This window comes from Phoenix dactylifera, chromosome 13 (genome assembly GCF_009389715.1).
Source record: "Phoenix dactylifera cultivar Barhee BC4 chromosome 13, palm_55x_up_171113_PBpolish2nd_filt_p, whole genome shotgun sequence".
Classification (NCBI taxonomy): Eukaryota; Viridiplantae; Streptophyta; class Magnoliopsida; order Arecales; family Arecaceae; genus Phoenix; species Phoenix dactylifera.
Genome location: NC_052404.1, coordinates 6,077,422 through 6,141,499, shown reverse-complemented (window position 1 = coordinate 6,141,499; position 64,078 = coordinate 6,077,422). Strand labels below are relative to the sequence as shown.

The 64,078-nt window shown below is 40.9% G+C and overlaps 3 protein-coding genes across 10 annotated transcripts; 2 read left to right on the top strand and 1 right to left on the bottom strand.

Moving 5' to 3' along the window:
* Positions 1-18,295: 18,295 nt before the first annotated feature.
* On the top strand, positions 18,296-19,591 carry LOC120112939. The gene is made up of 2 exons (XM_039133156.1): positions 18,296-18,376; positions 18,482-19,591. Exons 1-2 carry the CDS (start codon positions 18,296-18,298, stop codon positions 19,589-19,591), a joined length of 1,191 nt encoding a protein of 396 aa, XP_038989084.1.
* A 13,155-nt stretch (positions 19,592-32,746) lies between these two features.
* Positions 32,747-38,278, top strand: LOC113461965 (putative disease resistance protein RGA4). The gene is made up of 2 exons (XM_039132862.1): positions 32,747-36,895; positions 37,752-38,278. Exon 1 carries the CDS (start codon positions 33,140-33,142, stop codon positions 36,872-36,874), a length of 3,735 nt encoding a protein of 1,244 aa, XP_038988790.1. The 5' UTR covers positions 32,747-33,139; the 3' UTR covers positions 36,875-36,895; positions 37,752-38,278.
* Positions 38,279-40,148: 1,870 nt separating this feature from the next.
* Positions 40,149-50,523, bottom strand: LOC120112877. 8 transcript variants are annotated; one of them, XM_039132860.1, is made up of 6 exons: positions 50,066-50,523; positions 49,387-49,576; positions 49,181-49,283; positions 48,496-48,717; positions 41,661-41,776; positions 40,149-40,366 (listed from the first exon to the last, which is right to left on the bottom strand). In XM_039132860.1, exons 3-6 carry the CDS (start codon positions 49,209-49,211, stop codon positions 40,331-40,333), a joined length of 405 nt encoding a protein of 134 aa, XP_038988788.1. In that variant the 5' UTR covers positions 49,212-49,283; positions 49,387-49,576; positions 50,066-50,523; the 3' UTR covers positions 40,149-40,330. The 8 variants fall into 8 exon arrangements, 3 of the variants coding, with proteins under 3 accessions (XP_038988788.1, XP_038988789.1, XP_038988787.1); XM_039132861.1 differs by having other exon boundaries at positions 49,391-49,576; XR_005514512.1 differs by lacking the exon at positions 49,387-49,576 and having other exon boundaries at positions 46,025-48,717.
* Positions 50,524-64,078: the final 13,555 nt, after the last annotated feature.

Genomic DNA, 64,078 nt, shown 5'->3' with positions numbered 1-64,078 from the left:
ACTATATCATTGAAAACTCCTTTCAATGGGTTGGAACGATTCCAACTCAACTCATTAGGGTTTATCGATCATCAAGATAATCCCTATGAGTCCCACCATCCACCAGTGACACCTAGCAGCATGTAGTGGCTACCCAGCAGAATGGAATGATGAACCTCTAGGTGCAGTTAACATGTGATACAGTCCTACTATCGTGGATCCCTACAGGACGGAGGTCATGGACAACTCGTCAAACCCCATCGTCTGTCATATGTCAAGATTTATTCGACTCGAGTTCGATAGTGGAAAACTCTTTTCCACTTTATATTACTGCCCTGGCCAAGGTCTTAGAACTCAGTCTAACAAATCACATAGGATCACTCCTCTTCTATCAAGGTCGATAGATTCCTTATAGGTGCATACCCTACTCCTACAGTGAACTTACTGCAGCCAATCTACACTGCATGGACCCATATGGCTAGAGACCATGTATGTGTGCAGTCAAACTACAATAACCTCACTGTGAGTAGCCGAAGCACCGCAGGTCAAAGGACCAGTCACACTACTGCAACATCAAGCAAGTCACTGACGAGTGGATAGACATCCAAGTGACTTCTTGTCTTGGTCACGCTCAGTACCCTTGTTCTCTAACAAGCACCTGCACTATCACTTCAGTGTCCCTACACTGTGGACTCAAGTCTCGTCCATCCAGAAGGAAAGTGATCTGTGCACTGATCGGATCGATCACCGTCCTCGTGATGATCCATTGATCAGGAGCATTTAGAAATTAATCACCAATGATACATGGCTCAAATTCTCAACTCTTGAGAATATGTATCATCATCTTATTAATTTCTTGGACGATTCATAGACACATAAACAATATGAATGAAAAGATGCCTTTTATTTATTCAATAAGTCAAGTACAAAATTATGTCCCTAGAATCAACAATGTGTCAGCCAAATTGGCTTCTAGGGCATACATCTAACAATCTCCCACTTGCACTAAAGCCAATTGGTCATATATCTTAGGCCCATCTTCTCAAGGTGGGCTTCAGTCTTTTGCTGACTCAGCTGCTTAGTGAACGGGTCTGCCACGTTATCCGCGGAGTCTACTCTCTGCACCTCTACATATTTCTTCTCCACATAGTCGCGTATGAGGTGAAAGCGCCGCTCTATATGCTTAGACTTCTGATGAGACCTTGGCTCCTTAGCAAGGGCTATGGCGCCATTGTTATCGCAGTAGAGTGTTATGGCATCTGATGTCATCACATCCAACTCTGCAATGAATTTCTTGAACCAGAAGCCTTCCTTAGCAGCTTCAGAGGCGGCGATGTATTCAGCTTCCATAGTAGAATCAGCAATGATCGGTTGTTTAGAACTCTTCCAATTCACCGTACCACCATTGCACAAGAACACGTATCCAGATGTTGACTTCCTGTCATCGACATCAGTCATGAAGTCTGAATCTGTGTACCCTTCTACCTTTAACTCTGATGATCCTCCAAAAACCAAGAATAAATCTTTAGTTCTTCTCAAGTACTTAAGAATATTCTTCACAGCTGTCCAGTGTTCTTCACCTGGATTCGACTGATATCTGCTTGTGACACTCACAGCAAGAGCTATATCAGGTCGTGTACATAGCATGGCATACATGAGGCTTCCTATTGCCGATGCATAAGGAATCTTGCTCATGCGTTGAATCTCTTCAGATGTGTTGGGGCACATCTTCTTGGAGAGATGAATTCCATGCCTTAGGGGTAAGAGACCCCTCTTGGAGTTTTCCATGCTGAACCTCTTCAGCACCTCCTCTATGTACATCTTCTGTGAAAGGCCAAGCATCCTTTTAGATCTATCTCTATAGACCTTTATTCCCAAAATATAGGATGCTTCCCCAAGGTCTTTCATGGAGAATTCTTTTGACAACCAGACCTTGACCGAGGTTAGCATGGGAATATCATTCCCAATCAGGAGAATGTCATCTACGTACAGTACGAGAAAAACGACAGCACTCCCACTAACCTTTTTAAAACACATGGTTCCTCTTCGTTTTTGATGAAATCAAACGTTTTGATTGCATCATCGAAACGAGTGTTCCAACTCCGAGATGCTTGCTTTAGTCCATAGATGGACCTTTGCAGCTTGCAGACCTTGTGATCTCCATCACTGGAAGTGAAACCCAAAGGCTGTTCCATATAGATATCTTCATCAAGATATCCATTCAGGAAAGCAGTTTTCACATCCATCTGCCAGATTTCATAATCATGAAATGCTGCAATGGCAAGCAATGTTCGGATGGATTTTAGCATGGCTACAGGTGAAAAGGTCTCCTGATAGTCAATGCCTTCGCGCTGACTATACCCTTTCGCCACAAGCCTTGCCTTATAGGTCTCTACCTCTCCATCCGAACCTATCTTCCTTTTGTAGATCCATTTGCATCCAATAGGTACAATACCTTCTGGTGGATCTACTAAGGTCCAGACTTGGTTGGAATGCATGGAGTCTATCTCTGACTTCATAGCTTCCAGCCATTTCTCGGAATCGATATCAGATATCGCCTCGTTGTAGGTTTTGGGATCCTGTATGTGATCCCTATCTCCCACTAGGAACATTTCCTCGGTATCCTCTTCTAGTATACCTAAGTATCTATCGGGAGGATGGGAGACCCTACTAGATCTACGAGGTGGTTGAGGGACATCGTGTACTGGCTCTTATGAATGGGTTCTATAGGATCCATGACTCGTTGCTTTTCAGAGACTTTCTCTTCAAGCTCAATTTTCCTCCCACTGCCTCTATCAAGGATAAACTGATTTTCCAAGAAGATGGCATGACGGCTCACAAACACATTGTGATCCTCTGAGACGTAAAAATTGTATCCTAATGACTCTTTAGGATATCCTATAAAACGAGCACTTATGGTCCTAGCCTCTAACTTGTCCGCCTGTAGTCGCTTGACGTGGGCCGGACATCCCCAAATCTTGAGATGACCCAGACTTGGTTTCTTACCATGCCATATCTCATACGGTGTGGTAGGAACGGATTTAGAGGGAACTCTATTCAATAAATAAATCGCTGTGAGTAAGGCATCTCCCCAAAGGAACATAGGTAAATCAGTGAAGCTCATCATGGACCTGACCATATCCAATAGGGTCCGATTCCTCCTCTCTGACACCCCGTTGAGTTGAGGTGTACCCGGAGGTGTCCATTGTGAGACTATGCCGTTTTCTTTGAGATAGTCCCGGAATTCCCCACTAAGGTATTCTCCTCCTCGATCTGATCGAAGAGCCTTAAGAGGTTTTCCAGTTTGTTTTTCTACTTCATTCTTGAACTCTTTGAACTTTTCAAAAGATTCAGACTTGTGTCTCATACACGTGAATAATCATCGGTAAAGGTAATGAAGTAAGAATAACGTCCCCTGGCTAGCACATCGAATGGGCCACATACATCTGTATGTACTAGGGTAAGTATTTCAGTGGTCCTCTCCCCATGTCCTACAAAGGGCAGTCTAGCCATTTTTCCTTGAAGACAGGACTCGCAAACTGGATATGACTCGGAAGTCAATGAGCCTAAAAGCCCATCTTTATCCATTTTGTTCATTCTGTCTCTCCAATATGGCCAAGCTGAGGTGCCACAAATATCTTTGGTTTATCTCATCTCTGGATCTTTTGGATCCTTTGGCACTCACATCTTGCTCGGTAACATTCACAGATACATCCATATGTAAATGATAGAGACTGTCAATCATAAACCACGTGCGACTATTTTATTTCTTAAATAAATAGAACAGCAGTCTTTGTCAAATGTAAAAACATGACCTTCCTGTGCTAGACATGAAACAGAAATCAAATTTCTGCTAGCAACAGGTACATAATAGCAGTCTCTAAGTATTAAACTAAATCCAGACGGTAGTCGCAGATGGTAGGTGCCCACAGCCACAGCAGCAACTTTTGCCCCGTTGCCAACCCGAAGGGTTACCGCACCTTCCGCCAGCCTTCTACTTTCCTTTAGACCCTGCATGGTAGTGCACAAATGAGCACTAGAACCAGAATCTATAACCCAACTAGAAGTAGAAGAAACCGTTAGATTAGTTTCAATTATGAGCAAGTCTATACCTTCTGAAGGTGTGTCACCTTTCTTGTTCTTCAGGCTCTCGAGGTATGAAGGACAGTTTCTCTTCCAGTGGCCTTCGACATTGCAGTGGAAACATTTTCCTTTGTCGTTAGCCTTTTTCTTTTGAACTTCCTTCTTTGGCTTCTTGTCTTTCTTCTGCTTCTTTGCAGGCTTCTTTTTCTTCCAAGTAGACTTTCTCTTGGAACCAGAAGTCAACTCAGCAGCAAGGACATTGCCCCTTGAACCTTTCAAGGCTCCCTCAGCAGTTACCAACATGTTGATTAGTTCAGTCTTAGTGCATTCAATCTTATTCATGTGGTAGTTTACTATAAACTGACCAAATGAATCAGGAAGTGACTGTAGGATCAAATCCACTTGCAATTCCTTGTGCATGTCCATACCGAGCTTCTCAAGCTCCTCTAGGTCCTTGATCATGGTCAGACCGTGATCATGGACAGACTGCCCTTCGCGCATCTTCGCTTTGAAAAGCCTCTTGGACACTTCAAAACGAGCTGTGCGACTCTGCTCACCATACAACTCTTGCAGGTGTGCCAGTATGTCCCTAGCAGTCTTTATATTTTCATGCTGGCATTGGAGTTCATTAGACATATGCCATCATATAGCATTTTACTCTAATGTCATCATCCAACCACTTTTTATGCATCTCACGCTGAACATCAGTGGACGTGCTGGTAATGTGGGGATATCTGAATCGAGTATGTAGCCTATCTTCTCACAGTCCAAAACTATTTTGAGATTTCTAAGCCAGTCCTTGTAATTGGTTCCGGTCAGTCGGTTGGTCTCAAGAATACGGGTCAAAGGGTTTGAAGCCGACATTGTATCTGCAGAGAGTAAAGATTCTAGTTAGACTTTTGTACTTGATCCTAATCTGTTCTAAGGTCTTTTAGAACAAATGTACTCCCACTATTTTCTCGAATTCCTCACACTCCCCTGGTAGGAAAACGGAAATCCCACACGACTAGGGTTTCTAGTGGGTACTGCGGTCCCACCAATTTACATGCCACCTCACCTAACAGTTATTGGTGACACATAGATGGATGAGTGTACAACTCTTGTACAATGCTTCTCAAGCATGTTGCAGTGCAACTTGGTCTCTAAGCCATGAAGACCTCACCTAACAGTTATTGGTCCCATTTCTTAGTTAAGTCAGACCCACCGTATAACCGTAGGAATAAAGTCGTCATTGGGTCCTCACCTAACAGTTATTGGTGCCCAACCCCACCTTTACCCTACAACATCTCATGTCTATAGAGAGGTCCAGCCCCCCATGCAACTTGACCACTGTGTCCAGCCGAGACAAATCAACATCAGAAAGGCCTTAGCAGCTCTACTACAGTGGAAGACCTATTGACTTAATATTGGTTAATCAGGTCTTAGTGTTTGCAACTTGAGCCTTCATAAGAGGTAATCGAACAATTGGCCAGGTAAGCAGGTGGGAGGCTCCCCTTACTCAGAGAGTAAGGTCCTAATTAAGTAACCACCTTTCATGCTTTCCTAGACACCAATTAGATCAATTAATCTAATATGACTTGCTCATGTCGGTTCACTCTCGACTTGATTGAGGAGGTTTTGATTTAGGTCTCAATTGGGTTTGCTACATCACATGTAACCTATCTACCCGACTCATTCACATCACATGCAAACGGCGCATTGCAGGCAGTTATAATCGCGCATAATTAAAGCTAAACTTTAACTAGGTGATGATCATGGATTCTAATTAGGTCGTATTACAAGCACATGCACATCAATCGATCAAGTGGTCTTCAACTCTTGAATTGGTTCCAAGCCTCCTTGATTCGATCCTTGATCAACTCTTGATCCCATCGCCATCAACCGCTTAGATCACCTTTCATCTCATGCCTTTGCTTCAACTTGATCGTTGATGTACATCACATCACAGAAATACAACCAGATGTAAAATAAAAATAAAAAAATTACATCTCCTTTTAGGAGGCACGCAGGCCTCTCAAAACATCAAATAAGATGCATGCAAGCATCTGAAAAATTACATGACATCGCAGATCACATCGCAGGTCATTACATTTGATACCAAAAGGGTTGAATCCTATGATCATCACCGTATGCAACAATTATAATTTTCAGATCTGAAAACTAACTGATTATATCATGACATAGGTCGCTGATCATGCTAATCATGATTCTAAACTTTGTAATCCCATTAACAATGCAATTAGAATCATCTTTTTATCACATAAAAATCAGCATGTAAAAATCAGCACCCCTGAAAAATCTGCATGCAGAATTTTTCAGCATGCATGATCATTCAATTTTCAGATCTAATATGCCTTTAGATATTTAATTCTTACCTTAATCTACGAAGCCTAGGCTCTGATACCACTGTTGGGAACCCGCCCATGCCGCTGATATTTCAAAAATTTTCAGATGGCAGCGGAATCGGCATGCACGGGTTCGACGTTCATCGCATGAACGTTGTTTCGAGACCTTTCGTAATTAGGTAAGAATTAAAACTTTTAAAACTATTAGGAAGATCAAATCTTCACCTTGCGCGGGTAGATGATCACCGCAAATCTGAATTCGTGGTTTTGGAAGAGGGTTCGCTTGAAGCCGTTCAAACGTCCGGCCTCTACGGGTATCCACACGAAGCAGGATCCGATCCAAGCTCTCTATCTCACCGGGGTGCTAGCTCCCTTGCAGAGATAGCTTTGATGGCTGATGTCCTCTCTTTCAATCAACTCTTGATTGCTTGAGAGGAGGAAGAAGAAGGATGAAGAAGAGGAAGAAGATCAAATCCCTTCGCAGCCTTCTTCTTTCACACGCGTTGAAGCCAAGGAAGAAGACCAAGAGGAGGGAGACGCCTCCTCTTCTTTTCCCTTTGCTGATGGCGGCTGAACCAAGGAGAGATGGAGAGGGGGTGGCCACGTGATGAGAGGAGAAAGGTCATCTAGGGCGCCGGCCCTAGTCCTCCTTTAATAAGGATGAAGGGCTCCTACAAGTTAGGAGCCCTTGACAACTTTCCAAGAGGGGGCGCCGGCCCCCTCTCTTCATGTCGCACCTAATCAAGTGGAGAGGGGCTGATGCCCCTCTTACTTGGTTAGCCTAATCCTCTTCCAAAGAGGATTAGGTCCTCTTTCATGGTTTAATCCTAATCTAATTAGGATTAGCCAAATTGGGTTCAATCTATGCTAGTCCTAATCCAATTAGGACTTGAATGAACCATGACTCAATTGAACTCTTCAATCCTAATCCAATTAGGAGTCATGTTGATTCATTAGATTAATAATTAATTTAGACTTAAGGAATCCTAATCCAATTAGGATGTTTTAATTTTAGTCCTAATCCAATTAGGACTCTATTTGAATCCGAAGTCCTAATCCAATTAGGATTTCTAGGAATCCTACTCCAAGTAGGAATCCAATTTTAATTCAAAATTCCTAATCTCATTAGGATTGTAGGAATCCTATTCCAAGTAGGAATCCCAGTCCTACTCCAACTAGGATTCCCAGTCCTAATCCAATTAGGACTCTAGGAATCCTACCCGAAGTAGGATTTGTGTTTAAGTCCAATTAATTAATTCCCTTTGTTCCTTCTTCAACTTCTTATCAATCAAATTGATTTCTTGTGATTCCTAATCACGATTTCAACCATCGGATCGGTCAATACTTCTAGTGTGTGTGACCCCATAGGTTCTATTCTGACTGGTAGTGAGATATATTGTGATCTCTATCACTATATCATTGAAAACTCCTTTCAATGGGTTGGAACGATTCCAACTCAACTCATTAGGGTTTATCGATCATCAAGATAATCCCTATGAGTCCCACCATCCACCAGTGACACCTAGCAGCATGTAGTGGCTACCCAGCAGAATGGAATGATGAACCTCTAGGTGCAGTTAACATGTGATACAGTCCTACTATCGTGGATCCCTACAGGACGGAGGTCATGGACAACTCGTCAAACCCCATCGTCTGTCATATGTCAAGATTTATTCGACTTGAGTTCGATAGTGGAAAACTCTTTTCCACTTTATATTACTGCCCTGGCCAAGGTCTTAGAACTCAGTCTAACAAATCACATAGGATCACTCCTCTTCTATCAAGGTCGATAGATTCCTTATAGGTGCATACCCTACTCCTACAGTGAACTTACTGCAGCCAATCTACACTGCATGGACCCATATGGCTAGAGACCATGTATGTGTGCAGTCAAACTACAATAACCTCACTGTGAGTAGCCGAAGCACCGCAGGTCAAAGGACCAGTCACACTACTGCAACATCAAGCAAGTCACTGACGAGTGGATAGACATCCAAGTGACTTCTTGTCTTGGTCACGCTCAGTACCCTTGTTCTCTAACAAGCACCTGCACTATCACTTCAGTGTCCCTACACTGTGGACTCAAGTCTCGTCCATCCAGAAGGAAAGTGATCTGTGCACTGATCGGATCGATCACCGTCCTCGTGATGATCCATTGATCAGGAGCATTTAGAAATTAATCACCAATGATACATGGCTCAAATTCTCAACTCTTGAGAATATGTATCATCATCTTATTAATTTCTTGGACGATTCATAGACACATAAACAATATGAATGAAAAGATGCCTTTTATTTATTCAATAATAAGTCAAGTACAAAATTATGTCCCTAGAATCAACAATGTGTCAGCCAAATTGGCTTCTAGGGCATACATCTAACAATCTCCCACTTGCACTAAAGCCAATTGGTCATATATCTTAGGCCCATCTTCTCAAGGTGGGCTTCAGTCTTTTGCTGACTCAGCTGCTTAGTGAACGGGTCTGCCACGTTATCCGCGGAGTCTACTCTCTGCACCTCTACATATTTCTTCTCCACATAGTCGCGTATGAGGTGAAAGCGCCGCTCTATATGCTTAGACTTCTGATGAGACCTTGGCTCCTTAGCAAGGCTATGGCGCCATGTTATCGCAGTAGAGTGTTATGGCATCTGATGTCATCACATCCCTCTGCAATGAATTTTTGAACAGAAGCCTTCCTTAGCAGCTTCAGAGGCGGCGATGTATTCAGCTTCCATAGTAGAATCAGCAATGATCGGTTGTTTAGAACTCTTCCAATTTACCGTACCACCATTGCACAAGAACACGTATCCAGATGTTGACTTCCTGTCATCGACATCAGTCATGAAGTCTGAATCTGTGTACCCTTCTACCTTTAACTCTGATGATCCTCCAAAACCAAGAATAAATCTTTAGTTCTTCTCAAGTACTTAAGAATATTCTTCACAGCTGTCCAGTGTTCTTCACCTGGATTCGACTGATATCTGCTTGTGACACTCACAGCAAGAGCTATATCAGGTCGTGTACATAGCATGGCATACATGAGGCTTCCTATTGCCGATGCATAGGAATCTTGCTCATGCGTTGAATCTCTTCAGATGTGTTGGGGCACATCTTCTTGGAGAGATGAATTCCATGCCTTAGGGGTAAGAGACCCCTCTTGGAGTTTTCCATGCTGAACCTCTTCAGCACCTCCTCTATGTACATCTTCTGTGAAAGGCCAAGCATCCTTTTAGATCTATCTCTATAGACCTTTATTCCCAAAATATAGGATGCTTCCCCAAGGTCTTTCATGGAGAATTCTTTTGACAACCAGACCTTGACCGAGGTTAGCATGGGAATATCATTCCCAATCAGGAGAATGTCATCTACGTACAGTACGAGAAAAACGACAGCACTCCCACTAACCTTTTTGTAAACACACGGTTCCTCTTCGTTTTTGATGAAATCAAACGTTTTGATTGCGTCATCGAAACGAGTGTTCCAACTCCGAGATGCTTGCTTTAGTCCATAGATGGACCTTTGCAGCTTGCAGACCTTGTGATCTCCATCACTGGAAGTGAAACCCAAAGGCTGTTCCATATAGATATCTTCATCAAGATATCCATTCAGGAAAGCAGTTTTCACATCCATCTGCCAGATTTCATAATCATGAAATGCTGCAATGGCAAGCAATGTTCGGATGGATTTTAGCATGGCTACAGGTGAAAAGGTCTCCTGATAGTCAATGCCTTCGCGCTGACTATACCCTTTCGCCACAAGCCTTGCCTTATAGGTCTCTACCTCTCCATCCGAACCTATCTTCCTTTTGTAGATCCATTTGCATCCAATAGGTACAATACCTTCTGGTGGATCTACTAAGGTCCAGACTTGGTTGGAATGCATGGAGTCTAACTCTGACTTCATAGCTTCCAGCCATTTCTCGGAATCGATATCAGATATCGCCTCGTTGTAGGTTTTGGGATCCTGTATGTGATCCCTATCTCCCACTAGGAACATTTCCTCGGTATCCTCTTCTAGTATACCTAAGTATCTATCGGGAGGATGGGAGACCCTACTAGATCTACGAGGTGGTCGAGGGACATCGTGTACTGGCTCTTATGAATGGGTTCTAATAGGATCCATGACTCGTTGCTTTTCAGAGACTTTCTCTTCAAGCTCAATTTTCCTCCCACTGCCTCTATCAAGGATAAACTGATTTTCCAAGAAGATGGCATGACGGCTCACAAACACATTGTGATCCTCTGAGACGTAAAAATTGTATCCTAATGACTCTTTAGGATATCCTATAAAACGAGCACTTATGGTCCTAGCCTCTAACTTGTCCGCCTGTAGTCTTTGACGTGGGCCGGACATCCCCAAATCTTGAGATGACCCAGACTTGGTTTCTTACCATGCCATATCTCATACGGTGTGGTAGGAACGGATTTAGAGGGAACTCTATTCAATAAATAAATCGCTGTGAGTAAGGCATCTCCCCAAAGGAACATAGGTAAATCAGTGAAGCTCATCATGGACCTGACCATATCCAATAGGGTCCGATTCCTCCTCTCTGACACCCCGTTGAGTTGAGGTGTACCCGGAGGTGTCCATTGTGAGACTATGCCGTTTTCTTTGAGATAGTCCCGGAATTCCCACTAAGGTATTCTCCTCCTCGATCTGATCGAAGAGCCTTAAGAGGTTTTCCAGTTTGTTTTTCTACTTCATTCTTGAACTCTTTGAACTTTTCAAAAGATTCAGACTTGTGTCTCATACAGTGAATAATCATCGGTAAAGGTAATGAAGTAAGAATAACGTCCCCTGGCTAGCACATCGAATGGGCCACATACATCTGTATGTACTAGGGTAAGTATTTCAGTGGTCCTCTCCCCATGTCCTACAAAGGGCAGTCTAGCCATTTTTTCTTGAAGACAGGACTCGCAAACTGGATATGACTCGGAAGTCAATGAGCCTAAAAGCCCATCTTTATCCATTTTGTTCATTCTGTCCTCTCCAATATGGCCAAGCTGAGGTGCCACAAATATCTTTGGTTTATCTCATCTCTGGATCTTTTGGATCCTTTGGCACTCACATCTTGCTCGGTAACATTCACAGATACATCCATATGTAAATGATAGAGACTGTCAATCATGAAACCACGTGCGACTATTTTATTTCTTAAATAAATAGAACAGCAGTCTTTGTCAAATGTAAAAACATGACCTTCCTGTGCTAGACATGAAACAGAAATCAAATTTCTGCTAGCAACAGGTACATAATAGCAGTCTCTAAGTATTAAACTAAATCCAGACGGTAGTCCGCAGATGGTAGGTGCCACAGCCACGACGCAGCAAACTTTTGCCCCGTTGCCCAACCCGAAGGGTTACCGCAACTTCCGCCAGCCTATCTACTTTCCTTTAGACCCTGCATGGTAAGTGCACAAATGGAGCACCTAGAACCAGAAATCTATAACCCAACTAGAAGTAGAAGAACCGTTAGATTTAGTTTCAATTATGAGCAAGTCTATACCTTCTGAAGGTGTGTCACCTTTCTTGTTCTTCAGGCTCTCGAGGTATGAAGGACAGTTTCTCTTCCAGTGGCCTTCGACATTGCAGTGGAAACATTTTCCTTTGTCGTTAGCCTTTTTCTTTTGAACTTCCTTCTTTGGCTTCTTGTCTTTCTTCTGCTTCTTAGCAGGCTTCTTTTTCTTCCAAGTAGACTTACTCTTGGAACCAGAAGTCACCTTCAAGCATGCAAGGACATTGCCCTTGAACCCTTTCAAGGCTCCCTCAGCAGTTACCAACATGTTTATAGTTCCAGTCTTAGTGCATTCAATCTTATTCTGTGGTAGTTTACTATAAACTGACCAAATGAATCCAGGAAGTGACTGTAGGATCAAATCCCACTTGCAATTTCCTTGTGCAATGTCCATACCGAGCTTCTCAAGCTCCTCTAGGTCCTTGATCATGGTTCAGACCGTGATCATGGACAGACTGCCTTCGGCATCTTCGCTTTGAAAAGCCTCTTGGACACTTCAAAACGAGCTGTGCGACTCTGCTCACCATACAACTCTTGCAGGTGTGCCAGTATGTCCCTAGCAGTCTTAATTATTTTCATGCTGGCATTGGAGTTCATTAGACATGGATGCCATCATATAGCATTTTACTCTAATGTCATCATCCAACCACTTTTTATGCATCTCACGCTGAACATCAGTAGGACGTGCTGGTAGTGTGGGGATATCTGAATCGAGTATGTAGCCTATCTTCTCACAGTCCAAAACTATTTTGAGATTTCTAAGCCAGTCTTGTAATTGGTTCCGGTCAGTCGGTTGGTCTCAAGAATACGGGTCAAAGGGTTTGAAGCCGACATTGTATCTGCAGAGAGTAAAGATTCTAGTTAGACTTTTGTACTTGATCCTAATCTGTTCTAAGGTCTTTTAGAACAAATGTAACTCCCACTATTTTCTCGAATCCTCACACTCCCCTGGTAGGAAAACGGAAATCCCACGACTAGGGTTTCTAGTGGTACTGCGGTCCCACCATTTACATGCCACCTCACCTAACAGTTATTGGTGACACATAGATGGATGAGTGTACAACTCTTGTACAATGCTTCTCAAGCATGTTGCAGTGCAACTTGTCTCTAACCATGAAGACCTCACCTAACAGTTATTGGTCTCATTTCTTAGTTAAGTCAGACCCACTGTATAACCGTAGGAATAAATCGTCATTGGTCCTCACCTAACAGTTATTGGGCCAACCCCACCTTTACCCTACAACATCTCATGTCTATAGAGAGGTCCAGCCCCCCAATGCAACTTGACCACTGTATCAGCCGAGACAAGTCAACATCAGAAAGGCCTTAGCAGCTCTACTACAGTGGAAGACCTATTGACTTAATATTGGTTAATCAGGTCTTAGGTTTGCAACTTGAGCCTTTCATAAGAGGTAATCGAACAATTGGCCAGGTAAGCAGGTGGAGGCTCCCCTTACTCAGAGAGTAAGGTCCTAATTAAGTAACCACCTTTCATGCTTTCCTAGACACCAATTAGATCAATTAATCTAATATGACTTGCTCATGTCGGTTCACTCTCGACTTGATTGAGGAGGTTTGATTTAGTCTCAATGGGTTTGCTACATCACATGTAGACCTATCTACCCGACTCTTATTCACATCACATGCAAACGGCGCATTGCAGGCATTATAATCGCGGTAATAATTAAAGCTAAACTTTAACTAGGTGATGATCATGGATTCTAATTAGGTCGTATTACAAGCACATGCACATCAATGATCAAGTGTCTTCAACTCTTGAATTGTTCCAAGCCTCCTTGATTCGATCCTTGATCAACCTGATCCCATCGCCATCAACCGCTTGGATCACCTTTTATCTCATGCCTTTGCTTCAACTTGATCGTTGATGTACATCACATCACAGAAATACAACCAGATGTAAAATAAAAATAAAAATAATTTACATCTCCTTTTAGGAGGCACGCAGGCCTCTCAAAACATCAAATAAGATGCATGCAGCATCTGAAAAATTACATGACATCGCAGATCACATCGCAGGTCATTACATTTGATACCAAAAGGGTGAATCCTATGATCATCACCGTATGCTACAATTATATTTTCAGATCTGAAACTTAACTGATTATATCATGACATAGGTCGCTGATCATGCTATCATGATTCTAAACTTTGTAATCCCATTAACAATGCAATTAGAATCATCTTTTATCACATAAAAATCAGCATGGTAAAAATCAGCACCCCTGAAAAATCTGCATGCAAATTTTCAGCATGCATGATCATTTAATTTTCAGATCTAATATGCCTTTAGATATTAATTCTTACCTTAATCTACGAAGCCTAGGCTCTGACACCACTGTTGGAATCCGCCCATGCCGCTGATATTTCAAAAATTTCAGATGGCAGCGGAATCGGCATGCACGGGTTCGACGTTCATCGCATGAACGTTGTTTCGAGACCTTTCGTAATTAGGTAGGAATTAAAACTTTAAAATTATTAGGAAGATCAAATCTTCACCTTGCGCGGTAGATGATCACCGCAAATCTGAATTCGTGGTTTTGGAAGAGGTTCGCTTGAAGCCGTTCAAACGTCCGGCCTCTACGGGATATCCACACGAAGCAGGATCCGATCCAAGCTCCTATCTCACCGGGGTGCTAGCTCCCTTGCAGAGATAGCTTGATGGCTGATGTCCTCTCTTTCAATCACTCTTGATTGCACTTGAGAGGAGAGAAGAAGGATGAAGAAGAGGAAGAAGATCAAATCCCTTCGCAGCTTTCTTCTCTTCACACGCGCTGAAGCCAAGGAAGAAGACCAAGAGGAGGGAGACGCCTCCTCTTCTTTTCCCCTTGCTGATGGCGGCTGAACCAAGGAGAGATGGAGAGGGGGTGGCCACGTGATGAGAGGAGAAAGGTCATCTAGGGGCGCCGGCCCTAGTCCTCCTTTAATAAGGATGAAGGGCTCCTACAATTAGGAGCCTTACAACTTTCCAAGAGGGGCGCCGCCCCCTCTCTCTTCATGTCGCACCTAATCAAGTGGAGAGGGCTGATGCCCCTCTTACTTGGTTAGCCTAATCCTCTTCTAAAGAGATTAGGTCTCTTTCATGGTTTAATCCTAATCTAATTGAGGATTGGCCCAAAATTGGGTTCATCTATGCTAGTCCTAATCCAATTAGGACTTGAATGAACCATGACTTCCAATTGAACTCTTCAATCCTAATGCCAATTAGGAGTCATGTTGAATTCATTAGATTATTAATTAATTTAGACTTAAGAATCCTAATTCTAATTAGGATGTATTTAATTTTAGTCCCTAATCCAATTAGGACTCTCTATTTGAATCCGAAGTCCTAATCCAATTAGGATTTCTAGGAATCCTACTCCAAGTAGGAATCCAATTTTAATTCAAAATTCCTAATCTCATTAGGAATTGTAGGAATCCTATTCCAAGTAGGAATCCAGTCCTACTCCAACTAGGATTCCCCAGTCCTAAATCCAATTAGGACTCTGGATATCCTTACCGAAAGTAGGATTTCTTGTTTCAAGTCCAATTAATTAATTCCCTTTGGTTCCTTCTTCAACTTCTTATCAATCCAAATTGATTTCTTGTGATTCCTAATCACGATTTCAACAATCGGATCGGTCAATACTTCTAGTGTGTGTGACCCCATAGGTTCTATTCTGACTGTAGTGAGATATATTGTGATCTCTATCACTATATCATTGAAAAACTCCTTTCAATGGGTTGGAACGATTCCAACTCAACTCATTAGGGTTTATCGATCATCAAGATAATCCCTATGAGTCCCACCATCCACCAGTGACATCTAGCAGCATGTAGTGGCTACCCAGCAGAATGGAATGATGAACCTCTAGGTGCAGTTAACATGTGATACAGTCCTACTATCGTGGATCCCTACAGGACGGAGTCATGGACAACTCGTCAAACCCCATCGTCTGTCATATGTCAAGATTTATTCGACTCGAGTTCGATAGTGGAAAACTCTTTTTCCACTTTATATTACTGCCCTGGCCAAGGTCTTAGAACTCAGTCTAACAAATCACATAGGATCACTCCTCTTCTATCAAGATCGATAGATTCCTTATAGGTGCATACCCTACTCCTACAGTGAACTTACTGCAGCCCAATCTACACTGCATGGACCCATATGGCTAGAGACCATGTGTTGTAGTCAAACTACAATAACCTCACTGTGAGTAGCCGAAGCACCGCAGGTCAAAGGACCAGTCACACTACTGCAACATCAAGCAAGTCACTGACGAGTGGATAGACATCCAAGTGACTTCTTGTCTTGGTCACGCTCAGTACCCTTGTTCTCTAACAAGCACCTGCACTATCACTTCAGTGTCCCTACACTGTGGACTCAAGTCTCGTCCATCCAGAAGGAAAGTGATCTGTGCACTGATCGGATCGATCACCGTCCTCGTGATGATCCATTGATCAGGAGCATTTAGAAATTAATCACCAATGATACATGACTCAAATTCTCAACTCTTGAGAATATGTATCATCATCTTATTAATTTCTTGGACGATTCATAGACACATAAACAATATGAATGAAAAGATGCCTTTTATTTATCAATAGTCAAGTACAAAATTATGTCCTAGAATCTAACAATGTGTCAGCCCAATTGGCTTCTAGGGCATACATCTAACACTTTTGATGTCCTTCCACCAACTGCCCCCAAACAGGTAGTTTGGTTGTTTCCGGCACCGGGATGTTGCCCATGGGTTTTGTGCTGGGTGTACGCGAGCCACGGATTTATAGGGTCAGGAGAGTCCTCGGCAGGAGACTCCCAGCTTACGCCCAGGGTGTCCCGACAGTTGTAGATTGGCGGACTTTTAATTGCATATTGAGTTCGAGCGACAAGAGGGGGGGGGCAGGCCTTTAATGGATAGAGCCGGACAGGAGGGAGTTTCGCGAATTTTGTTGTCGCGTACTGGCCTGGTGGACTTAGGGTTTCTCTGGACCTCAGTTTAGTTGGTGCATAATCAGCTCGGCAGTGCTAGGTTTTGGGAGCGGTCTAGATAGGGCCTTTGCCGGTCTCCGGACTGGATCTCCGGTTTGCCTACCTGCAGGGTTAGTCCACCTACCCCCGGGATCGCCTCAGACCATTGCCCCCTGCTGATTTCCACATCATCGGACCTAGTCATCATAGCCCTTTGCTTTGAGAAGGTTTGGCTATCATACCCCAGTCTGGATAGTTGTCCGGAGGCATGGCGCATCCCGGTGCATGGAGATGCTATGCACCGGGTGTCGCGCAAACTAGAATTGGCCAAGAGGCGTCTTCGGCGGTGGAACCGTGAGACGTGGGTGATATCTTCCGGAGAGTAAGGGGGTAGAGACTGCGATCTCTGAGTTGCAGCGGAAAGAAGATCTAGAAGGTGAGCTCTCGGTGGAATATGGGTGATCTCCGGGGCTTCTAGCGACCCACCACTCACTACTACGGCAGCACGAGATCTTCCTGGCGACAGAAATCTCGAATTTCAGTGGGGTACATGAGGGTGACCGCAATACTAGTTTCTTCCACCGGTCTACGATTATCCGGAGGCAGCGGAGCACTATCCACTCGCTGCGAGACGGGTCTGGAGATCGGGTGGAAGGTGAGCCTGCCATTCGCCAGGTTTGGTTGGACTTCTTCCGTGACAGATGGACGGCGGATGAGGAGTCCGGCGACAGAGACCATCCCTTGAGGATGGAATGCGAGAATCGAGGATACTGAGAACGCAGCCCTGGTCCGACCAGTGTCCGCACAGGAGGTTCAGGAGGCAGTCTGGGCTTTGGCTCCAGATAAGGCTCCGGGTCCGGACGGGTTCCCTCGTTCTTTTTCCGACAGTATTGGGGTATCATTCGGACAGCAGTGGTAGAGGCTATTCAGTGCTTCTTCTCTCAGGAGAGGATGCCGGATGACTGGAAGGCTACCTTCATCACACTCATTCCGAAGCGTCAGGGGGTGGCGAAGCCCGGCCATTTCAGACCCATTAGTTTGTGCACAACCTTGTATAAGGTTGTGGCCAGAATAATGGTCCGTAGAATGAAGCCCTTACTGCCTGGCATTATCAGTCAGGAGCAGGGGGCTTTTATAGCTGGCAGAAACATCTCCCATAATGTTCTGTTGGCCCCAGGAGATGATGTGGGATCTGCAGCGAGCATCGAAGCGACGTAGCTTGATGGGCTATTAAGCTGGATATGGAGAGAGCTTACGACAGGATCAGATGGAGATTTCTTCAGCAGGTACTCGAGGCGTACGGCTTCCACAGACAGTGGATCGGTTGGATCATGGGGTGTGTCAGGGGGCCAAGGTTTTCTATCTTGGTCAACGGCCACACCGTCCCCTTTCTTCGAGTCCACCATGGGGCTGCGTCAGGGATGCCCTCTATCACCTTATTTGTTTATTCTTTGTGCTGACATTTTGTCACGTGATTTGCAGAGGGTGTGTGCCCGTAGAGAGCTCGAGGCCTATGTCCCCGCCCCGGGGGCTAGTCCTCTTTCTCACTTACTTTTCGCTGATGATTGCCTTCTTTTGGCCAGGGTGTAGGTTTCTGATGCACGGGTCCTTCGGAGGGTAGTGGCGGACTATTGCGCGGCGTCAGGTCAGAGAGTTAATTTCCACAAGTCAGCAGTCCACTTCAGCCCGAGCACGGAGAGCAGGGTCAGACAGGAGATCCGAGGGATTCTACAGATACCTCAGCAGGAGGAGACATTGACCTACCTGGGAGTTCCTATCACAGGCCGCAGACTGCGGGTGGCAGAGTGCTCCTACCTAGTGCAGCGGGTGGAGAGCAGGTTGGAGGGATGGAGAGCGGCCTCCCTGTCTATGATGGAGAGACTGACTTTGATCAGATCAGTGTTGGGGTCCATGCCAGTATACCTCATGGCCAACACCGTGGTTCCGAAGACGACCTTGCTGAGGGTCGAGCGACTGCTGCGGTGTTTCCTGTGGGGGTCATACGGCGGAGGCCACGGGGTGCACTTGGTGGCCTGGGAGCATGTCTGCCGGCCTACCAGTGAGGGCAGCCTCGGGGTGCAGTCCCTACTGGAGCGGTGCGAGCTTTTCATTGCTCGGCATGCAGCTCAGTTCTTGTTAGAGCCACACGGGCTGTGGAGTCAGGTGATGGCGGCCAGATATGGGCGTGGGGGCTCAGAGGCGGCACGGAGAGCGCGACGAGTCTCCTTCATGTGGCGTGAGATTGGGAGGTATTTGCCGACGGTGTCAGCAAATACCAGGTGGCTGATTGGCGATGGGCGGAGTATTGATGTGACTGCGGACCCATGGGTGGATACTGTTCCACTGAGGTGCTGGCCGACCATGATCGATGCTGAGGCAGTGGAGGGGTTGCGGGTCTTCGATCTTCTTGCCCCAGGAGAGTCAGCATGGGAGGACGCTAGGCTATGTCAGCTGTTCGGAGGATGCCTAGCTGAGAGGATCCGGTCCCTTCCGGTGCCAGGTTGCGGGGGCCTGATGTCAGGGTTTGGGGCACCTCTTGCCGGTCCAGTGTCAGTCTGGGAGACCTCGCTGATGTTATCCTGCAGAAGCATGAGCCGGGGCAGGACTACACTTGGATCTGGAGGTCTGGGCTTCACCCGAGGGCGTCACTCTTCTTATGGAAGGTGGCATGGGACTGCCTCCCGACGAGAGCAGTGCTGAGCAGGCGAGGTTGGGGGATCCCTGCGGAGTGCGGGACATGTAGTGTTGAGGAGTCGATCGACCACGTGCTCTTCCAGTGTACGTGGGCGAGGTCGGCATGGCTGTGGGCAGGGTTCCCGCAGGAGGTTTGGTGTGGGAGGCTTCAGTTTGTACAGATGATGCAGCAGTGGCTGGCCCGGCCTCGGACATGTCAGGAGGCTATTCGAGCGACCTGCACAGCACATCAGATCTGGCTGGCGAGGAACGCCCGCACCTTCGGTGAGCGCAGGGTGTCACCGAGGTTCGTTGCGGAGTTCGCGCGAGTCCAGGCATTGGAGATCAGACTTTCTTCAGATGGACCTCTGATAGCTTGGGACACCTGGGGTTCCCTCTCTGCTCCGGCAACTCCTCAGTAGGTGTTCTTCACCTGGGAACCCCCACCCCCGAGTTTCCTCAAGGTCAACTTCGACGGATCGGTCATGGATGGAGGCGCGCGAGGAGGTGCGGGTTTTGTGATACGGGATCCGCACTCCAGAGTGGTGGCAGCAGGAGGCTGTCAGTTTTTTGGTACGTCGGTTCCCGGGACAGAGCTACGAGCTGCCTGGGCGGGTCTTCGATATGCGAGGCAGGTACTGCAGGCTGGCGCGATTGTCTTGGAGGGCGACTCAGCCACAGTTATCAGTTGGATCCAGGAGGAGCTGAGGGGTGAGGGCTCAGACCATCCCTTGGTTCGGGATATAGGGACGATGTGTGGGGTTGGGGTGGCCATCCAGGCCAAACATGTATTCAGAGAAGCTAATGGGGCAGCCGACTGGGTGGCTGCCTTCGCGGCTCATCATTCAGGATACACTTTTTGGGTGGGGGAGGGGGAGCTGCCACTGGCTCTCCGTGAGTTAGTCTTTTTTGACTTTATTGGGTGTATTCGTACACGTACTGTATGAAAACCCGTTTTTAGCAAAAAAAAAAAAGCCTAAGAAGGAAATAAAAAAAAGAAATAAAAAGTGGTAGCTGGGGAGGGAAAAAAAAGTACTTGAGTGATCATAACTTAATTGAAGATGGTTCAGCTCTCGATCGCATATCCTACAACTGGTGCACCGTATACCAGGCTAATAAAATCCTGCCATGTGGACATTCCGGCCGCCTCAGCATAAGGAAAAAAAATGAAATGGATTCAGCTGAAAGCCCCGTCAACCCTCCACGGAGTGCTCTGCCCCCTCCGGCGGTGGTGGATGTAACCCTTCCATCCCCCGAATGACCAGCTGAACCTCACCATTTTGGGGATAATTCGTTGACCACGTTCGGGGCGGCTCAATACATTTGGGGGCTTTTTTTAATTATTATTTGAATAATTATTTTTTTTAATAAGTATAAAATACTTTTAAATTTTATTTAAAAATAATTCGCCTAGCTTTTTGAGAAGCAAAATTACTAATTAAACTTTTATACTCAAGATCCATTAAAATCTATCTAAAGCTCCTTTTTGAGATTGAATGAGTTTATCGATTTTTCTTTTTTTTTAAGTTTTTCATACCCACAGTTATATTTTCTATTGGACATTTTAATCTAAAAATAATATTATCAAACAAAGCAATTAAAAAAACACCACAAACAAATCAAAATGATAAAACTTAATTGTGTCAAGAAAAACAAACTCAGGTTCTGACTAGTAGTGCCGAACTTAATTGTGTTGAGAAAAGGCCGAATAGTGCCGAACTCGACGGCGAGAAGAGGCCGAACCGCCGAAGTCACAACCAACCTACAATTGGACCAAAAATTCCTTTGTTCAGTAATCACTAATCAGTATATATCATTTGATGAAGTACATTAATCATAGTTTTCTTTTTTGATGAAGTATATTTGATGAAAAATAATGAAAAATAACTACAGAGTACAGTCTATAGAACACTATCTTATTCAGGAATCAGGAATACTATGTTATGTGCCAATGCCACTTTTTGAGTGAGATGAACATATAAAACATCATAGATTTGCCACCCGTTAATGAAAACCTACTTAAAAAAAAATAAAAACATCATTTATTCACAAGATTGGGTCTAAATTATGCTAACATGTCTGATGAGTGATGATTGATGTCTCATGTCTCCCCAAAGCTAGTTAAAAAGTAAGGGTTGTGGACGGTGGACTTTGGCAAACGAACCTTAAGTTCTTGCCTCTTAGCCGGAGGACGGTGGTCGGTGGACGGTGGACCGCTTGCCACTAACGAGGACGGCGAGGATCCGAGGACGGCGAGGAGCGGAGCTGCGGAGGACGGCGAGGAGCGGAGGCCGGAGGAGCCGAGGAGAGAAGGACTGCTGGAGTCTAGAGTTTGGACTCTGGAGAGGAGGTCCAGTGTCCAGACTCTGATCTCCGAACTCTGGAGCAGGGGCGGGCGGCGGCGAGGAGCCAAGGCGGATTAGAGCGGAGGCCGGAGGGCGAGGAGCCGAGGAGAGTAGAGAGGAGGTCTGGACTCCAGTCTCCGGACTCCGGAGCAGGGGCGGCCGGCGGCCCAAGAACCGAAGAAGCACCCGTCGACGGCCGGGTCATCAAGAAACTGGAGAAGAACTGGAGTCTGGTGGTGGGGGGAGAGCTGGAGAGGACTGAGCTCACTAAGATTCTAAGAAGAACTAGAGAAGCCTAGAACTTTCAGAAAACAAAAAAAGCACGGGGAGAGAACTGAGAAGAGGAGGGGGAAGAGAACTCAGAGAAGAGAAAGTGGGGGAGGAAATGTCCGTTGGTTGTCTTTGTCGTAGGCTTGTAGCTCACGGTTCACCTTAGTCACCGTCTCACCGACTCACCGACTCACCTATAGTCTATAGCCATAGCCTGTCTCGCTGTCCGAGTGTCTGTCGACGGGAACCCACTGTAGCGGCGGCGTTGCAGGTGGGACAGACGTCCTCCAGTCTGGATGTGAAAGCTGTAGGCATGTAGCTGTGCAGCAGTGCAGGCGCCAAAACGGGGCCTTCCTTCAGCTGGGGGCCTTAGGCAACCACCTCAGTCACCTAAGGCTCGAGCCGGCTCTGACCATGCTCCAACAAGAACATGTCCCCATTTGGCAAATTCCCTACGAATCCTCCCTTGTACAGTTCCCTGTTCGGTAGCACTTTTTCCACCGCCGCCTCTGCTTCCCCTTTCTGTGCGCCTAGAGATGCAAATGGGTCGGATTGGACTGGATCATGAGTGATCCCAACTCAATTCGATTCTTGGTTTGAGTCCTAATATTGGGCTCAAACCCAACACAAAAAAAGATCGTGTCGAGTTGGATAGGTTCCACGACTAAAATTTCTGGTTCAACAGGTCATTCAGGTCGGGTCGAATTCATATATAATCTAGTTCCAACCCAAAAAATTCGAGTCTGGATTGGATCCTAATTAGATCCGAGCCGACCCTTATATAAGGAAATGTAAGAATTTAATCCAGTCCAAGTTCTACTATAACAGATCTTACTTGGCCACAACAGACTAAACTAGCTATAGGATTTGTTTTGCATTATCTTGGACAGACACACCTATTTGGGTCTATTTAAATTCTAGCTCATGCACTGCCGAGGCTCAGCCCAAGGGTGTCTGGAGATAAAACAAAGAGAGGTATTTTAATTTCACCATACTGAGTTATTTAATGGTCAGTATAATTCTGAGTAGTTTATGGTTGCTAGAGAGATTGCTGATATCACAGTATTCTTTGTTTATATTCCTTGTAATATTGCGATATCCTCTTCTGTTAAACCGGTTCCTTCGGTACTGGCTAAAGTTGCAATACCCTATTACTTTTACGTTATTCTTGGGTTGGTGAAATGCCCTCTTAGTTTTTGTCGATCTTTTCATTTATTATGGTATGTACCTTTAAGTGCAAATTCTTAGAAACGACATTTGTTGCCAATATGATGGCAAGTGGAGAATGTATTACAATGCTTAAATGATATATCTTAAGCCATTGTTCAAAAAAATTGATGGATCCGTCCTTTATTTATGAACTCATGTCTATGGAGCATGAGTTCTCAAGTAATAAAATTGTTGGCTAGGAGTTCTTGAGAAAGTTTATACATGTATGATGACACCCTCCCTTTAGACCTAGTTTTTTAATGCATCAACCTTTCATCTTGGGCAAAGTATGCTTGCTAAGGGAGAAAACAATTGCCAAAAAAGAACCAAATAACTCTAGCATGGTCTTATGCATCATTCTAGATATTATAACAATCCAAGTGCGGCACAACATTTTGGGTTTGGCCTAATCCTCTGTGTACATCCTTGATCATGGTATTGAAAGCTGATGGGAACATTGAACCTTTGAATGTAATTGGTTAGAAATGATAATGGTGAGTGTTGAACACAATAGTTCAAAGGGAGTTTGCTTGAGGATAAATTCTTGGTTCGAGGATTGAAATATTAGGCAAGGTCCATCCTAGTATTTCATTGGGTCGACTGTTGGGAAAAATTTAAATGCGCACGCGGCCCGAAATTTGGCCGCGTGCGCGTTTGAGAGAAAAAAAAAAGAAGAAGGTAACGCCCAGCGGGCGTTACGCTTTGGAAACGGCCGCGGCTGCGGCCGCGTGCTCGTTTGAAAACGAAAACGCCCGTTGGCGTTTTCGTTGGCATTAAATGGGACGCGTGCGCCCGTTGGCGCACGTTGCCCACGATCGCGAGAAGAGCGCGGACGCGTCCGCAGAAGGCGCGGACGCGTCCGCCGAAAAGACCATTTTGCCCCTGCGTAAAACCCCTATATATACCCCCTATTTCATCTCTTTTGACACACGAAAAATTTCAGAAAAATAGTGGAAAAATTCTGGAAAAATTCTTCTCCCTCTTAGCCACTTCCAAATTTTATTTTTACATTTTTTATTCAGTTTATTTAGTTCTTTTCATTCCGTTCTTTGCTGGATCTGCAAGTCCGATCGGGTTCGCTTTGACTTCTTCCGAGACGTGCCGAAGAAGAGGTTGTAGGGTCGTCGTATCTCCGAGAAGGATTGCCGGGTGACCCGTACGTGGGGGCAAATACTTCTTTGGGACAGCGTCTACGCGCTTCGACCTGCTTTCAATCAGGCTACTTTCTTCTACCTTTATTTTTAATTTAATATTAGTAGATTGGTAGGATTTGAAATTCTATGATATAAACTTATTAAATGCATAGATTTACTTTGTGCTAGAATAGATTTATTTTGTATTAAAATAGAATTATTTGGATGCCGAATGATATGCATGTATATTATTTCCTTTAAGATTTTTTATTAATTGAATTTATAGATTTATTTATTTAGTTAGGAGATATATTGCTAACAATCCAAAGAAGTATTTGTTTTTTGTTAGTAATATATAATTAATTAAATTCTTTATTACAATTGTGGCATATTAGATTTTAATTGCAATAATTGTTTTTGCTAGCACATCATTAATAATAAATTATTCTAAAGAGTTAATAATTTGGTTAACCTCCAAGAGGTTTATTATACCTCCATTTGGACTCCTCAAGGAGTAATTTCCAGATCCCATTCAAACGAAAAATTCGAAAATTGGTTGATATATAATAATTAATCTATTGAATTGACTTATTAGATCTTAATCAATTATTCTAATAAAGAAATAAATCTTTTAATTCATCGAATTGACATCTTAATTACAATAATTGATTTGCTACAAAATTAGTAATTAATTATTCTAATAAGAAAATAATTCAATTCTACTATATATAATTTATTGAATTGATAAATTAGATTTCAATTACAATAATTGTTTTGCTAGAATTAAATTTAGTAATCAATTGTTACTAATTCGGAAAGGTCAAACAAAAAAAAAAATCAAAAATTAGTTAATTCGTTTAAATTTGCATTTAGGTTATTTTAAATATTGAATTTGTGTGATTTCTAGTGATTATATCCACTAACTAATAGTGTCTAAGAAAAGCTTGTCAAAAAGGCATACGTGCCTAAGAAAGGCTGGTACTTAAGTGAGCCTAGTGCTCCACCACCGATCTGGAGCTGATCTGGCTATTAGTTTTTAGATATATCAATTAGACATCCAAAGTTCAATATAAATATTAGTGCAATCTTTTGACATAGATTTTTTGCCTTCAATCAGGTTTCTGTCACTATTCTGTAACCCTGATCCTATGGCCTCAAACACTAGTGACCATCTTAGTGCCAAACCTGAAAAATTTGATGGCCATAACTTTAGGAGGTGGCAGAACCAAATGCGGTTCTGGCTCACCACATTAGGGTTAATCTCAGCCATAGGTGAAAGTACGACCGAAGTTGATAACGGATCCAACCCAACTACCTCTTCCAACACTGAACATTCTGCCTCCACTAGCACACCCTCTAGGACACCTGATGAGATAGATTATCATTGTATCCATAGAATCCTAGGTGCTCTTTCTGAGAGGCTGTATGATATCTATTACACAGCCAAGAGTGCCAAAGAACTCTGGGACACCCTAGATAGCAAATATGGTCTTGATGATGCTGGGGTAAAGAGGTTCAAGGCCTCCGATTTCAATAAGTTTAGGATGGTGGACTCAAAGCCTATGAATGACCAAATTCATGAATTTGAAACCCTGATCCACCAGCTTAGGGCTAATGGAACCAATTTGGATGAATCATTCCAGGTAGCCTGTTTGATAGATAAACTACCTACTTCCTGGTCTGATTTTGCTAAGACCCTGAGCCATACCCAAGGAATTCTCACCCTAACCCAAGTCTTAAACTCCATTAGGATTGAAGAGCAGCATAGGCTCAGAAATAATACCTCTACTGGATCTAAAAATAATGCATATAATGTAGAAGCTCCTCCTAAGAAAAATCAGAACCGACCCTTCCGTAAGAATTTCAAGAAGAAACCCTACAACCCTAGAAACCCTAACCACCACTACAATGGGAAGCCTATTCAATCCCAGGAGCAGAAGAAGAAGAAAGAGGAAGGTGGTGCTCGTTTCTGTTATGTGTGTGGTCGGACCAACCATTTGTCTCCACAGTGCTTCTATAAGAAGACTGCACCTCTTCAATCTAAGAAGAAGGGTCCACACACATCCAGTGCTCAAGTCAACATGGTGACTTCCGGCGCTGGCTCCTCTGAGACAGCTTTCAGGTCTGTTTCCTTCACTCCTGAAGTTAACATGACTTTACAAGCACTAGATTGGTGGATTGATACCGGAGCTGGTATTCATATTTGTTCGGATCGTTCCTGGTTTTCTTCTTACCAGATCTCAAGTGGAGGAGCTGTGATCATGGCAAACAGCTCGGAGGCACGTGTGTTAGGAGTAGGACGTGTGGACTTAAAGCTTACCTCTGGAAAAGTCCTGTCACTGCACGGCGTCCAACATGTTCCAGTTGTTAGGAGAAACCTCATTAGTGGTTCTTTGCTTGTCCAGCAAGGCTTTCGTCTTGTCTTTGAGTCCAATAAGGTTGTAATTTCTCATGGTGTTATGTTTATTGGAAAAGGATTCCTTAGTGAAGGATTGTTCAAATTGAATGTAATAGCTCCTTCAATAAATGAAAATCCTTTGATTATGAATATAGAGCCTCCTTCTATTTGGCATGGTAGATTAGGTCATGTAAATTATAATTCAATTAAGCAACTTATGAACCTAAATCTAATACCAAAAAGTGATCTCAAGAACCATGAGAAATGTCAAACTTGTGTAGAAGCCAAACTCCCTAGGAAGCCTTTTAAATCTGTTAATAGGGATTCTGATCTATTAGAGTTGATTCATAGTGATGTTTGTGACTCTGGTAGAACTTCTAGGGGAGGTAACAGATACTTTGTAACATTTATAGATGATCTATCGAAGTTCTGTTACATCTACCTAATTAAAACCAAGGATGAGGTGCTCAGCAAATTTAAAATTTTTAAGATTGAAGCTGAGAACCAACAGGAAAAGAAAATTAAAATTCTTAGATCAGATCGGGGAGGTGAATATACATCAAATGACATAACTCAATTCTGTGAAGATCATGGAATCATTCATGAAGTGACTGCACCCTATTCTCCCCAATCAAATGGAGTAGCAGAAAGGAAGAATAGGACTTTAATGGATATGGTGAACTCCATGCTTATAAGCTCAGGAGTGCCAGAAAATTTGTGGGGGGAAGCTCTTGTTTCAGCCTGTTATATCCTTAATAGGATTCCCTCTAAAAATAATGATCTAACCCCATATGAAGTTTGGAAACATAGAAAACCTAATCTTAGCTATTTAAAAGTGTGGGGGTGCTTGGCAAAAGTAAAAATACCCGATTTTAAGAGAAAGAAAATAGGCCCTAAAACAGTGGATGCCATATTCATAGGTTATGCAGCCAATTGTAATGCCAATAGATTTCTGGTGATAAGTTCAGAAGTAAATGATATTAGTAACAACACTATCATAGAAGCTAGAGATGCAACATATTTTGAAGACACCTTTCCACTTAAGACTAGAGTAGATAGCGGTATAGCTAGTAGCTCTAGTAGAATAAGGACAAGAAAAATAGAAGTAGAAGCAGAACCTAGGAGGAGTAAGAGATCCAGGGTAGAGAAAACATTTGGAGATGACTTCTATACTTTTCTTATAGAGGACTCTCCAACTACCTTTGAGGACGCAATGAAATCCTTGGATTCACCTTTTTGGAGAGAAGCTGTGGACAATGAGATGCAGTCAATTATCCAAAATCATACTTGGGAATTGACCGATCTTCCTCCTGGTTGTAAAACTATAGGGTGCAAATGGATCTTTAAGAAGAAACTTAGGCCTGATGGCTCTGTAGATAAATTTAAGGCTAGATTAGTTGCCAAGGGCTTTACTCAGAGACCTGGGGTAGATTTCTTTGATGTTTATGCACCTGTAGCTAGGATAACTACTATTAGGGTCCTTATAGCATTAGCCTCCATTCATAGATTAGTGATTCATCAGATGGATGTTAAGACAGCTTTTCTAAATGGAGACTTAAATGAAGAAATTTATATGGACCAACCAGAGGGATTTAAAACCCCAGGCCAAGAAAATAAAGTTTGCAGACTAGTCAGATCTCTTTATGGTCTTAAACAAGCACCCAAGCAATGGCACTTGAAATTTGATGAAACCATAATGACATTTGGATTTGAAATCAATAGCACAGACGAATGTGTATATCATAAGAGAGTTGGACACAAATTTGTGATCTTGTGCCTTTATGTAGATGATATACTGATCTTTGGGACAGATCTTCAGATAATTGATGAAGTAAAACAATTTTTAAGTCATAAGTTTGATATGAAAGACTTGGGACAAGCTGACTTAATTTTAAATACCAAAATAATTAGAAGTGCAAAAAGTATTGAGTTATCCCAAAGTCATTATGTTGACAAGATACTTAATAAATTTAATTATTCCGATTGTCAGCCTGTCTCTACTCCATTTGATCCCTCTACTCATCTTAAGAAGAACTTAGGAACTCCTGTCCTTCAAAGCCTATATGCTCAAATCATAGGCTCACTAGGATTCCTAACAAACTACACCAGGCCAGACATAGCATATGCTGTAAATAGACTTAGTAGATATACTGTTAATCCAAATAGAGATCATTGGACAGCATTAGAGAGAATTCTTAGGTATCTTAAGGGTACCAAGTCCTATAGTTTGCACTTTAGTGGGTTTCCTGCTGTTCTAGAAGGCTATAGTGATGCCAACTGGATCAGCGATACCTTAGATGTTAAATCCACCACAGGATACGTCTTTCTCCTAGGAGGTGCTGCTGTGTCTTGGAAATCCACCAAACAAACCTTAATATCTAGGAGTACCATGGAATCTGAACTGATAGCTTTAGACACTACTAGCACTGAGGCTGAGTGGCTCAGAGATCTACTTATAGACCTTCCTGTAGATGAGTCACCTTTACCACCTGTCTCCTTACATTGTGACTGTAAATCTGCAATAGATAAGTGCAACCAAGAAAATGCCAATGTAAAAATGAACAGGCACTTAAAAGTACGTCATAAATCATTGAGATATAAATTGAAAAATAATGTTATTGCCTTGAATTTTGTAAAATCAGAAAATAATTTGGCTGATCAGCTTACAAAAGGTTTATCTAGAACAGTGGTTCTAGAGTCGTCGAGGGGGATGGGGCTTAGCCCATAAAGATAGATCACCACGGTGGGAACCCAACCTTAAAAGGTTCAATGGGTAGAAACAAACCGAAGTGTGACTAAGAGGAGCACTATTTTATGTTGTCCTCATCCCTATGGCGCTAGTACTCATAAAAGCAAGCGGTAGGATGAGTTCGTTTGTATAACTCTTAATGAGTCCGAGACCCAAGAGGCAGGAGCTTCCTTGCTAGCATCCTTATTAGGACTCACCTATATGTGCAGTCGTGAGGCCGCGATTATGGGAAATGGGTGATTCCCTAAAAAGCACATGAAAGATACCTGCGCATGGCCATAATAGCGCAACCCGCTTAGAACCCAGATCGGGCTATATTATGTGTGCTGTTGATTTAATCTGAGCCATGGACCGAGGTTCAAGGTTAAGACCACCTTGGCTCCACAGATGTAATCAATTGTCACTAAGTGAAGGTTCAAACCGAAAGGTACCTACACCTATTACATAATATAAGATATCCAGCATTTTATTTTGATTTTAAAATTATTTAAATTTTTGTGGGGGATTGTTGGGAAAAATTTAAATGCGCACGCGGCCCGAAATTTGGCCGCGTGCGCGTTTGAGAGAAAAAAAAAGAAGAAGGTAACGCCCAGCGGGCGTTACGCTTTGGAAACGGCCGCGGCTGCGGCCGCGTGCTCGTTTGAAAACGAAAACGCCCGTTGGCGTTTTCGTTGGCATTAAATGGGACGCGTGCGCCCGTTGGCGCACGTTGCCCATGGTCGCGAGAAGAGCGCGGACGCGTCCGCCGAAAAGACCATTTTGCCCCTGCGTAAAACCCCTATATATACCCCCTATTTCATCTCTTTTGACACACGAAAAATTTCAGAAAAATAGTGGAAAAATTCTGGAAAAATTCTTCTCCCTCTTAGCCACTTCCAAATTTTATTTTTACATTTTTTATTCAGTTTATTTAGTTCTTTTCATTCCGTTCTTTGCTGGATCTGCAAGTCCGATCGGGTTCGCTTTGACTTCTTCCGAGACGTGCCGAAGAAGAGGTTGTAGGGTCGTCGTATCTCCGAGAAGGATTGCCGGGTGACCCGTACGTGGGGGCAAATACTTCTTTGGGACAGCGTCTACGCGCTTCGACCTGCTTTCAATCAGGCTACTTTCTTCTACCTTTATTTTTAATTTAATATTAGTAGATTGGTAGGATTTGAAATTCTATGATATAAACTTATTAAATGCATAGATTTACTTTGTGCTAGAATAGATTTATTTTGTATTAAAATAGAATTATTTGGATGCCGAATGATATGCATGTATATTATTTCCTTTAAGATTTTTTATTAATTGAATTTATAGATTTATTTATTTAGTTAGGAGATATATTGCTAACATCGACATGGTGCCGTTATTTTTGGAATGGCCCTACATCCCGGTACTGTCACTACAACAAAAGTGAGTTTTTCCGACTCTTACCCGCCGACGCAAGAAAGAAGCGTCGGCAATTTAGGCACCGCGCTGAAATTTGCCGATGCTTTTTAATAGCGTCGGAAGAAATTCAGATTAGACGACGCTTATAAGCGTCGTTACAATCCTACGACGCTTAAAAGCGTCGTCGAAAGCCCTCCCAACATTTTTTGCCTAAGATGATGCTTTAGAAAGCGTCGTCGGAAGCCATATATAGTGAGCTAACATGATGCTTTTAAAAGCTTCGTCGGAGGCCTAATTATCTTCGGCCTAATCTTTTCCAAGACGACGCTTTATAAAGCATCGTCAGAGGCCTAATCATCGGCTAATCTCCCCCAAAGACGGCCAGAAAAGAAAAGGCATGAAGCAACCCTATGACAGCCCATTGTTTAGCAAACCAGATAGATCTCCATAGTGAAGATAACTGCCCAAGGATAATTATCTTCATTGCCGATGTGGATCACTTAGAAGTTAGAAGTGTGCAGCCAAAGTTTTCCGCACGTAAAGCACGTAAGAATTGTGGTCCCTTCAGCAAAATTATTGTCGCGATTCTTGTCCACGCGTAGGTTGGAATTTTAAAGACAAGCATCTTTCGTCTTTTTTTTATAAAGTAATATTCTCTCTCTTTTTAAAAACTTCGCCTTTACGACCGTAGCCGGGACCTGTGAAAGAATATTTCTTTCCCTGTCGCATGCTAAGGACATCCAACGACGGCCCAGCTGTACTAAGATTTTCTCTTTTTAATTTCTGTAAATTGGTAAATAGATATTTATATTTGAGTGCACTCCTTTTTTTTTCCATGTCCTAGAGATACTAAAACTAGGAGGGTGCATCCACTATAGTAGTTAACTTGTGGCTCTAGAGGCGCTCTGACCTTATGCAGTTGTACCCAAGTGGAAGGCTGGAAATTAGAATCTTATACTTCGTCCCAAGTGTCATAGGAATGATTCAGGACACCATCAAATGAAATAAGTTTAGGTAACTTGAAATTTGAAGAAGAAAGAGATCTTAGATTCCTTATTTGCCTATGATTCTATGCAAAAGTTTATAAAATATTTGCTTTTTTTGTGTTATCCCCCAAATTAATCATCTTTGCCTGTTTATTGCGTTCACACTTAAAGTACATATAGAAGAAGCATTATCTAACATAGGAGTTGCAGCAATTAAATTGAAAATGGCACGGACCACATTTCCATTACAAATACAAGGAGAAAACGATTTCTAGATGTTGCTTTAATTGTCCCCTTGTTTGACTGTCATTCAGGGCCAGTTGCCTGTCGAGTAAAAGTTTTTTATTCCAAAGTCCTCAATGCTTATGGCAATTTAATCATGAGCCTCTCTCCCTTATTTGAGAGTGCACAGTAAAATATACAAGTGTATTTGAAAAATCTCACCAAGACTAGAAATTAAATAAGACATGGCCAGCCCCAAAATCAGCAAGCTAACGAATAAAGCTACAAAAAGATAAGGGGTGAGAAATCTATTTTGCCTAACTAAACACTTGTCATCGAAACGTTCATGACTGAAAGTTCCTATCAGCCAACTGCCCAAAGTTTGTAGGCATGTGTGTAATGATCGATGTGAAGTCCTGAGACCAAAACAGTCATATCCACTCGAGTATGTGGCAACTTTTTATAACCCACCAGAATTTGAACGTCAAGAAGGAAAATTATTCTATGGCAAAAGATTCCAACAAGTGTTTTCCCACCCATGAAAGCAAAGTTGATGGGCAAACACTTGTGTGTTTTCCCACAAGTCAGAAAGGAAGCAAAGCCATCAAGATAATAGCTTAGATGCTACTCAAGATAACATCAAAATAATAGCTTAGATGCTGCTCAAGATAGCATCAAGATAGCTTAGATGCTACTCAAGATAGCTTAGATGCCACTCAAAGAATCTGTTCTGTTATAGTTAGGAGGAAAGAATTACTTGCAAGGTCCGGAAGCGAAGTGAGAGATTTGATATCCTCATTTATCTTGTTCATAACTTGGTCCACAAATCGCACCATCCTAATTCCTTTCTTCCCAAATCAATCGGAGAGACTCTTTGCAGCCTGGAGTAATGGCTCAGGTGCTTCTCTCAGCCTTGCTATCGGTGGTGGTGAAGAAGACAACCGACCATGTTCTCCAACAGTTTGGAGTGATGTGGGGCATCCAAAAGAAGCTAAAAAAGCTGGAAAGAAATCTGTTGGCAATCCAGTCCAAACTTGGAGATGCAGAGGAGCGACAAGTCAAGGATGCGGCTGTGAAGAGCTGGTTGGGGGATCTGAAGGATGCAGCCTACGAAGCAGACGACATCCTGGATGAGTTCAATGTCGAAGCAATGCGGCGGAAGGCAGAGATTCAGGTTGATATGACAAAAAAGGTGCGCAGCTTCTTTTCTCTTCATAATCCAGTTTGGTTTCGTTTTAAGATGGGGCGAAAGTTGAATGCTATTGTTGAAGAAATAGAGAATCTAGTAGAGGAGGGAAATAAATTTGGTTTCAAGGTCGAAACCCAACCACAAACGAGGGACAGGCCACAAACTTACTCCTATGTTGATGAGTCAGAGGTCATTGGTAGGGAGGAAGATAAAGAAAGAATAGTGAAGTTGCTACTGGATCATGATACCAACCAGAATGTTGCAGTCCTTCCCATAGTTGGGATGGGGGGTTTGGGTAAGACCACACTGGCCCAATTGATTTACAAAGATGAGAGGGTGGAGAAACATTTCCAGCCGCTCATATGGGTCTGTGTGTCGGATGAGTTCCATGTTGAGAAACTTGCTAAAGCAGTAATAGCTTCAGCCACAGGGAAAGAGTGCGAGCTATCAACCATGGAGTTGTTACAACGCCGCCTTCGAGAAGTTGTAAGTGGGAAGAGGTACTTACTTGTATTAGATGATATTTGGAATGAGGATCAGGCAAAGTGGGATCAGCTAAGAACTTTACTAGAAACTGGAGGAGAAGGGAGCAGGATTGTTGTGACCACACGAAGTGAGCTGGCATCGTCGATAATGGGTACCCTCGGCCCTTATCGCCCATCGTATTTGACTGAGGATGACTCCTGGGCATTGTTTAGAAGGAGAGCATTTGAAGGGGGAGCAGAAGAGCCTCAAAATCTCGTAAACATCGGCAAGGAGATTGTCAAGAAATGTGATGGGTTGCCTCTGGCAGTGAAGACACTGGGGGGCTTAATGCATTCCAAGAGCCAGGAATGGGAATGGTTGTCCGTGAGGGATAGCGACATTTGGGATCTGCAGGTCGGTGAAGATGGGATATTGCCAGCACTAAGGTTGAGCTACAGTGATTTGCCTTCCCATTTAAAACAATGCTTTGCTTTTTGTGCCATATTTCCGAAGGATTATGAGATGGAAAAGGATGTGTTGATTCAACTATGGATGTCCAACGGATTCATTCCAACCGATGGAAGAAAGGAGTTGGAGGACAAAGGGCATGAGATTTTTAATGAGTTGGCTTGGAGATCTTTCTTTCAGGATATCAAGGGAGCTGAGGAGCGGTATCCTTTCTCACCCTGGCGTGAACTTTATTATAACACAACATGCAAGATGCATGACCTCATGCACGATCTGGCACGATCCATTATGGGGAACGAATGCCTGGACCCTGCCAGGCGGGAAGATATATCTCAGAAAACCCGTCACTTGTGTACATCTAGGAAAGTTCAATTGAATAATTATCCAAATATTCGCACTCTCCAATGCAGGGGACTCTCTGCTAGCATTCCTGCAAGTTCGTCCTTGAGAGCATTGGATCTACATTGTAGTGATATCACACGGCTGCCTCTTCCACTTGGATATTTGAAACATCTGAGATACCTCAACCTCTGTGGTACCGATATTGAGGCATTACCGGATGCCACCAGCACACTTTTCAATCTACAAACTTTAGAACTCTCTGCCTGCTGGAACCTACATAAGCTGCCCGAAGACATGAGAAATATGAGTAGCCTGAGGCATCTCTACATTGACAGATGTCCTAGTCTGAAGCAGCTGCCAGCAGGTATCGGGCAATTGAGCAGCCTGCGAACATTGACCAAATACATCGTAGGCAATGATGATGAAAGGCGTATTGGTGAGTTGAATAGCTTAAATCTCGGTGGCCTTCTAGAGCTGTATAACCTGAGGAATGTGAGGGATGCAGCAGATGCTAAAAAAGCTAATCTTAGTTCCAAACAAAACCTTAGCTCATTAATATTATGCTGGGATTTGAGTGAGTGGGATCTCCCAGGCTATACAAAAGGTGCTGAAGATGATTTGCCAGCAACAAATGCTGAAGAGGTGTTGGGAGCCCTTAGACCTTATGGTGGCTTAAAGCTGCTGACAGTATGGTGCTACGGGGGTGGCAGCTTTCCAATGTGGATGATGGACTCTCTATTGCTGCAAAATGTAGTTGAAATCCATCTAGGAGTTTGCACAAGATGTCAACATCTCCTGCCTTTGTGGCAGCTACCTTCTCTCAAATTTCTCAACTTGTTTAACATGCATAACGTCAAGCACATTTGCGGCAGCACCATCTATAGCAATGCAAGTAATGGCACAGTGCGAGCATTCCCCTCACTGAAAACACTGGCGTTGGATACGATGCAGAGCTTGGAGAAGTGGTCAGAGTTTGAAGGAACTGCAGAGGTCACGTTGGTTTTCCCTCACCTTGCTGAGCTTGAGATCATTAATTGCCCAAATTTGAAGACCATGCCAGAGCTACCATCTCTCCAAAGTTTAGTAATGAACCGTAGTCTGACGACACTCTCTTCCCTTACTTCTCTCCTCACTTTGAGGATAAAATATTGTGATGATCTGGTCTACTGGCCGGAGGGCCTGAAATCACTGAAGAAGTTAAGTATCTGCGATTGCAACAAGTTGGTTGGCCCGTCACCTTTGCCATTATCCCCGTCATCATCAGGGGATGGAGAGCTCCTACCAATCCTGGAAGAGCTGGATATTATAAATTGTAATGGTCTGCTGGAATTGCCCAAGTTGCCTGCTTCCCTCAGATCACTGAGTGTTGACAGCTGCCCCAAATTGAATTTCTTGACGGAAGCCCTGCGACTCCTACCAAACCTGGAAGAGCTGAATATTACATATTGTGATGGTCTGCTGGAATTGCCCAAAATGCCTGCTTCCCTCAGATCATTGTGTGTTAACAGCTGCCCCAAATTGAATTCCTTGACGGAAGGCCTGCGACACGTACCAAACCTGGAAGAGCTGTATATTAAACATTGTGATGGTCTGCTGGAATTGCCCAAGTTGCCTGCATTCCTCAGATTACTGAATTTTGACTCCTGCCCCAAAATAAATTCCTTGACGGAAGGCCTGCGACATGCCACTTCCCTTCAGAGTGTCAGCATTTCAGATTGCCCAAGCCTGACTTCTCTGTCGATAGATCTGGGGCACCTAACAACACTCAAGAAGATGGATATCAGGAAGCTTCATGGCTTGGAATCTTCGCCACAAGGGCTGGGACACCTCGCTGCACTCGAGTCTCTAAAGATCAGCAGTTGCAGCAAATTGTCATCTCTGCCAGAAGAGATGCAGGGCCTCACTGCCCTTCAGGATCTGTCTATTAGCCATTGCCCTCGGCTGTCATCACTCCCAGAAGGTCTTCAACGACGACTCCCCGGCCTTCGATATCTGCTCATTAAAGGGTGCCCCAACCTAGAGAGACAGTGCAAGAGAGGAGGACCGTATTGGGACCTCATCTCACGCATCCCAATTACCGAAATATCATCTGAGAGGAGGAGCAACTTCAACACATTCCTTCCTTCCTTTTCTTGCTTTAGAAGACCATCTACAGCTTAATGTTATCCCAGTCCTTTCCAGGTACAATCCCATCTCTCTCTCTCTCTCAAATGAAACTGAAATTAGTGAGTACAATTATTTATGTTCCCTCACATTCTCCTTCCTGCTGGGGGAATCTAGTGGCAAGTTTAGATTAGTTTGTCCATGCACGCCAATGTAGTTCCTAATATGTGATGGTAGCCGCACTACACTGTTCACATAAACTATTATGAGCCAATTCATGATTCTGACGAGAATTTTTCAAGAGGTCAAGTGGGAGCTGGAGGGATACACATTGGAATTTTTCATTCATTTTTTCTCATTTTATTTTCTCTTGCTATGTCAGATGAGCAACAAATTTAGCTTCAGGATGAATTAAGACCGTTCATGGTACAAGCAGCTTTCTTGTCGATCATTTCAGCATTGAATTTCTTGCTATTCTAAATCTAGTAACAGAAGAAACGACATACTATGCTTTAGATAAACTTTTTAAAGATTTCCAGACTTCCAATGATCAAGTGGCTTCGTATGAATCTTCTTGATAGATTTGCTTTTGCTGTTGTTACGCATTTAAATGGACACTAGGAAGAGATTAGCTTAACCCCCTTTCAGAAGATGTTATTTGGCATGCAATGTTACGTTGATTGTTTTCTCTGAACCTTAATTTATTTCATGTCCTTCGATCTATAAATATCGGATATGGAGACTTTGGACAGTGCTTCTGCTTTATGTACCAAAAATAATTGAAAGATGGAGATGTACTTTATTCATTATTTCAACATCCACTTTGGGTGCTCTAACTATTTTTAAGTAGTATCGTATAAAAGCTATTTGATTGAGCATACTACTGTCACTAACATTGTTTTTCTTGTTTGCTTTTATGGGCAAATGTTACTAGTGATGTTTTCTCACAAACTTTGGCACTTCTCTGGTTAATATGGAAGGAGGAAAAAGAATGGAGTTAAAAGAGTATTTTCTTGGAAGAGGGCAGCCATGAAGGCCTTGATGTTTTCTTGCCACTCTTTGGCATTTTTCTGGGCAGTGAATTAGTAAGCTTCAAGAGAAACAGAAGCTGAATTCCTTGTTACTGGCACCTCTGTTTCTGATATTGGGCACAGATACTAGATAGATGATCCTAGAGGTAAAATCTACAGGGTAGATTGCATGACAATTCCTCTCCTTTTTGTGTCCTTTATATATTTCAGGAAATGTAGCTTTGCTGCTCCCTAGAAGTTACTGCTATTTGTTCTGTTTTCTTTGGGGTTTGTTTCTATGCCTACACCTCTATTGCATGTAATTCAATTACAGGTTGCAATTAGAAATGCTGCAATTGAAGTTGTTGTTGTGAAAACTGTTTCTATTTGATTTTTATATATTTGAAAATTGTAAATACAATTGCAGCTATTTGATCGTATAATGTTGTAAGTTATATGGTTTCCTGCAATAGATATAATGATGTAAATATAACAATCAAACTACGAACTATATAGCTCATATTTAATTAATAGCTAATAGCTCTAAGCTAAGATTCAGCAGTTTTCTGAATTTCTACACACTATTTTTATTTGTTATACTATTTCTATTTCTGTTATGTGTGCTTGTATAGCTCTGAGATTAGAACATGATTTACTAAATTTACCCCCGGAAACAATGAACTGCCTTTCTGCTATTATACTATAATAGTTATCATACTATTTTTATAATTATAATAAAAAATAATGATATTATTAAATTATTATTAAATATTACTAAATTATTATAACAATAATTACTATATTAATTAAGTCACTATGAAATAACTTGTCATTATAAATTGGATATATTATTATAATAAGAGACAAATATTCATCATATATATTATTATGATAACTAATAATTATTAGGAAAAATATATTTTTGCACCATGAAGTTTTAGGGTGCTAGTAATCCAGATAGTGAAGTTCAACTTGTGGAAGTTTGGTCAAGAAGGTTAAGAAATCATACGAAATCAGAAAATCATGCAAACGAAGCTCAATGTCGTCTGTCCTCTAAAGTCACATGATTGGACGTCATTTTTAAATTTGTTGATATGGGAATTAAGGATTAAAAAAATATTTTCTACCTAGTAAATCAAATAAAAAGCTAAAAAACTATTCTAGGCCCAGATCTTACCACTTCTTCAACCCCTAGTTATATCCTAGTGTTTCAGAGGGTGGCGCTCGAATGACGACAGAGGCCTAGCGGCGGATGAAAACGGTGAAAGGGTGATCAGGGAGGCGGCAGAAAGCAAGTTACGGGAGTGTTGGGAGTGAGCTCTCCTGGTTCCGCAACCCCTTTTGCATTCTCCCCTAACATACTCCAATGCCTTCCTTTTCTTTTCTTCTTATTCTTTCGCTTTTTTTGATAACTTGGTTGGAATTTAGAGAATTATAGATTCCACAGTCCATACTAGAATATCTGCCACATGTCAGGCTGCATAGTTTTTTTATTGCATAAGCTCAGTAATTCTATCTCTATAGGTAAATGATCCCCTTCTAACAATACTTGAACTACTGTTTATTTAACCTTTCCATGTCTAGGTTCATGAGTCATGGCATTTTAGATTTTCATCTAGATTTTCTATATATTTTAGATTTATTTAACGATTCTGCTAGATGTTTGCTTAACCTTTCTACTATTTATTTCAGATCTTCTATTTATTCTCTCTCTCTCTCTCGACTCCCCTTCCTCTCTTCCTAGAAGGTTTAGCCCTTCTTCATCCCCTACAAATAAGACCATCGATCACATAAGCAACATAAGGTACCTGAAACATTTACCAACACAAATGGTAGGAAACGTAAAATAAATAGAAGTGGTCAAAAATTTATTTCTAATCGGTGCATTGGGGAGGGAAGCATGAGGGAGAAATAGCCTAGTTGCAACTTGGGAGGGAACTGATGTTGTTTCCAACTATACTGTCCTCCAGGCCAAAACTAATTGCCGAACATAACATTCTCAACTAAAATAAGACTTCATACTTCTTTATGATATCTGATCCCAGCATGATCATAACATTCTGGAATTACGCTGTCCCTACACTTCCAATATGACAAAGCTGCAAAATTGCACTTTCCAAACTCGAGAGATCATCACAATATCTATGTTGAATGCCACTAGATCACTAAAGAAATATTGAGGCCTCAATCTTTAATACTTATACTCTTCTTTTTTTTGGATTTTGTTTTAAAGGAAGTCAAGCCTCCAATAGGTTGTCTATCCTCTCGTTCTTACATCCGGGGACTGATGGTTATTACACATTAAATTTTCAAATCCTCCATCAACAAACCATTTTTTCTTAGTGGGCAGATTAATTCAACATAAATGCTTTCACAATCAAGAGCTATCATAGATCCAAGCATGGACGATTAAGGAAAAAACCAGGAAAACATCTAAACTCAAAACATTTTTACTAAGCAGCTGCCTGCGATAGATATGAAAGTCTTTCAATCTCCTTGATTATTAAATCTCTCTCCTTTTCAAGTTGCTCATCTTCACCTAGAAAAACAAAGGAAAATCAGATAAAAATAAAAAGAAACCCGAAAAAAAAAGAGAGCAAGAAGCAACCCTATGACAGCTCATTGTGTAGCAAACTAGACAGATCTCCACACCTCAATTTACTAGCCATTGTAAGGATAACTGCCCAAGCATGATTACATTCATTACCGATGTGGGTCACTTAAAAGTGCAAAGCCAAAGTTTAACATACATAAGGCATAAGAGAATTGCTGACTTAAAAGGATGTACTCGTTCGATAATTGGGATCCCTCAACTAGTAAAAAGTCCAAGACTAGAATTACCGTATTAAATTCTTTTTACATATGTGTGGATTGTTTATAATATTTTCACATAAGAACGGTGCTTCAATTTTGCTGTCATAAGTGATATTTAGGTAGAGAGAAACATGAGAAATGTATTTAGTAAAGAAAAGATTTTATTTATTGAGGTGAACTCATAGCTCCACACAAAGGGACCAAGTATGATGACAAAACAGTAATTCTGAAAATGTTTTAAGTTGCTTTGTGGAGGCAAAAGAGAAGATGTTTCGGTGACTAATACATTGTTTTTCAATAGAGGCACTTCCTTGGACTTTTCTCTTTATTAGAAGTGTAAGAATATGAAAATCTCAGTGACATGCAAATTCACATGGCTTGACTTGCATGGCATAAGAAAAGTTTAAGGGTATTCCTGCCATTTTTTGGCTCTCTGTATATCACAGAAATAAAGTCAGCATGCACTAATCATTTCACCACTACATGTCAACATTCTTCATACACACTGAAACTGTAAGATCTTTTTGGCTTTTATTGCAACTATTGGATCATCGATCTAATTATTGTCCAGCAGAATTGTTAACCAAAGACCTACAAACATTCTGCTGTGTTGGTGGCTCAGGTTTTCTTAGATGAGAACACAGCATGCGCAGTGCACATGGGACCACGGGAGTGCCAGAAACCGATGCTAGAATAGGTATCCATGCAAGAGGAAGCAACAGATTGTTATCATCACCATCGATTTGTGTTTTCTGATTTCTATGCAACTAGATATTCACACTTTCATTTTTGGCTGGTGTACTTGCTTCCTTTAGAGAGCAAGAACTAAAATCAAGAGGGTATATTTATAAGAGAGAAGAATATCTATAGAATAATGGAAAGTGGAGGTGGACAATGCAGACACAAACAGATGAGGTGCCACTCAGGAGTTTGGGTTGGATATTAGAATAGATGTAAAAAATATATAATAGCATTTATAACCTTGAAAGAAGATAAAAAAGCTTATAAGAAAAGCTTACTTCTGACAAATCTGCATCATTGAACAATGTGAAGGTCCTAGCTAGGATGCTGATGATGTATGGCTGTACACCAAGAAACCCTTGCCTTTGCAACTTAACAAAAAAAACTGACCCTCCTATGTAACAAAAAGGAAATATTCATTATAGAGACTTTCCCAAAAGCTTGTGTATAAACATACACACACATAATAATATATTAAAAAGTGTCGACCTTTATATGAAAGGTTGACAGAGCAAAATTTTTATGTTGCCCTGATCATTCATGCCCACTCATAAATTCATGAGCATTGAACTTGCCTAACAACATCCTCCAGGTACATTTTAAATTATCAAACCATTTTTGTCAAACAGTACATGTAATCATCATATTAAAGCAAGACATACATGTCGCCAACAATTCTGTTGTTAGGATCAGTTAACTTTCTGTGACAGCAAAACCAAGCAAATCTATTAGATATTGTATCAAACACATTCTGACCTTGCATGCAACCATGCATTATGCTTTGATTTTTCAATCCAAGACTGATGAACAGCTTAAATAGGCCGACATAACTTGTCAGACTAGTTTAAACAAGACATGGGCCAATCTCGGTCCACTGACAAGTTGTAGCTATGTACCTGGCCATATATTTATGGTTCTAATGAAGGTTCAGCATATCGGTGCATACAACCCCGTAATAGGAGTACCATGCCTAAAAGTATCAAACCAAGACTCAATATTGGAAGCATACCAAGTATAGGTACACCGAACCAACTCTTATTCTAGATGTATCGACACTATATCAGCATGGTAATGATACAAGGTCCATTTCCAAGATTGTGAACCTTGGTTCTAATGCCAATAATAAATAGGACCTAAAACCATTGTCCATAAGAACCTGCAAAAATTATATTCCCCCAAACAGTTTGTGAATGAATCTTAGTATAAACCAGTGCCCGTAGGCATCAAATACATTGTCAAGATTATACGAGAAGTGCTCCATCTAAATTTATCTGAAGTGGCCAGTGCTGATGCCTCAGCCTCCTCTTAGTAACACCCTTCCAACACACGTAAATGAGAAGTCCTAATGCAACTATACAGATCATGAATTTTTAAATCCTATGTCACCACCTTTAGTTCCTAACATCAAGCAAGTGCTTTGATGATGATTACCCTCCAGTTTCTATATTGCTTAGCATAAATTCAAGTATGATTGTTCGGTCTAATTTTCAAATATAGTCACATTTTCTAAGATGAATCTATGCATAAAGTTGCCTACTCCAAATAGTTAGGAAGAGACTGGATGGTTATGGTTATGGTATCTATGCATAAATTTCCACTTGCAATGGGCAGCTATAAGATGACCATGTACTAGATGTATTAGATGTTCGATCAAACACATTCTGGCCTTGTATGCAACTATGTATTATGACTTTGGTTTTTTGATGCAAACCTGATATGAACAATTAGGGCTTGGATAGGCCCACATAACTCTTCAAACTAATTTAAGCAGGAAATAGGCCAATCTTAGTCCACTTGCAAGTTGCAGCTATGTACCTTGCCACAAATTTACAGTTATAACCAAAGTTTGTTGTGTCGGTACATACAGTCCCATATCGGGGGTACCATACCATACAAATATTGAAGCGAGACTCGATATTGAGAGAGTACCGAGTATCGATATGCCGAACCAACCCTTGTTCCGGGTGTACCAATATTGTATCATAAATTGTCGATAGTGAGCCTCGTACATGGTTATGGTATCTACACATAAATTTCTACTTGCAATGGGCAGTTGTAAAATGATCTCACCCATACCAACTTTACACATAAATTATCATTGCAAGGATATTTAGGTCCTTTCCTTCCTAACACTTCTGATGCAATTGACAAAAAAAATGCCTTATAAAGTCTTATGTAAATATGAAAAGGTTATGGTGGTTATACGTAATGTTTGGTTTTCTTAAAAAATAAGACCCAAAAATTAAGGGCCCTGCCTTGACCCACATGTGGTTCCTTGTACAACAAACTCTTTACTTTAATATCTTTGGAGAATCTAAAAAATAATCTAACTTATATTCTAAAAAAGTTGTTAGGAATGCTAAAAAGTCAAAACCATTAACAGCCTCCTCTAAAGATATCTGCTTGGGCATGTTTCTTCCTTCTTCACCGGCATGTCTTTCGAACAGAAGCTAACCAGGGAAAAAAATATCGGGGAGGAGGGGAAGTTAGGTCAAGGCTTCTTACTTCTTAGTTGTCACCTAACCCCTCTTCTCCAAGCCATCCTCCCTCTCGATGTCTCTAGAAAGGAACAAGGGCGGACTCCACTAGAAAGAAAATAGAACCCTTTATCATGGATTGATGCTATCAAGCGCCATTAACCACCGTGGCAAGAGTATATTGGTGCAATTCGTCGGAGTAGGTGTAATACTCAAAAGGTATGCATGATAGCCCAGCCTTCTTGGGCTAGTGGGCCGGCCTGAAGAGGACTAGGCCCATGGCTCAGCGTGCTCTGCTGCACGTGAGAGGCGAAGAAGAAGACTCTGGTTGAGAGTCTTCTTCCTCCCCGATCTCGTCGGAATTCGGGACTCCTAAGGCAATCTAAGATTATCTAAAACTCTAGGATCTCATCTATTAAAGGTCCTCCACCTCCTCCTACAAACTCCATCGTTGAATGGTCGAGGAATAGCCACCAATTCTGAGTTTTATTTTCGCATTCTTTCCTCGATTCTCCGCCAAAAAAGCTGTCGGATCATCTCGCCGGACTGAGGTAAATGTCACCTCTCTCTTTCTTTTCCTAGTCATGCAGCCCCAGTCATCTTGATTTGCACCGACGAATCACTGAGATTACCATTCGAAACAGGGGTAAACTATTTCGGCCCATTCTTCCGCATTCATTGCTGCCAGCTATTGAGTTTGGCCAGGTTTTGCCGCCTTCTAGGACCCCTGAGATTATGGCAGCTGGTTAGTGGGCCGGCCAAGATTTAGCCAACTTTGGAGTGGATCATCCTCTCTACCTTTTTCTAATTCTTCCTCTCTTCTATGCACCGACCAGCCACTGTCGCTAGTGGTGCCATGGCTGAAGGTCGCCATTGGCCGCCATCGCCGACTCTGGGCCGCCACCACCCTAATTCAAAGAGGAAAGCGAGAGATGGGCTCTCCCCTATTTTGGGAAAAAAGAAGAGAACCCTCTCTCTTCTTTCTCTCTCCTCTAACCTCTCTCTTTCTCTTTCCTCTTCCTTTATTTGTTTTCCCTTCTCTCTCCTTGTCTCTCTCTGCATGGATTATGAGCCCTGGAGAAGGGTCCTAGCCTCCTCAATAGGCCTCTGGTTGACCCTCAGTAAAAAGAATCCCAAATTATGCTTGTTGTTGTGCAGTGTGTCGGCCCTCACCTTGATCCTTGCTCACCAACACTGGACTTTATCATCATTAATGCTTATCATCATTAATGCTTATAATGTTATAGGTACCATGATCTAATTTTTGTTTCATAAGTTGACTGGCTGGATTGGCTAGGACGGACTGCCTTGGATCATCGGACGCTGCTATCTAGTTGACCCTATCCTTCTTTCACTCTGACTTTTATCGGCTACCATTGGACCCATAATTGATAAGCCCCGATCTATTATCCTTTGCTTGGATATATGTTTCTTGATCAGATAAATTGAGTTACGTTATGCTGACCGATTCAAATGATTTGGCATTGTTATCAAGCCAACCTCGTACATCTTTCTATACGAATCTTTTTTTTGTAAGTGGCCTTGATTTTGTATAGAGGTGCAGTCATCCAAGCAAGAAGAAGCCAACAGGTGATTTTACGCACTAGTCTCTACGTCGAGGTAAGATCCTAACCTTTTATTCATTTTAATTATTAGTTAAGGAAAGATAGAGGAATTATGGATAATTCGAATATTAGAACTCTGAAATTAGGTAATTAGTGAATAATTGATTTATTTATATTGCGAGTGATCGATAAGGGATAAGTTGGTTTTATATTGATGCTAAATTAACTAAATATGTTAGGTGTAGATTGGTAGCATTGTAGCTGAGTTTGTTGTGATTGAGGTAAGAATCCCTATACCTAATCACCAATATATACACACACACACACACACATATATACATGTTTATCGATTTGTACCGCTGGTTTTGCATCATGAGGTTTGTGTTTATGAAGTTGGTTTTGCATGAGATGATATGTTTTATGTGATTTTCAGTATGAACATACTTGTATAATTGTTATATGTATTAGTTACTGAAAGCATAACAATATGAACAATGATCATAAATACCTTGAGATTGTAAAAAATACACTGTGTAATAGAAATTTGATTTAACAAGGATAACATATAAATCAGATGGATAAGAAATGGTTTGGACTAACCTCGTCATGAAATAGCCTCCATGGGCTTCACATGGGACCGCTTCTATAAGTTTATGCGTGGGATAGCCTCCATAAGTTTACGCGTGGGACAGCCTCCATGGGCTTACGCGTGGAACAGTCTCCACGAGCTTATGCGTGGGATTTTGTTTAGCAGTCTTGGACTGGGTTAGTCTAAACCAGAAAAATAATTGCTATGGAACTTGAAATTAAGATAATGAGAAACGAATGATAAGACAAATGAAATGAATGCTGAATAAAAGGTTTACATATTGATATTTATGATATATCTTTTTTGATAAGCCGGATACTTGATGCATGTGTATATGGATATTTGTCAATTAATTAAGTTATATTGGATGTTTGAAAAAAGATTTCATAATTTATATTTTCATTTTGGTGTTGCTTATTGATATTTTCAAACTATATTACTATATTAGTGCGAATGTGTAAAAATTCTTACTGAGCTATAAAGCTCACAATCTTCTTTTTCTCTTATTTTTAGAGTTGCAGATTTTTTAATACTTGGCTATGGTTGAGATCACAGATAAAAGGGATAAAGCATCATTGTTACCGGTTGTATGAATAAATTTGTAATTGTATAAGTATTGTTATTTGTTATGAATTGAGATCATTATTGTTTAGTGATATTGAGGTTGTAATAAATTTTGAAGCCTTGCATATTCTCTGGGGCCTTTTAGGGTGTATGTGGCTGTGTCACATGGCTGACCCAGGTGACCGATTCGGGGCGTGACAGTTTGACCCACTAATTGAATGACACATCAATGTCACTCGGGGCTATCAAGACTACAGAGTATTTATTCTTTACTCGACAGCTATAAAACACTTCCACTTTCTAGACTATTAGGCCAAAATAATGGTTTTGCCAACAAAATTTATCAAAAATCTTATTTACCGCATTTTTAAATATATTCCGTAGGATTTATATTTTATGTATATGTATTATGCATATACAAAATTTATGTACAGGTATAGACATGTCCCCATGTCTAATGTTTTTTAAAACTATTGTGCCGGATTCCTATGACACTTGAACATTTAGCACTCAAGACCCATGTCTAGATAACAACGACACTAAATTAAGTTTGACATGAGCGGATGGGCCATTTAATCATAGCTTGCTGCCCGATTTCCCACTTCCCCAATATGAATGGATCCGCTGAGCAACTGATTTTGATGATAATTAAATGCTAATTTAAGGCCCAAAACTGACACTTCACCTCCCTTTTTTCCAACAGTAGAACTGGCCAGAAAAATTTGGCCATGCAAAGCAAACATCTATGCAAGAGTCTAGGTCAATGACTTCACCAAACTACACTTTCTATGCTTCAGAGACTTTGAAACAACAAGCCAGTAACAAAAATTTATTTCATGGCCCTATCATATGTTTTTCCCAGTCTAATAAGATGGCCAAAGGTTAAATCCATATAAATGTTTCAATGTGGTGGCCTATCTCAATAGGCAAACCTTTGGTACTATACTTGCTTTGATATTATGATGGCACTCCCAATCCTCCACCTAGACAATTCTAAGCACACTAAATGCTCCTACTCTAGCTTTTGATACCATGTATCTTTCTAAACCTTTAAGTTAGCTAAATGAAGACTCCTTCAATCTTGGTGCTTTTCAGATATAAATGTCATTTAATCTTGTCAAAGAGACACTAATGAATCAGCCTTCAGTTATGATTTTAGGTAGTAAATAAGCACTATTTCGAACAAGTTATAGGCTATCTTGACTCCTACTATCATATAAGATTAACACTTGCCCAATTCCACACCCAAGTCCTATCATTCTAATTTGTAGATGTACAGTTCAATTATGTATCCTTATTCAAAAGGCAAACTACTCTCCTTTACCTATGTTGCATCATTGGTTCTGTCGAAAACAACTTAGCTTGTTGTAATCAAACATTCTTAGATCGCTATTTGAATTCTTTATTCTTTTTCTTTAGAGAAGAGCTTGAATAAAGAATCTCTACGTTATTCACCACCCTTATGAAGAAAGTATTTTAAATGCTATTTGTAGAGCATAATCCAGCACAAAATCATTTTATTTTTAACATCAGTTGGTATCGTTTTGTACCAGTGTTGCAGCTATGTGCTCTGCTGCATAACAATGTGCAGTTCATATCAGTGCGTTTGACACTTAGTCTATCTCTAAACATCGTTTCCTCATTTAAGTTTTATTAATGCTGGTTTTTATTTAGAGTCATAGTAAACTCATCAGAAACAACCATCACATATGTAAAGATATGAGCTTGATGTGATAATGTCAGAACATGCCTTTTCATTAACACAAGGCCTAGGTTACATGGACTTGTATGCATGTATTGAGCGCAGGCGAGTGTGTTCATGTTGGATCCTTCGAGTATCTAAAATTTTCTGTCTTATGGATCTGTGCACCAGAGTTATACTGATAAACATGTTAAAGTCTGAGGTGTTGGAACTTACGGAAAGTTCGGCTGATCAAAAAGGGGGATTCTGTGGCAATGAAAGGTTGTTTTCCTCTGGCTTTATGAGAGCCAAGTGCAGATTCAATTCCTGCTCCAGCGTGCCATGATGAGGTCCCCTCTCTTCTTCTTATTCCTCTCCTCAAACTTTCCCCTCTTCTCCATAAACTGCTGGGCTGGAAACCTACTACTTCAATCTCGTTGAAAGGAAAAACCAAAGGATCTGGATAATATAGCATAAAGCTTTACAAAGCTTTTTAAACTAGAGCTTATGATTTTAAAGCATCCACTGACAGTGCAAAATGTCGACATTAGTATTGACCAAATTGGGCACGACAAACATCACTTTAAACTTGAAGTGAGTGTATGTGTGTGTATGTGCATGAGAGTGAGAGATGGACTAGAAACTATATGTTTATTAAGACCATTAGGATCTATAGCCACTCGCTCTTTTTTTTCATCTCTTTGCTAAATGGATTAAAAGCCACTTAATTGCTTCCTTTTCAGCTGTCAAAGATACTACTGTAGATATTTTCAGTCATATGATCGTTGAACTACTATTAATTCACATGATGATGTTTTCCAGCAGTTGATTTAAATTTTGTAACTTGAGAAGATGGTGTGTGCCCGAATGCCTTGGACAAATAACATGATCAAACAACAATAACAGAATCAACAAAACTTACCTTTGCTTGTAGGAAGATTGTGATGCAACATCAGCAATTCTGCATGATTGTTTGCTAAGACTTCGATGATCTCACATGGCTTATTTGGATTAGCAACAAATACCTAATTCAACATAAGATAAGCATATAAGAAACACATTTTGTTGGAAGGTTATGATCTTACGAACAACTGAGACTTTCATCGAAATATAATCAACTTTACTGACTGACTGAGAATTATTGTCTTCATGGGTCCTAGTTTCATATGTTTTGGCCGGTCCTTATGGAATAATGGAACTATAGGCCACAGTCACATTCCATTTCTGCAAAGATGGATCCTTTGGTGAAGGATGACCAGGTCTAGACAAATAACCAAAATAACAAGAAGGCACAAATCTGGATATTTTTGCTTGAATCCTGCATCCATGTGGCCCCATTAGAATATGCACCAAGACCAACAACAATAATAATACTGATCTTCAAAAATCAAGATAAGTATTCTAGCATGAAAATAAATAAAGATTTGGTACAAAGGAGAGCTTCCCCTCTAATTGGGACCTCAGGGCTTGGGAAAGCTTCACATCCCCATTTTAACATACTATGGTTAATATAGTTCACTGAGTAGTAATTAACTGATTACACATGAAACTTGAAACATCAACATGTTAGAAGGACTCAGTGTGCTTCCCCTCCCTTCTATGCTCTTTCTTTCAATCACAAGTTTTCCCGCTATTATTATCATCTTTTCCCTTCCCTTATTCCATTCAGCTTTTAGTGTGGGGCAGGGTTTGGAGAATCCCTCAAAGGCACTTTTGTTGCGCAAAGCTAGCACAAGCAGAAGAATGGATCTAAAGAGTGGAGACAGAACCAAGAGGAGGAGAAAGAGGAGGAAGACCAAGGCCTTACCTCGGCTCCGGTGGCGTTGGCTGCCTCGATTTTCAGCGAGCATGGTGACAGGATATCGCGATTTCAAAGGGAGGAAAGCGGAAGAAAGAGAGAGTATGAGAGGCATTGCTCGATGATGGAGTGCTATGGGGAGGGAGTGGATCCTATTCATAGAGGAAATCGCCGGTGATCGCGGAGGAAACTGGGAGGACGCCGCTATTGCCCGTCACGTGTGAAGCACACGCGGGCGAGAAATAAGAGACCCAGTTGGGCCGGTCAAGTGGACCGGGCTCCAGGCAGGCCTTCACATAAACCATCCCTCTTCAATAATTCCTCGAATTCTCCTTAAGCAATTAGGCTTTGACAGAACAGTTTGACTGCTGCAATCAATCACAGCAGAACATTAAATGTATCTTTCTTCCATGGTAGGCTTCAAAACTTTCTCATGATCCAAGCATTTGAACCATAGACAAGTTTGTGCTTCCAACGCTAACATTTCTCTATCGTTCTTTGAAAGCACTATCAGCTAAACTTCCATATCCGAGCATTAATTTCAGGTGATCTTACTTCTATGCAACACATGTAAAGCCCACCAATTCTAATAGATCCTAGTCCCAACTTTTTTTCTTGCACTAGTTTGGTTTCAAAGTGTAACAACCCAATCATAGAAATAAATACATCGGTAATGTGTGCAAGATCGGAAAATGAATCACTCTACTCAAGGGCATTTTGCTGATTTGCATGGCCTTAGATAAAACCTTTTGGAGACTATGGATATATAACTTTTCTTACTCAACTTTTGACTTTTAGCAATTTTTAAGTATAATAAAATTTATGAGCCTTAAGTTTTAAACAGTACGTTAACATATGAAGCTGTTTTTTGACCCAACCCCTAAAATCTGAATTTATACTAAAGGTGGAACATTGACTTTTTATTCTCAAGGAATTTGAGTTATTGAGTATTTCTCTTGAACTTAAATGGGAGGTGGTTCCTTATTTACATTGAATATCATAGGTTAATGGATTTTTTTTTTAAAAAAAAATGTAGCATGATATTTACTTAAATGGTATTCACATCTTTACAAGTCTATTTGCTAACTAGTTTGTTTCTTGACTGGCTAGTCAGCTTACTCATTGACTCTTAGATCTAATTAACCTAGCGACCAGCCCACCATAACCAACTTTAGTACTCCACCCTTCATAACTGACCTAAAGGAACCAACTGACTAAATCAAGTGGACCAACAGAACTAAACTATAAACAGGCTAAGGAGCGTAAGCTATGGGGAAAAGAAATGAAGGATTAGAAGATTACACCTTTGAGAGAGAGATAGGATAAAAGGAGGGGAAGAAGGAAGTTTGGACAGATTTATCGGTTTCCCTGATATTTTGGAAGTATACACTTCATGACTGTCGAACTTAAGTTTGTGTTTTTTGTTTAAAAAAAATCTAGTAACCTATCTCAAGCTTATGCATCTTCAGATTATAACATATGGTCTTTCTTGAAAATCTAGGGTTTTCTTTGCAAGATATTTTACCATTTGTCTTTATTCTTAAGTGCATTTTTTTGAACCTTTTCCAATCTATGAATTATTTTGAATCCCTGAAAAATTAATATCAGTGAGGATATATGTGGCCTTATCTACATTATCAGTGAGGATTTGTATGGCCTTGACAATAGAAGTGAATTTTTCTCCAGAAAACGTGGTCTTATATAATTGTTTAAACCATTTTCAAAGTTCTATGCTCTAACTCGTTTCATAATACCTCATTCCTTATTTAAATTTTTAATTTTGATATTTCACTATAGAATGGCTAGTGGACCTACACTTGAGCTGTCTATTGATAATTTATGCATTTTAAACGTCATTGTTTTCAATGGAAATTTATATTGTTTGTGGCATGGTAAAGTTATTTACCGAATTGTGCAGCTCGTTTCATCTAATATGCAATCTTCCAATAGTGATCACTGAGGGATGGTTGACCTTCTGAAAGAAAGAGAATCGAAAGTTGCTTTTGGATCTATTGACTTTTGAAGCAACATCAAAAGCATAGGAGTTTGATTTTGTTTGCATGTTGAAGATATAGTATTTTATAGTAAGTTATTTTCAAAGTGTTATAACTAGATTTTATTTAAGATTTATGGCTTATGATACACTTTTAGTTATGCTTTGTTTAATCATATGATCTCTTTCAAGGATGTTCAATATTACTATTTATTTTGATCGATCGGAACGGTCACACTCTAGGGGCTCGTTTGGTTCGCGGAAAAAGAAGGGAGGAAAGTGTATAAACGAGAAAGTAATGAGATGCTTTTTGTTTGGTTGGAGTTTTCAAAGAAGAGAGATATAAAAATTATATTTCCATGGGAATATGATTCCCACATTTTATGAAAAAGTCTTTCCCATGAGAAATATGGAAAAGTTACTTTCCCATGAACTGAAATCACTCCATTTTTATTTTTTTCCGAAAAGGCCCTTCAGCATTAAAGAGACATTAAAAACCTAATTTTTATTAAGGGTATAATAGGAATTACACATAACTTTTCCAGAAAAGTGGATGGTCAATCAAACATAAGCACTCTGAAAATCTGTCACTTTTTTATGGTCAACCAAACATACCAAATGTACTTTTCTAGACATTCTCTTTTTAGAAATCTACTTCGCAGGAATCATATTTTTAGGAGGGAAAAGGCTTCCCGCGAACGAAACGAGCCCTAGGAGTCAAGTTTGAGTATTGGGGCATGACATAAAGCCTCGAGTTTGACACAGCTTGCTATCAACGAGAGCAAAGGAACTCGATGATAGCACCTTAGGAGCAAAGTGAGACAATTCCCCATAAAATATGTTTCATGTCTTGTATGAGGTGATGGGTATATAAGATTTGTGTCCCCATTTCAGCAAAAGCAATGGATTGGTTCCATGTGACAGTCACACATAAATTACACAGAAGACGGACCTGAAGGCATTGGATAATGACCTGTATAGTTGTAAATCAAGCTGAGGATCATGAAGGGCCACTTATACATGAGATCATGAGGGAGATGAGGACCACCAAATCGACGATGCATTGCTTGCAGAGGTTTCTATAAGCAGAACCCACACTTTCACTTGCAAATTAGCAAATTTACAGTCTCTTGTCCAATTTGCTCTAGTTGTATAATGATAATATGCATTGTACCTAAGGATACAATCATGAAGCATACAACACTTTAAGCAGCACCTCAGAAAAAAGTGTAATTTTCAACATCTTTCCGGGAAAGCTTGACACATGACATGCTTTTATAGACTGACTCATGAACCTAGAAGGTCACCTCAACTAGTTAGGAAAGGTCTGCTTTGTTAACTTAAACTAAACGTGTGAAATCAAGTTTAATACGGAAGTACAAAAGGCTGCATATATGGTGTATTGAGGACCCCTTATTGTTACAAGGAAGGAGAAAAATACGTGGCAAAATGTGTCATTATGTGATCAACCATACCATTTGGGAAACACATATAATCATGGTTTGTCAAACCAGGCCAAACCGTCTGGTTCACCCCGTATCGAACCGAACAGATGCAAAACTAGCACAATTCAGCTGGTACTTTCGAAAAATGGCATGAAACGCTACGAACCAGTGCAAACCGCTCGGTTTACACCAGTTTGAACCAAGGGGCAATTTGAATTGGTTTCCATTTCGCCAAAAAATAGATGATTTCAACAATTAAAGGAGGATCCAACCCAAAACAAGATAAGGTGGCTCTCCCTTGCCTCATTTCATTTCTTTTCTTTTCAACATCAAAAAATGCCAAAAAAATAAGAAAATAAGAAAAGGTCATGCCAAAATTTTTGATTTTGACATAATTTCATGGATAATATATACAATGAGACTAAAATCTTTAACTTTCATTAAACCTGTAAATTTTTAAAATTAAAAAATATACTTTTAGATTAAAAAATTTAAAAATAAAATAAAATCTAAAAATAATTATAGAATTAGAAGTTTGTTTAGAGGCTTACAAGCTACCATCGATCTAAATTTGGTGCCTATTTATTCAAGTTTAATGGTGTAAATCTAAATTTGAATAAAATAGAGAAGTAGACTCTAATGCATACCCAGGAGATGAGAAAAATATATATATATAGCATCCATAGTAGGATTCTATATAGATCTAAACTTAAATAAATTTTCTAAAATTTTTATATTTAAAAATTATTTTTTTAATTTAAAAATTATTAAAATATGTAATCAATAAAAAAATATAAAAAATCATTTCTACATATTAGATAATTCAGGAGCCCGGTGCATTGCTGAGCTGTCTGGGTGTAGGATATAATTTCTCACTTAGTTATGATTTATTTTTCTGTGCTCTTTTGCAACAGCCAATTAAAGAGGAATGAAGGGCATATGACAGCTCTCATAGGTCCCTGAGGCTACCATGCACACACACAGGAGCGAAGAAACAGGGCTAAGAGAAGGCCAAGGGAAAAAAAAAAGTCGGTCAAATCTCCCGTCAAAATCTAAGATCAAGTTTCAGTTTTACCTGCTTGCATTTTGGTGGTATTAATATATGCAGACCATTGATTGAGATCCTCTGAAATCTGACTCTCAAGTTGTTCACGGCTACCTCGTAGCCATTGGAGAGGATTAACACCCAATCTAATAACTTTATCAACGCACTACTCGACACCCACAACTTCTAAACTGTATGCTAACTAAGCTTTCACTATTTGCCCCTTCCATTTATCTCCAGACTGATTACAGTTCATAGTGGGCTTTTCAGAGATGATCAATCAAGTATCCCATCCACTAGGTGAGGAATTAAACAAAAGAGATACTTATAATGCTTCACAAAACATGACACGATATCAATTACTTGATTGGGTTGTTTGTTCGAGCTAGCATTTGAAATTCATAATTATCAATTTCGTTTGTTAACCATTCCTAGTGCAACAACTCAGGATTTCATCCAAAAAGACTAGCCGAAAAGTGTCATTTGAGTTCCTTAGTCCAGTATAAGTACCGAAGATCTATCCAGTGCATAACTGATGTGGTACTAAACATATGCTCGCATGGGTCATCACATGCTATCCCCGTTTAAGCTCTCGCATCCTCGTCAGGCTAAGAGTTCAAATCAATTCAAATCTAATCACAAGCACCATGATCGGCCCGTAGTCAACCCCAATGGGCTCATACTACAGTGTTCCCTAGTCTATATAGGTCATGGGTCGGATCCTCGGTGATACTATTTGTAACAACTCAGAACCTTGCCCAAAAAGACTAGGCGGAAGATATTATTTAGGTTCGGTAGTTTTGTATAAGTACCCAAGATCTACCCAGTGGATAGCTCATGTGGGACTAAACACATGCCCACATGGTCTTCACACCTAGTTTTACCATATCCAACTTTATATATTTGGCTTGCTTTCTTACATCTTGATTTTAAAATCTTATTTCTTCTAATTAAGAAAATTGATGCTATTATATAAATTCTTTTCGTTTCTACTTTTATTTTTCAGCATTTTGCAAGTCAAATATTTATTTAATATATATTCCTATTTCTTTAATATCCCAATTTACTTTCTTATTTCAACATTTAATTCATTTTTATCCTCCACACCTCCCCCTTCATCCGAAGGGCATCTTATTTGTCATTATTACTGGATAACCTAAATAGTGTCACTATTTGTTGCCAGGTTGGTGAGCCCATATTTACTGAAGACATTTTCTCAAGCACGTATGAAGGCTTCTTAACTACTTCCTTTGATTCCTAAACTAAATACCATTAGCCTCTTGATGAATATGCACACATGAAGAATGCTTACAGGACTTGAGAAGCGTTTCTTGGAACAAAATGTTTTGGACGTATAGAGGTAAAACAGTAACGCAAGGACATCATTTCTTAGAGAAACATTAAAGCAAAGCATACTTTGTAATATTTAGCTAATCAGCTCTGAGAAAAACAATGGACTCATCAGTAATTGAATTAGAGTTTGTGTTAACTAACCCTGCTACTGGATCAAAAGTCTCTTCCCTCTTTCATCAAGTTTAAGGCATTGATCAACAAGAAATAAATTGATAATTGATGTTCTCGAAGCGTCGACCGTCGAACCAAAGGGAGGGGGGGTGGGGGGAGGGTTATTAATAAAAACAATTATCAATATTAATACTTTGACAATATGTAACTTTAAACTTAACATGTGAGACTTGCATACCTGGCAATTATGATGTGAGCTACAGGGTACAAAGTAGGACCTTGGTTTTTCTTTTTCTTGGTAAAATAAGTAGGGCCATCTATTTCCAGCTCCTATTCTAATACAGCTCTTCTATTGTGGTCTGATATTGCATATAAACTTTATCATAAATTACTTGAAGAAATCTAATATATAAACTCATAAAGTTGTAATTTATTTGAACAAGAACCATTAAGCATCATTAATGTAAATTATTTGTTAAACATAACTTTATAAGATGTCAATTTCTTAAGTGTCACATCTCATGTTTGGCCAAGAAAATACCAATTTCAATCTTTTCCTATAAATTTAATATTTTGAATAACTAATTTTACTAAAGATGATGTACCAGAAAATGTTGGGAGCTGTGTGATAAATAGAACAACCGTCGAATTGGAAATGCTATTAAAGCATCTGCCTCATTCCATTTGAAAGTGCATTCCTATAACCCCAATAAGAAAAGGGAAATACCATCCAACAGCCGCGAGCCACCGCTTTTTCCCTCTTCGTTCTCCTTTCTTTCACGGGGCGTTATGCGTGATTTGGTTGGTGGTCAGTATCTCTGCTGGGTACCGGAGTGCGATCCCATAGCCAAGGGGCCTAGTGACGATCTAATCGCATTTTCCGTCGCCCTAAGTGTTCAGTTCCAACGCTACGATCGTCCGCGCGCACCGGTTGCACGCGTTAGCTAACCCCGATTGAAAAGGGGGCGATTAGTACACCAAAGGTGGTAACTATAAGGTAGAAGTTTGGCACCACATGGTGCGGATCGTTGAGTTAACAACTACACATGGAAGGGTTGAAGTCGTAAAAAGCCTGTCGAAGGAACTAATGTGGCGAAGCGTGCTTAGTTGCCCTACCCAAAGTGGAAACTCTTCCCTGACATCTGCAGGTAGAAAGCTCTGAGGGTGACAGCATCGAATCTTCGGTACCTCCGGACGAAGGATGAGTCACTCAAACAACACAAAATAGGGGAGGAATTGATAGGGCTTACGAAGCGGTACCGACATGGGGAAGATAGATCGATCGGAAGCGTATCATCCCTCCTGGAGATTGAAATAATAGCTGTTATTGAAATGCCACTTTCAGTGGAAGAAAAATCAGAAATGAAAAAGGTAATAAAGATCACCACTATACTACTGAAAGCAGAGTTAGCAAGCGAAGCGCTAAAGGCAGCTAAAAAGCTAACCCCCATTTTTTTATTTTACTATGAATCCCCGTTTGTTGGATGGATCGAATTAGTTAGAGTCACAAACTCCTAATAAAATATTTTATTTTCATAATAAACTCCTTATTAGATTAGAAAGATAGAAAGAAATAAGGATGGGATAATAATATAAATTTTTTTTAATAAAGTCTCTATATGGTAGTCAAACTTGGTCAAAATAGTCCAAACAAGAGAATACTTTTTCTCTTAAGTGGTGACTCATCAACCTTGGTCATCAAGGTCTCATGCAAGGAGACACATGTCCACTCACATGAGGGAATCCAAGTGGCCTTCTTCTTTTATTCACTCACATGACCGTTGTGGAGTGATTGATTAAAATCCTATTTGATTTTGATGAGCTCAAAACATTTGAGCATATCTTTTGTTTACTAATGAATTCAATTGAGTGTTTCAGTGAAAATCTTGTCTAAGTGTCTCTAGATTTGGTTCAAGACAGTTTGGATAAGTTAAGAAGTCAGTTTGAACCAAAGTCTGAGACTCGAGTCGACTCCAGAATATTACGAGTCGACTCCAAGCGTATCAGAATCACTGGCACGGGCTCGAGTCGACTCCGGATCATTACGAGTCGACTCCGACTGAGAACAGACAGACGAACAGAAAGCATCAACTCAAAACCTGTCAGCGAGTCGACTCCTGAAGTGCGCGAGTCGACTCCGATGCTTACCGAGTCGACTCCGAAGTAGTATGAGTCGACTCCAAGGAGTTACAGACAGAAAAGTCAGAGAGCGATTTTCGACCCTGAGATTCGAGTCGACTCCTGTGGAACGCGAGTCGACTCCGATGGTTGGCAGGTCGACTCCAAAGAAAGCGAGAGTCGACTCTCAGTGGTACACAAAGGAAAAGTCAGAGAGCAGTTTTCGGACTCTGAGATCCGAGTCGACTCCCGCAATGCGCGAGTCGACTCCGAGACAGCGCGACCCCAAAAAGACAGAAGACCGAATTATTGTCTCTGAGAGCCGAGTCGACTCCCAGACAGCTCGAGTCGACTCCAAGGCAGCGCTACATCAAAAAGGCAGAAGGCTGTGTTTCGGAAACTGAGAGCCGAGTCGACTCCGGAACAGTTCGAGTCGACTCCAAGACTGGACGAGGCAAATGACAGAAGATCGGGAGTTCGGGCTCTGAGCGCCGAGTCGACTCCCAGGACTGTCGAGTCGACTCGAGTGGGCCAAGTTGAAAATTAGCTCCATGGACTTCATGGGATGAGCCGACTCCGAGAATGCCAAGTCAGCTCCAGAAGTTGGCGAGTCGACTCCGGGTTAAGTCGAGTCGACTCCCAGTCGAGGAGGTCACTTTAATTCAAATCCGGAACAGTTGCCGAGCCGACTCCAGAAAAGCATGAGTCGACTCCCGCTACAGCCGAGTCGACTCCAGATCGCGCGAGTCGACTCCGACCCCCAACGGACATATTGTCAGGTTGTGCAGAGTGTGCAGAATGGGCAGAAAAAGGTGTCTAACAGCTAGTTTCCATGGGGGATGGGTTAAATAGCCACAGAGGACTGTAGCAAGGCAGAGAACTACCATTCCATTCAAAAAGATCAAGCATTCATTCTCTGCAAGTGGTTTTTCAACGAAAAGAGGGAAGAGCGCCATTAACTCCTTCCAACCACATCTTCCCAACATTGAAAGAGATCTCCTCCTGCCTTCAAGTCGTCCAGAATTTCAAGAGGAGACCCGAAGTTCAAGAAGCCCTTTTCTCTTCTCCAACTTAAACGCGTTTGAGGGCTCTTAACTTTGCTTTTATTAATATTGCTGTATATTTGCTTTTGAGAAGCTCTGTTTTTCTGTTTGTCCTCATTATTAGCATATTGTCTTAGCTTGGTTCAATCGGGGGATTGAATCAAGGGTGTAGAGGTTGGTTGGTGAGCCTAGGTTAAAACCAACGTGTAAGGGTTCGATTGTGATCCCGGAAAAACAATCGGGGTGGTTCTAGTCGGTGAGCCAGGGAAAACCGACCGAGTTCGTTGTGAGCTCGTAAAACAACAAGTTTGGTTGTGAGCTTGTAAAACAACCGACTGTAATCCAGGGGGTTATAGTGAATTCCCAAGTGAGACTTGGGGAGTGGACGTAGGAGCAAGGGTTAGCTCCGAACCACTATAAAAACCTTGTGTTTGTGTTTGTTTGTCTCTTTCTCTTACTCTCATCTCACTCACAGCACATAGCAACTAACTAATCATCTTGCTAAAGTCTTAATTAGTCATCCACAAATATTTTAGTTGCAAATTATTTTAAAAACCCAATTCACCCCCCTCTTGGGTTGTCTATCTGGGCAACAAGTGGTATCAGAGCCTAAACTCTTCTACCCTAAGAGTCAAAGATCAAAATGACAACCCCATTTGGATCTTCCCACATCGAGGGTCAGTCCACCCAAAGACCCCCATTCTTTAATGGATCCGACTACTCATATTGGAAGGCTAGGATGAGGATATTTATCCAAGCCCAAGATTATGAGATGTGGACTATCATATTGAATGGACCATACATCCCATCCATCCATGTAGAGGGTGTCACAGTACCCAAACTAGAAAAGGATTGGGATGACCATGACTTTAGGAAGGCACAACTCAATGCCAAAGCAATGAATGTGCTCTATTGTGCACTAGATAGGAATGAATTCAATAGAGTCTCTACTTGCAATTCTGCAAAAGAGATTTGGGATAGACTTGAAGTGACCCATGAGGGCACAAATCAAGTCAAAGAATCCAAAATAAATATATTGGTTCATAAGTATGAACTATTTAAGATGGATTCTAATGAAACAATCACATGCATGTTCACTAGATTTACTGACATTGTTAATGGCCTAAAAAGCCTTGGCAAAAACTATACTAACAGTGATCTTGTCAGAAAGATTCTTCGCTGCTTACCAAGGTCATGGGAAGCCAAAGTGACGGCAATCCAAGAAGCAAAGGATTTGAACAAGCTTCCTCTTGAGGAGCTTCTTGGATCTCTAATGACGCACGAACTAACCATGAAGCAACACAACGAAGAAGAGTCCTCCCATAAGAAAAAGGTAATAGCTCTTAAATCTACTTCAACTAATAAAGACTTGTCTTGCAGTAGCAGCAGTGAAGAAGAGGATCATGAGGGAGATGATGATGAGGCTCTTCTCGTGCGCAAGTTCAGAAAATTCATCAACCAAAAGAAGACCTTTCATCAAAGGAGAGGCCCCTTAAATTCCTATCGCAAGGATAAAGGTAAGGAAAGGGAAAATGAGGGGATTGGGTGTTATGAGTGCAAGAAGCCGGGGCACATCAGAGCTGAGTGTCCCCTACTGAAGAAGGGGAGCAAGTACAAGAAGAAGAAAGCTCTTGTCACCACCCTATCGGACTCCGACGCATCATCGTCATCATCGGATGAGGAACTAGAAGAAAAGGCCAATTTCTGCTTCATGGCCAATGACAATGAGGTAACATCCGAAACACATCTAGATTTTACGTTTGATGAACTGTATGATACATTTAATGAACTTATGATTGAATATAAGGCTATAAATATTAAGAATAAAGAGCTAAAGCTAGCTAATCAATCATACCTACATAAATACGATAAATTGGTTAAGGATAAGGACTTTATCACCAAAGAAAATTTAGAACTTAAGACAAGCAACCAACTCTTAAGTTAAAAAACTAATACCTTGAGTAAAGATAATGAAAAACTAATTAAGGAAAATTCAGAACTTAAAAACAATAAACAAATCTTAAAAGAGAATCTTACAAAAGAATTGAATATTCTAAAAACGGAAAAACAAACACTAACTAAAGAACTTGAAAAATACAAACCTTTGGTTGAAAAATTTACATACAGTTCTGAAAAATTGAATATGATACTTAATAGTCAACGAGCTGTATTCAATAGAGCAGATTTAGGATATAAACCTAAAAATAAGCAAAAACTTCTTAGTAACTTCTTTGTTAAAGCAGGAAAAAGTAAAACTAAGAAAATAACCTGTTTTTGTTGTGGAACTGTAGGACATAAAGCAAATGTATGTGACTATAGGAAAGGAAAAACTAAAAGAAAAAATAAAAGGGTATGGGTTCCAAAAGGAACCAATATGACTAACCATGAAGGACCCAAGAAAACTTGGGTACCTAAGATTATATGATCTGCTTGTGTAGGAGTGTCTTGCAGCCAAGGTCAACAAGAATTGCTGGTACTTAGATAGTGGCTGCTCAAGACACATGACGGGTGACAAGGATCAATTCTTCACCCTTGAAGCTAAGAAGGGAGGTGCTGTGACTTTTGGAGACAATAACCAGGGTCACATCATTGGTATAGGTAAAGTTCAAATTACCCCGTCTACTTTTATTGATAATGTTCGATATGTTGATGGTCTTAAGCATAATTTATTAAGCATTAGTCAATTATGTGATAGAGGTTATAATGTTATGTTTAAACCATCACTATGCATGGTAACAAACCCAAATGACAATAGTTTAGTTTTTAAAGGAATAAGACATGGGAATGTGTATGTTGTAGACCTTGAGGATCTTGCCAAACACAACCCATGCTTAGTTGTTAATGAAACTAAGGACAATGATGCTAGTTGGCTATGGCACCGTAAGTTAGGTCATGCAAGCATGGACACAATATCTAAACTAGTTAAAAGAGATTCCGTGATAGGTTTGCCAAAACTAAGGTTTGAAAAGAATAAAATATGTGAAGCTTGTCAATATGGCAAACAATCTAGGAACTCCTTTAAATCCATAAAATGTGTCTCTACCTCTAGACCTCTAGAAGTACTACACATGGATCTATTCGGACCAACTAGAACAACAAGCCTAGGTGGAAATAAATATGGTCTAGTTATTGTAGATGATTATTCTAGACACACTTGGGTCATGTTCTTAGCTCATAAGGATCAAGCTTTTTCAGTTTTCAAAAAATTTCATAAAGAAGTAACCAATGCTAGAGATACTTCAGTAGTAGCTATTAGAAGTGACCATGGTACCGAATTTGAAAATCATTTATTTGATGAGTTTTGTAGTAAAAAGGGGATAACACACAATTTTTCTGCACCTAGGACACCACAACAAAATGGAGTTGTGGAGAGAAAAAATAGAACTCTAGAGGAAATGGCTAGAACTATGTTATGTGAAAGTAACCTCCCTAAGTACTTTTGGGGAGAAGCCATTAATACTTCTTGTCATATATTAAATAGAGTTTTATTGAGACCTATTATAAAGAAAACACCTTATGAACTTTGGAAAAACAGAAAACCAAAGGTAAACTATTTTCATATCTTTGGATGTAGGTGTTTTGTTCATAATAATGGGAAAGATAATCTAGGAAAATTTGATTCTAAATCTGATGAGGGCATATTCTTAGGGTACTCTACAACTAGTAAAGCATATAGAGTCTTTAATAAAAGAACCCTAGTTATAGAAGAATCCATACATGTTGTCTTCGATGATTCTAGTGATATCTCTTCTAGTAAGAGAGTTAATTTTGATGATGATACAGAAATTCTTGAAGAAAAGATTGACGAGATGACATTACAAGATAACAGTCAAAAATTAATTGAAGATGCATCATCAAGCCAAGAGACTATAGTAGATCATGGGCTAACTAAAGCTTGGAGGTATGCTCACGGGCATCCTAAGGAATTAATTCTAGATGATCCGTCTCAACCTATTAGGACTAGAGCATCCCTTAGGAACTTAAACAATCATCTAGCTTTCGTTTCACATTTTGAGCCTAAACGCATAGAAAAAGCTGAAAAAGATGTAAATTGGATAAATGCAATGCAAGAAGAATTAAACCAATTTACTAGAAATAAAGTATGGAATCTAGTTGAAAGACCTTCTGAATATCCAATTATAAGTACCAAATGGATTTATAAAAATAAACTTGATGAAAATGGAATTGTCATAAGGAATAAGGCTAGACTAGTAGCAAAGGGCTATAATCAAGAAGAAGGTATAGATTTTGATGAAATATTTGCTCCTGTAGCTAGACTTGAGGTTATTAGATTATTATTAGCATATGCATGCTCTAAGGACTTCAAACTATTTCAAATGGATGTAAAAAATGCATTTTTAAATGGGTATATTAATGAGGAGGTATATGTAGAACAACCTCCTGGTTTTGAAAATCATCAATACCCTAATCATGTATATAAATTGAACAAAGCACTTTATGGTTTGAAACAAGCACCTAGAGCATGGTATGAGAGGCTTAGCAAATTCCTATTAGAACATGAGTTCTCTAGGGGTAATGTAGATACAACACTATTTCTGAAAAAGCAAAACAAAGATATGTTATTAGTGCAGATTTACGTTGATGATATTATTTTCGGTGCTACTAACAATCGCCTCTGCGAAGAATTTGCTGATTTGATGCAGAGTGAATTTGAGATGAGCATGATGGGAGAGCTGAACTACTTCCTCGGGCTTTAAATCAAACAGTCTGAAGGAGGCATCTTCATCAATCAAGCCAAATATATCAAGGAGATGCTTAAAAAGTTTAATATGGAGGGGAACAAGTCAATCAGCACCCCCATGAGCTCATCATGCAAATTAGACCAAGATGAATCAGGTAAATCTGTAGATCAGAAACTATATAGAGGTATGATAGGATCTTTATTGTATCTTA

Bases quoted from the DNA above. Each gene is read 5' to 3' on its own strand.
- LOC120112939 (XM_039133156.1), top strand. From the start codon at position 18,296: ATGGGGCTGCGTCAGGGATGCCCTCTATCACCTTATTTGTTTATTCTT. The intron at 18,377-18,481 runs GTGTGTGCCCGT...GCCAGGGTGTAG, and splicing joins TGTCACGTGATTTGCAGAGG to GTTTCTGATGCACGGGTCCT.
- LOC113461965 (XM_039132862.1), top strand. From the start codon at position 33,140: ATGGCTCAGGTGCTTCTCTCAGCCTTGCTATCGGTGGTGGTGAAGAAG.
- LOC120112877 (XM_039132860.1), bottom strand. From the start codon at position 49,211: ATGTTGCATCACAATCTTCCTACAAGCAAAG. The intron at 41,777-48,495 runs GTAAGTTCCAAC...TTTGTTACATAG, and splicing joins TTTGATCAGCCGAACTTTCC to GAGGGTCAGTTTTTTTTGTT. The intron at 40,367-41,660 runs GTAAGCTTTTCT...TTGTTTTTCTAG, and splicing joins ATGATGCAGATTTGTCAGAA to GTGAAGATGAGCAACTTGAA.